The sequence below is a fragment of the Electrophorus electricus genome, chromosome 19 (assembly GCF_041902795.1).
Source record: "Electrophorus electricus isolate QZ-2024a chromosome 19, ASM4190279v1, whole genome shotgun sequence".
Classification (NCBI taxonomy): Eukaryota; Metazoa; Chordata; class Actinopteri; order Gymnotiformes; family Gymnotidae; genus Electrophorus; species Electrophorus electricus.
Window position 1 is genome coordinate 7800683 of NC_137515.1, and position 60948 is coordinate 7861630.

The following is a 60948-nucleotide window of genomic DNA, read 5'->3' on the forward strand; positions in this document are numbered from 1 at the left end:
CTACGCTTTGGTAAGCTTCTAATCAATGAGGCCAAATGGAGAACAGTGACAAGGAGTACAAGAGGAACCTTAACAAAGAAAGTGCAATGTAACACCTTCTCTCTCATCCACCCATTTCTTCAGAACAGACTCGCTTCACCCTCTACCACAATCTGGTAGGGAAGAATGAAGGAACCTAGAAACACACAGATAGAGAAGCAGTTAGTAGTTGCTAGTAGTCACTGCAATCCAAAACAGAGGAATAAAGCGAGCACATGCCAGAGAGAGCGTGAGAAACAGGCAGGCTCTAGCAGCACTGATGTTTCGTCAATAGAGTTTCAATTCTCAAGGGCTGCTGAACATCACTGCTGCTCAGAGCAATGTGAGGAAGCATAAGTTTGAAGAAGTAGGTGAATAAATAAAAGCCCCATTATCTCTGTTATCATTGACTTTTAGAAATTATGCATTTATGTTATAATGTCCTTTCATTTACAAAACTCAATTGTGTGGAAAGATACACTTGTATAGTTAAAGTGCTAAACATTTGGTATTTCAGTAAAGTATTTGTGATAGATTATTTTAAAGCTGCCTGATAAGTAGAAATTGAGTATAATATCAATCAATTTATTATATAGTTCAGTTGTTGTATTTCAATCCAGGGTAGTACTACTAGAGTTCTTACAATAAAGAAAATCATATATTTATACGTAGAAAGAGATAGTGATGTTTACACAGACTCTCCAAGCAAATCAACCAATGAAACGAGAAATCACACAGGCCGGAAAAAACTGTTTGAACTGCGGGACTTTTATAGGAATGACTATAATAATTATAAGAGCCAATGCATTGGTTCAAGCTGTCAGGGGCTGTACATGTACATAATATATCTGGCAGCCTTAGGCAGGAATGCACCTCTATATCACTGTGGGGACCAAGCTGTTCCTCTGTGAAACTCCTAACTGAGATGGACATGCAAGACAAGCCATTGCTGTTGTTCTCTGATCATTAAGATGCTTTTCGAAGGACAATGTAACTAAACTGTGTGGTGTGACAAGGAAATGAGTGTCAAATGCAAAGTGCTGAGAAGTATAATGTAAAATAGGGAGCATGAAATGTATAGATGTGCCGAAGATGATTATGGCGATAACGAAGCCACTGATGATGCTGCTGGCAACACTGATCATGATGTGATGACATCAGACCCGGGTACAGCAACAACATCCACACTCTGCTGGAGGCCATGCAGTGCAGTGTAGATCTTCTGCTCCCCTCATCCCTGATTGGTCCTGCTGTTGCTTCCGACAACCCTGATTGGTCCTGCTTCTGTTTCCCTCAGCCCTGATTGGTCCTGTGTGGGAACCAGGCACCTCTTTTAGCTCCAGCACCATCAGTGTCAGAAGTTTTACTTGTCTACTAAGAGATTAATACTGATTATCTGCTGGAAGCACCAGATGGGAATAACAGTTTCAGAGGTAGTTATCACAGTGGAGATGGCTTAACACTCCCATTCTCTCTCTCTCTCTCTCTCTCTCTCTGTCTCTGTCTCTCTCTCTCTCTCTCTCTCCCACACACACACACACACACACACACACACACACACACACACACACACACACACACACACACACACCATAAAAGACTATATTACAAATCTCTGGTAAATGTCTCTGGGGACAACTGAAGGGTTAGAGTAATACAGTGTGTCACTGAGATTTTAAACAGCAGTGGCATTTTAGTTCATGTTCTCCTGTGGTGAAAGACTCCTGCCCCCATAATGTGAATCTTTTTTGGACAATCGCTTCAAGCACATCAGAGAAAACAAAGATGAAAAATTTAAGGATCATTTGAACATTACCACTGAATGTCTTATTGCAACTTATTAAAAGTGAACATGCAGTATCTATATTTAAGGATAAGTACATGTAAATGTCTTTTATACTCATTAGTCATCTGTATGCTACAGTATCTTTGTTAAAGCTATGGTCTGTATTCATTAGAATACAAAACATACTAAAAAGCAATCTTACATATTCTAATAAAATGTGGCAAATAAATTCCATTGCAAATTTGTTGTTGTTTGTGCAGCACAGCTAAAAAAAGATAATAAAAAAGTGGAAAGGAATTCAACATGAATTATAAGAATTTAAGGACACTGACGTGTGTTCAATTCAATCTCCCTTCTGTAGAATGGGAAGCCTTAATATTAGAAGTGAATACTGAAAGGGAGAATGTGAGATATCTCCCTAAGTGAAAGAGAGAGAGGTAGACAACCTGACATAAAATGTATCTCATTCTTTTGGTGTCTCCATGGCAACCAAATTATGTTAGATACTTATTGACTCACTATTCTCTCCCTCAGCTCACAATGAATTCAGAGTCCAACAGAGACCAAACACAGGCGTTCTGGACAGAGCAGCCGAAACCTAATATTTGCCAAAGCTCAGAAAAGCTATTTGGTCTGAAAATGGAGCAAATAAATAGAGCACAGCCTAAAGATGATGAGTTAAGCAAAGCTAAATAACTGTTTTCTTTCCAAAGGGCTAGTTAAGTGTTGTATTTTGAACAGGCTCCTGTTCTACATGCAGAAACATGCTTGTAATCCCCCCCCCAACAACCCTCCTTTCCTCTCCACCTCTTGAGAGATGTTGCTATGGAAACTGGTTACAACTGATAAGTTTGAAACATGAGTGAGCCACTGACACAGCTAGAGCATATGCAGACACACACACTAGTGCATATGTAGATACACGCATGCAAACACACACGCACACACACACACTCACTCATGCGCACACACACAAGCACAAATAAATATCTAAATCAGCAACATCGAGAGAAAGATAGATAAAGACATCTGGAAACAAATGATTATACTTAAAAATAGCTTCCAAACAAAATTCTTCTTTGAAGTAATTATAAATGAAACAGTTAACAACATTTAATCCATTTCCATTATTATCCATATAAATAAAATTGCTAGACAAAAATCCAAGACACAACAAACCCCAGACACAACAGTTAGGAAGATATGAAGAGAAACATGAAGTACAGCAACAGGATGAGAGAGAAAAGGTGTCAGGCTGACCCGGACACTGTTTGTGTTTGGCTCCTGTGTTTTAGAGTCAAAGTGTTTTAGGATTAGAGTAGTTTAGGGTTATGGTTAGGCTGTTTAGGGCTGTGAATGAGCGCTTAAACCAGGTTTTCAATACAAACCTCAGAGACGCGCTGAAGTGTGTTCCAACTCCAAAATACTCCTCAGGTATTGAAAGAAGGTAAAGTGCTGATAAGGGAAAGTAAAGATAGTGTAAGGGGGGGTTACAGACATGGTGCATGTCAACTGATTGGAGATCAGTTGTCTAAATCAGCTGTACAATCTGCATAAACATGTGTGTAATTGCACACATGCACACACCCAATATATATCCAACTAGTACCACAGAACGGTTTATAAAAGAGCATACACAAAAATATCAATGTTTTGAAGGATCAGAAATATTTTTGAGCCTGCTTACAATCCCCTCACTGCATCATAATCTTAATTAGCATTTCAGATAGACATGAATGCTGTGAAAAATCACACTAACACTTACGCACAGGTGTGGAGAAACAGGAAATGATTGCGATGTGATTATGAAAGATGAGTCTGCTTCTAATCTGTACACACAGCAATGTAATGTGCATATTTGAACAAACCCATGCATTCAGGTTCATTCAAACATACACTGACAGATTACACACACACACACACACACACACACACACACACACTTGCGTGCGCGCGCACACACACACACACACACACACACACACACACACACACACACACACACACACACACACATTCCTTCCAATGATCAGTGCTGTACCTTTGGGAAAAAATGGGTGTCATGGCAACAGAACTGGGCATCTGTGAGTGCTACTGTAGCAAGCAGAAAGAGAAGGAGGGGATGAGAAGAGAGGTGTCATTACGGACCGAGTGATTCAAAAGAGGAAGGGGGGGGGGCAAGAAACAATGAAAGATTTGAGCCATAGTGTATAAAACACAACCTGCTTCCTCACTGACAGAAGGCTGACATTTCCAAGCAGCCATGATGATGGAAAACGGACAAAGATGTAGGATAGAGGGGTCTTAAGGAGTAAATATGGAGTCTGACTGAAGAGCTTTGAGCTGCTCTATTAAGTGTTCAGTGTTCCAAGTGTTCAGTGAAATGAATAAAAAACATGTGGCATTCAGGCAGAGTACATAAGACATGTGAATAAACTGAAAGTCCCATTATGCTGTTATTGCTGTTTGGTGCTGGGAAGTCTTTTTATATGGTACCATGGTCAGTAATCAAAACTGGACATTTTGTAAAGATGTGATCTGAACTGGAACAAATGAGTGAGCTTTCTGGTGCAGTTCTGTGGTGTTCTCTGTAGGTTGAGCAGAGTCTGTTATCAGTACTTACTGCCTTTACACCCACGCAGTCCGATTTTGACTCACATACACACACGCTCGTTCAGTCAGTCAGTCACACACACACACACACACACACAGGTGAGATCCAGATGAGAATATCACAAGCACGAAGACTCCATCTAGAGCTATAGTGCCATCTGGCGGTGTGTGGTTGGCTGGGAATATGTTTAATGCTACATGATCTGTCTGCGTTTAAAAGATCATTTTACGTTAAATAAGCCTGATCGCCAAACTTTTGTTTAATTGTTTTCTGATGGCTTCACTGTCCGCATTTTTGCTGAGAACTGAGACTTTCTTTAGTGCTGTACAATACAAGATTATTTTCTAGAATAACTATTTCCTGTCGACAATCACGACCTCTTGTGTCCACTTCGTTTTTTAAACGAAGCTGGGCTCCCATGATGCATTACGTGACTGCGTTTAGCATGTGAGACTTTAGCTTGCTGATCGAGCTGTCGAACGGGCAGTTTGACTAACGTGGTAAACTGAGGAGAAGAAGTTAAAATGAGAGGTTTACGGACCATATTGGCCTCTGTTGCCATGGTCGCAACGCTTGCTAGTGGGTTCGGAATGTGGTTAGTGATTTCACTTGGAAATGAAAAAAACATGGAACTACATAAGGTACTTAAACATCACAAAATACAGATATTTCACTGTGTATGACATCCAAGATTACTAGAATGCATATCACTGTTTGGATTGCGCAATGTTGTCTGGAAACAGTGTTTTCACTAGCTCCGTCATTTTATTCTTGCTAGAAGACTCCTGGTTGAACTCGTCCACGACCTGGACATCTACAACGGATGTCTTGTCTTAGGCGTTATGTTTTTGTACCGGTTACTTCAGTGCCTCTGTGTTTGTAATCCCGCAGCATCTGCTCGAGTCCAACCCTGTGCGGATGAAGGAGCACAGAGAGAGGAACGAGCTTATTCTCCGGGTTCTGCAGGAGGCAGCGGAGACCGACGAGAATATTACTCGACGTTTTGGCCAGAAATAGGATTAACCGGAATTGTGACTATTGGTTGGTAAATACCAGTATGCGATGAGGTGGACTTATCAAAGGATTTATGTGAATAAGCATCATAAACTTGAATGTCAGCTCCAGATAAGGGGCACGAAAATTAGTGGTAAGGACAAATGATGAAATATGACGTTAATATGAAGTGTAGGGTTCATTAGTAATTGCTGTTAGAAAATGCTCTTATTTAGTTAAGTACTTTTTATCAAGAGAAATTTGCTGAACATAAATGGAAATAAAAAGCTTGAATATTACATTTTTGCCTAAGAACACTGCCATGAATAAGGAATGGTACCAAAACATCCTCCAAGAGCAACTTCTCCCAATGATCCAGGAGCAATTTGGTGATGAACAATGCTTTTTCCAGCATGATGGCGCATCATGTCGCAAGGCAAAAGTGATAACCAAGTGGCTCGGTTAACAAAACATTGAAATTTTAGGTCCCTGGACAGAAAACTTCCCAGATAACATTGAGAACCTGTGGTCAATCCTTTCAAAAAAGGGTGGACAAACAAAAACACAGAAACGGATCAACTCTGAGCACTGATTAGGCAAGAATGGGTTGCTATAAGTCAAGATTTTGCCCAGAAGCTGATATCCAGCATGCCAAGGTGAATTGCAGAAGTCTTAAAAAAAGAAGGGTCAATACAGTAAATATTAAGTCTTTGCTTAAACTGCATGTATTTGCCAATAATTAAAAAAAAAAAACTTATGAAATGTTTATATTTGTACTTCACTATACCATATAAACAACTGACAAAAGGGTTTAAAAAAAAAACAAACAAACAAAAAACGAGGCAGTAAACTTTGTGAAAACCAAAATTTGTGTCAGTCTCAAAACATTTGGCCATGACTATATATATTTTAACTAGAAAGGACTATGAGCAAACTTCTTGATAGCTTGCTATGAAAGCCCATGGGAAAAGGAGGTTGCAGGGTAAAAAATCCAGATTGGTCCCCAAAGCACGAGCAAATTAAATTAGTACACATGAAAGTTTGGTGACCATATCTTAAACCCAGAAAGAGATGTCACTAAAGCAGTTGTAATTCAAATCGACCTCATATCCATTGCTAGGATCTTGTAACTCCTTGTATTTGATTAAATGGTTGATGTAACAGGTTATGTTGTCACAACAATTTTATTTTAGGTGAAAGGAGAGTGGAAAATATAGGGCCAGCGAGGAGTGTGCTTGGACTTTTGGGCTGACTATATATATATCTCCAGTTGAGTTGTAGACTCAGTACATAGCCCTGTGGAGCACCAGTAAGTTTAGTTTAAATTGGGTAGAATGGTATGTCCCTATTCTGACTGACTGGGGGTGAATGGTTACAACTGCTTTGCCAAATCAAGATAAATACGTCCGTTTCTTTGTGTGCGACAGAATAAAGCGATACCCTAAAATGTGTGGAAAGGAGTTCTGCGCAATACATGAGCACTACTGATGCGTTAAAGGTTCTGCGACATTCGTGAGCCTTTATTGCCCTGGGGTAAGAGAATTGCTTCCTGTTTGAAAGGTCATTGGCTTCAATAAAATATAAAAGAAAAAAACGTGTTAAATGTGTTTTTAAAGCTCGAGCAGTTTGTAAATAATCTGCATTAAAGAAAGTATAGTTGCAGCCAGTTATCTGTGGCAAAAAAAAAAAATTGTTTTTTTCTAGCCTAGCTATCTTATTCGCTCAGTTTACTACTCAGTGTCAGTTCGATACCATCGTCGACCTCGGGCGTAGCAGGCATGCCACTTTTTGGAGACTGCTGGAGTTGCCGCGTTCTCTCCGGCAGTGGGCTTATTGCCTCAGCAGGTTACGTGTGGCTGGCGGCGCGTAAAAGAATGCGGCAAGGAGGTGTAACATCGATGGGCACAGTCGCTCAGCTCACATTTGCCGCAGGTTTGCTGTTTTGAATTTATAGCAATAAATGCAATTGATTTACTTTCAATTCAGAAACTGATCAGTGACATTTGTAATTTCTTCTTAGGTCTGGCTGCCTGGGGCGTTGTAGTAATGGCAGATCCAGTAGGAAAAGCCACAAAGAAAACATAGCTCCTATCAACAGAATAATGACCGACCCTCAGCGATGTGTGATCTTGCGGATAATGGAAACTTGCTAAAACATCTGATACTTGGGGATTAAAACACATTTTTAAACAAAAACCCTATAACCTCAAATCTTATTAAAACTGTTAAATCACGAAATGCAACAGAAGTGAAATTTATCTAAATGTTTAAATAAGAAGTGGCAGGTGTTACGCTTCAACATAAGTTTAAATTCTAAAGAGGTTTTCAAGCGGTTTTGAATAGCAGATCAAGAGTTGGCATTTGGTAGCTTGTCGAATGTCGCAACACTGAGACTATTGTACTGAACTCTTCTCTTTGCCCTGGCCTTTTCTTTTTCCCCGTTTGAATAACGGTTCATATGTATCTGGTGTACGTGTCTGGTGAAAATGTGTGGGGGTTTTTATTTCAGACTTTGCCTTCCAGGAATATCGATGAGATCTCAAAAGTTTTACAAGATTACTTAAATCGTCCATCTCAGACTGACACTTTTTAGTTCGTCGTTATGAAGTGGCAGCCTACAAAGTGAGATGATGATATATCAATTCATTTCCTCCAAAGACTACAGTTTATGGGAAAGCACGTCATTCAACGCGTCTGTTTAAATATTTTATGAAAAAATGTATACAGAATCGTAACAAATAAAACACTTGGCCAATCACATTGCTGTGGGGGGTAGTCTCTGATCCATGAAACGAAACACTGCAAAGTCTGTGCCCGAACAAATAACTGCATGAACAAACCAAATATCAGATGGAGCGACTTTATCACGTGAACATTTTGGCATTCGTAATTCAGGTGGCTAGCTAATTAATAATTTGTTGTTCTCCTTGCTATCTGGTTCTCTCAGCTCATGTTGGTCACCGGTAAAATAAAAATACGTAGTTCTAGTCTGCATCATACAGTTTTCCTCAGTCTTTCTACTAGATGATCAAATCACCACTTGGCTTCGACCTGCAACACCAGCACACACAAGACACTAGGTTTCTGCGCATGCGTAACCTTGAATGCCTCCTAAACTTGTACCAGCACTTTTATTGTGCAATTTTTAAATTGTCAGTAGAAATGTTTATATGTATAGTATGTACAAAATGGTTTACGATTTTGAGCGACTGTAACTTCTATTATGGTGAAAATCTCTAATTATTGGCAGCAGCTCCGTCACGTGGGCCCGTTTGCCCTTTGGTGACGGAGTGGTGTATATGGCCGCGTCCGTCAGAAACATGGCGTTAACGGTCACACAACGTTTGTGGATTTCTCACGAAGTTGCCAGTTTAGCTAGACGTATATCCACTGTTGGAGCATGTTTACGAGTAAGTTTTATATTCCATATTTTGTATAATAACCTTTTGATTGTGCGTGTTTTAGATTTAGCCAATGTTAGCTAACCGCTAGCTAACTTACGTTGTAGACTACTGGATGGAGGGAGGGTAGAAGCTAACAAATGGTACCCTAACCATATATTTTAGTTTATGTTTGGCGTGTATCTTTTCTTTATGGTTTATGTTGCTTTTGTTGTTTAGGCAGAGAACAGAACACCTGGAGAAAGGACAGGAATAGTGGAATCTAGCGAGGAGTACAGGTTTGTAGAGAGGCTAATTCCTCCAACGTGTATACCCACCCCACACAAATATGATGGATCTGCCCCGTCTGGATGGACCCCACCATCGGGTAAATACTGGTTATTTTAGTCATGAATTGCATGTTTTTTACACATTGCAAAGCAAAACAACAATGATTACGTAAATGTCAGATAGTAGATGAATGGTCTGAATCATTTTAGTATTGAATCATTTTTAGTGTCTAAATGTAAAGTTAGATTTCAAAATATCTTTAATCTACATCATGTATGACATTCATCTTTGTGCCGTGTTCCTTGTTACAGAGGTGCCTCCTGCACTACCATACATGATCCGGCGCTCCAGAATGCACAACGTCCCTGTTTATTCAGATATCAAACATGGCAATCAAAAGAGCACTCTCCTTCGCAAGGTGGAAGGAGATATTTGGGTGTGTTTACAGTGAAAATTCTGTTAAAACAGTAATCAGTCAACTACAGTCAACCTGGTTGGTTGTAATAATTTGTGGCTGCATTGCGTGACCTAACTTGTATTGCCTTAAGGTGAGTTGTTTATTGGAGATGTGTTTTCCAGGCTTTGAACAAGGATGTAAAGGAGTATCTGCAGCAGCTCACAGGCAAAGAGCTGCCGACACAAGTTAATGAAGTTACGGGGACCATTCGCATTAAAGGCCAGTTTGACAAAGAGATTAAGGAGTGGTTAGTGAAAAAAGGGTTCTGAATAGGACTTGGAGTGAAAGACAACAAAGACACTGCTAACTGCTGCAATTACTGAAAAGCAAGTGACACACATTGGAGCAAATTCTAATTATGTATTTCTTGACATGCAAATACAACTGTTTTGATGCATATGAAGAACTGAAACAAATAAAAGGATTCAATCGCAGCATTTAATGTATGACACTTTATTTGTTTGCTCATGAGGTGTGACTGACTATTGGGAATCAGAACAAGATTAATCGAAAAGTACGAATGATTGAATTCGTGAATACAACTTTTATACTGCATTAACTTTTTTGACATTTGATTTCATTTACATATTAAAAGAGCAGGTATCTGCATAAGATTGCTAAAGACGAATCTGCGCAAATTTGCGCCGTCTGTTCATATTGCTAACGGTGTTACGTCATCAGCCTGCGACCAAAAACGCAGCGCTGTCGAACGTGTTCTCTGTTATGACTCGTAAGAGCGAAGTTAGCCGTTGTACATAAGTATAAATTTACAAACGAATCGTACGTTTCGTAAATTGAATCACTACGCGAAAACGTGTCGAATGAGCCAAGTTATTTAGCTAACTAGATCGTTGTATCTGGGACCAGAACAGGTCGACCAGAGGTCCGGGTTTGGGCCAGACAGTCCGTTCAGGTCTATCCTCCACCAGAACACAGCATTACTTGTATTTAATTGGTTTGACAGATATTTAAAACTGCGCTCTAAAATATTCATTTCGGATGTTTGTAACAGCATAAAAATTATCGTAAAGAAAAACGCCCTCAGTGGTCATATCCATTCCTTTCGTCGAATAGGTAAGAATAATTTCACGCTTTCTGTACAATATGCCAGAGTTAAATACTGTAAGTAGGATAAATGTAAAAATCATTTATAATGAGAGACTTATCAAATATCAGCTCTGTTAACTAGCTAGAATGGGTTTGATTTTTTTTGTGTGTTGTAGTGTTATTTACCAATAGATCATCGGTATATCCAACTTTTAAGGGTTATTAAACCACAGACCAGGGTGACTGTTTGCTAGATGTCAGAACTGTTTGATATAGCCAAATTAACTTTTGCTAGTGACTAGTGTGTGGGTGTTTAGAAATGTATTACACATCAGGCATACATACACATCTCTATGCAGCCTGACAACCATCTTGTTTTCAGGGTAGTGCCTGCTGCTGGAGATGCCTACTTCCTAATTAAATTTACCACCTTGTTCGTCTAAGATAATCCTACGATGGACCGTGTGCTTAGACGAAGAATTCCTGAATGTGTGCGGACGTTACTGACAGACACTGCACCAGAGGAAGTCCAGTGGAGTGACTGGAGAGAACCAGAACCTGAACCCATAACCAAAGATGGAATTTCACTTCCTGCTAGAGGCGGATCTGATCTTTTTATTACTCCAGCTGGTGAGAAAGACAGTGGAAGTGGGTCTGTAGCATCATCAGTTAAAACATGTGGCCTTTGCTTATCTAAACCCTCCTGCTATACTTGTCCGAGATGCAACATGCCGTACTGTGGATTGAGTTGCTATCAAAGTCCACGTCACTCTGCATGCTCAGAGGAGTTCTACAAGGAATGTGTCACTCAGGAGCTGAAATTTCAGGGCACATCAGAAAAGGAGGGGAGAAACAAGATGCAGGACATTTTGCTGAGGCTGAGACACAGTGCTGATGTTGCAGGAGGGATGGACTGTGTGCTAAAAGACCTGCTTGAGGAAAGTGGAGGAAAGGTGACCGGGCAGGATGCACAGGTGTTAGAACTCTTGTCTAGATTGGCTGAAATTCAAGCAAGCAAAGAGGAACGAAGTGAAGAAATAGAGGAGATCTTGCATAGACTCCAACAGATAGAAGGAGGTCTGGGCAATGCAGAAAATGAGGAGGATGAGGAAGATCTAACACTGAAGCTGTCGGGACTGAATATTGATGCTCTAACCGAAGAAGAACTGTGGTCTCTGTTGCCATCTAATCACAAGGAAAAGTTTAAGGAGCTTATTAAGGGAAGGGTCATTGGGGAGCTGGTGCCACTCTGGAGTCCATGGTGGGAAAAGCATGAACAAGATACTAAAGGACTTATTGAAGAATTAGAGTTAGAAGAACATCATTATCAAGTAAATATGACACAGGACATGATTAGGGAAAATATAAAAGGCGATGAAGAAACACAGAATGAAAAAGATCCTGGCATTCAGTACAAGAGCAGAAACATAACAGGGCAAACTCAAACCACTGAAGATGAGTCAAGGGGAAAACTGGGACTTCACAAGCAGAAGAAAATGTTTAAAATGAGCAAGAGCACTGTAACTGGTTCCAAATCTACTGCTCCACCCATCAGTGCTAAGATCCTTCCACTTCAAACAATCTCTGCAAACCCATCGCCTTTAGTACAGTTTAACCTCATCAACACTCTTTATGCCTATACCTTCTCCCTGTGTCTCTTTAATGGAGACATCTCAGAACCCGAGCAGCTGCAGGAGTTCTGCCAGGCTGTGTTGGTGATCTCAGAGTGTCTGGGCTGTGGAAGAGTGTTTCATTCTGTTCCTGAGGCCCTGGAAGCCGGGGTTATGACATTGTCTGCAGAGGGGTACGCTGACCGAGAAGACGCTGATGCAACCACTCGGGCCGTGCAAGCTGTGGCACATATCCTTACTGGAGAGAGTCGAGAGGATCCTACAGGCTACACGCTGGCTGCCCTGTCTCAGTTGCAGGCAGCCCTTGGAAAAGCCAAAGCTTTGATTCCTAAAGAAGAGAAAGAATGGAGACACAAGTGTTTCCTGGCTATAAAGAAGTGCGGGTTTTTCCAGTCCTGGGTGAAGGGAAACCCTGTGGTGGTGCGGCGCATAGCAGGCTTGACATGGTCAGAGTACTGCAGGAGAAGTGAGGAAAGGGTAGGATTGGAGAAAGAAAAGGAAAAGGGGAGGAGAAAAATGTTGATAGAGGAGATTAAGTAAGTGTGTTCTAAAAAATGATGAATTTCTGTGCGATTCTATTAAATATCAATAATACAAGGATTTTGCCTGCACATTTTATCAAAGATTGTGAAATATGTTTAAAAATGATCTCGAAGCCACAGCATCCAGATTATAAAGAAGAGTTCTTTTACAAAGTAATAATATAATTCCAATTTATATTTTGCTTGGGATACAGTGATACAATATATCACTGAAGTGCTCAGACTGGTTCTGGAGATCTACCTTTTTGCAGGGGTTAGTTCCAATGCTAACAGACCTGATTCAGTTAATCAAGGCTATCATTGCCTAGTATTACAGGTGCGGTGTTAATACATCTCTAGGAACAGACTTCGGTGTACACTGTACAGAGAGCGTGCCTGACCTTGGTCGAGAAGGCGCTAATGAGATGATGAGATCAATCAGGTCATGAACTCATTTCCTTGGATGGAAAGCCCTGGGTTGGTAGCCAAAGTCTTAATGCTGGTTAAAAATAACCAGTTTTCTTTTTCTTTTTTACATTACAGAAGCGAACGGCATTCAGTGTAAATACCATAGTGATGTAAAGCAAATAAAATATGAAAAATTACCATTGGCTCTGCACCTATGAAATTTCACATTACTGTTGAGTAACTTTAAAATAGCACTTATTGCTATTCTTTGTTTTATACTGTAGTTATTGTCTGTTAGAGTTTATGCTTATTTTGTGCTTCTAGGTATTAGCAATAATTCCTGTATTTCAGTGGTATTCTAGTTCAATTGTATCTTGAACACTAACATACTGTACTGGTTAGGATACATTCTATGAGTAGATGGCAAAATTACGTTTGGAAGTAGCTCTGGATGATAGCATTTGCTAAATGATGACAATATAAATGTAACTTGTAAAAATGACCTTCACTGGGAATGTTTTCATTTCATATCTTCAACAGTTTTAAAATTCCCAGCATTACTTTTTAAAATAATGCAGAACTTACTGTCTACAACCTCCAGAATCCTTACAATCATGCAAGTATATGGCATTGTACAACCATAAAATGAATATCCAACTAAAGATTATTAGAGCTTTACCTGCTGCAGTCCTGTTTGGTCACAGTTGTAGTACTCATTTGACTGGAATATTTGCGCCTAAGCATGGAGTTCTGTTATGGTAGAGCTGAGCTAGGCTTATATGTGCAGAGAACAGATAATATGAACTGGACCAGGAGTGCCAGATTAGGCCACATCAAAACCCATATGTGCTGGTCACTTTTTGCCAAAGGTATTAATAAAAAGGTATGTATAGCAAAAAAAAAAAAAAAAAAGCAAACAAACATACAGATCACTTAATATTTATTGCAATAACTGCAGTAAATGAATGAAAAATACTGCAAGTTATAGCCACACCATAGGGAGGGTTTTTAATATTCACCTGCCCCTCCCCTGAGCTCTGAGGGGCAGAAATCTGTTGCTGTGAGAACATGGTAACTTCCAGATACATTTCCTCGAATATCTTGGATTATTTACTGTAATGCTCATACTTTCTTCATGCCTTTTGATGATAAATTCCACAACAGTCTCTTGCCATGAGGCATACACATTTGCTTTGACTTGAAAAAAAATTCAATTTCCATCTCTCTTGAAATCGTAGGTTCTCACTGTAAACATTGTGCTTTTCACTGTAGTCATGTCTAACCGTCATCCAGTAAATGTATTTGCTGAGGAAAAAAGGCTCATATAGTTTAGCCCACTTTGTTAATACCATGTTGTCTAACCATAGACTTTATATACAATCTACGGGTGTAACACACAGTAAGTTCGTGGTACACATTAGGTGAATGGGAAAATTGCAGTGTCCATCTGGCAAGCGAGCGACCTGTAATGCACTCTAAGAGGGAAGCCGGGCCAATTGAAATATGTCTGTGGGCCGCATTTGGCCCAGGGGCAGGGCTTTGGCCAGCCCTAGACTTGACAGTCTCTGCTTGGATCAGTACAGGTAGGGAATGATCCGGTAGGGCACGCGTCTGCAGTAAGTGTCCCACGCCACACCATACTTGGCTCTGCACTGCCGTTCATCACGGTCCTCTCGATGAATGAGTAAAATAGTAAAGTAAATTACATAAAAATAAGGCACAATGTGTGAAATCCCTGGGGGAAAAAAATAGGTAAAAGGTTAGAGGTGTGGTTCTTTATCAATAGAGATATACACCATATATAAAGATTTTGCACAGTGTTTCAGGAGATGAAATGGTTTACACCATTTGCCAGCAGACCCACCGCAAGGCAGAGACCATGCCAGTGCCATCAAGATGTCTCCCAGGTAGTTTGGGTGTCTGACGAAACCCCACCAGCCTGACACTAGCAGACGCTTTCCTGTTGCAGTGGCAATAGTTTCCAAGTCTAAGAAAAGAGAAAAGGTGGGTTGGTTATGCTGGTTATATTCAGTTCAGTCACATCTGTTCACTCTGTGGAAGTCGGTTTCCATTCTACAGTGGCTTGCTTCCTACTTGCCCTTTACACAGAGACCCACAAAAGGATGAGTACACTTTTGTTTATTTTAAATCACACAGTACATTGAATTTATGGCAGTAGAATAAGGATAAACAGTTGCAAATATTACCAACCACCCTCCCATTACGAAATTGTACTCACGCGCAACACTTGTGTGTGTAGGGTCTCTCCTAAACTGGTTCTTCTGAGAATTAGACTTACGGAATATATAATAGCCAACTCCTAAAATGGGCGGATAAGGGAGTTAGACAAAAACAAACAAACAAAAAAATTCATTAGCTTTGTACCAACTCATGCCCCTCCACAAATATCTATGTTGAATGCCAATCTTTTGAATTACCATTCAGAATGATAATTCCCAGTGCAGCAAGAGGGCTGAGCGTGTGTGGATGCCCAACCAGAAACACAGCCTGGAGACTGTATGTGAAAGGCACCCACGCCAGGTCCCCAAATGCCAGCATAAACCCGAACCCGTCATGCACAATGTCCATGGTGGTCAAAACAGCCTCCTGAATGCCAAGTGAAAAATGAAACAGTCACTCTTGGTATGTACATGTAAGCATATTTTTTTACATTCTGATGAAAGTCAAAAAGTACGTTAAGACACACACACACACACACACACACACACAAATATATTTGTAACACTGAAACATCTTCGGTGTAAATACAAACGAGTGACTGCAGCCAGACTCCCACCTCATTCCACAGGGCGTCAGTGACATAGAGCAGCTGGAAGCTGTTGACTAGCAGCAATGGCAGAGATGGAGATCCTCTAAGCTCCACCTCCTTCATCAGCATGGCCAGGTTCAGCACCACCTGTTCAGCAGATTATACAGAATGGTAGACACATCACTCATACAAATCTGATAGAAAGATAACACTCATACAGCATTACCTAGGGTGAGCTGCTCTGCGGATATTTAGAGATCTGTACATTTGGGCGACACCGCTTACCCAGCCAATTAACCCTGGCCTCAGCTCACAGAAGTATTTAAGGTCAAAGGACCCAATGCGAGGGTTAAGTTCCCGTCCCATAAAGAAATCATACAGGGGATTACCTATAGAAAATAAATGGTAAATGAATAGATTCATCTAAAGAAGATGAAAATAAAACTACAGGTTAAAGTTCATGCCCACATGAATAAAAAGCAAACACAGCTTTGTGGAATATTTCATAGAAGTATTCCATTGATTAGAAAAAAAAATGTAATAACTAAATGTACACAATAGTAGGGCAATACATTTTAAATGGCAATACAACAGTAGGGCAATACATTTTATATGGTGTCCAACATATTCATATAGCACTTGAAGCACAAATACACAGTAATTTCCATCCTTATACAATGCTCAAACTCCATGTTTCCATGACACTGCTGTTCTAAATGAATCCCACCTGTGTTTCCTCCGAGTGCCAGGGCATGGGGAGGGGCCCAGAATGAACGCATGTACAGGTAGAGTGATAGCAGGTATGCCACTGCAGTGGCACACACTGCAAGAGGCAACATCAAATCAAACAGGTTTCCAAGGGGCATCCCCAACCACAGACACAGGCCCAGCAGGAGGCCAGTGACACACAGAGCCTGGAAGCCTGCCAGAAAAGTTCAAATGCCCTGGTTAGTCAGACCATGACACTTAAATGCATGAAATAAGATGTTAACTAAATCAACCAATATCAACCATATAACATCTTAGTAATATTCCTGACATATTAGACCACAATCAGTCCCATATAATCAAAAATTTCATTACAGTAGTTTAAAAGCTCTGAGCAGAAAGATGCTGGAGTATCAGAACAGACCAGTAACATGATAAATTAATGCTTTACCTATTCCACTATAGGTTTAAAAACAAGCAAACAAACAAAAAAAAACTATAAAATTCAGAAAAATATGTATCAAGTATTGGACCAAGAAGTAAACTTTGATTTTCCACAGACATGGCTTAAATCCCAATGGAATTTGGACCTAGCCAAGGGCACTGGCACAGCAATAAAGATTGTAAACATGAAGAATGTTTTAACATACAGATTATCAATCCTGCTTTATGTTCAGTGTGAGAAAAAAAAAATCAGTAACAGGTGTGCATGCAAAAGAGATAAAATCATATTACCATTGATTGGATATTTTAGTCTGGACCCATCCCTAAGAACTAACCCCTGGGAAATCTGGGATGAAGTGAATAACATACAATATGTTCAGTAAAGTGGGCCAGAATGTAAAATTTAGACATTCATGTTGGAATTCAGATGAGGAGTTGCCGGCACACACACCTTGCCCACTGGAAGCAAGTAGAGGAAAACCTGGAGGGCAATCCAGCCACCGATGATGGCAGGGACCCACGGGTGCCAGAGGTGAGTGGAGGGCGGGAGAGGGGGAGGCCACTGGACTACAATGGCGCCTGGGGACTGACACACACTCAGCAAGTACAAAACAGTCAGGGGCAGAAAGACAGGAATGCATGTGGCGCCTGCAAACAGATAGGGGAGGGAACGTGTATAACACCTTTATTCTAGCGAAAAGTAGTTATTGATCACACGTACACATCCAGCCGTACCCAAAGTTCCTCCAAATTCCATTTCAGCGGAACGCCTCTCGTGTCTGCCGGGTTTCATTCCGTTTCCCTGTGAAGACGACGCAAAACAGACGTTTAATTTCCCACACATTCGTCTTTAGTCCGATGCGTTTTATATACAAATCAGAAACTGCACACAGAAAACTATGTACATTATCTAATAGATAGATTATGGATTAAATTGCAACAAATTGGCTGCCCAATGACGTGATGCTCTGATATTCTTATACAGCTCAAACAAAACATTTACACACAACCTAATATTGCTACCGGCAGCTCTCTGAATATGATTTTATGTGATGCCTCATATGAGGTATTCCCTTACCTTTCTCAAGCAAGCTCTGTTTTAATTTTCAGCATTTGCGCGTCTCTGTGAATGACAGAGGCCGGAACGTGTGCATAGTTCCTCCCAAAACACACGCAACCGACTCCTGCCTGCCCAATGAGCGCTTGGCGCTGTCAACACGATACCGCGGACAGGGGGCAGGTAAGCCAATGAGAATAGACACCATGCAAGCAGGTCAGCCCAAGCATTTCTCTAACCCAATAAGCTTTATGCCTGCTATAAACGATGGGCGTATGACAGCAGAGCTCTGTGCGTGAGGCTATGGCGTCATCTTACAACGCACCTATGGCTTTATATGAATTCGTTTTGTTTTTAAAAGCACTTAACCTGAAATATAAATATACTGCCCCCCCCCCCCCCCACCATGCTTTGTCATACTAATCTTGATTGACAAATCATTCAATATACAAAATTCTTGTTTATCTTAAGTCTTTAATCAAAGTGCAGTGATTTCTGCCCGTCACTAAACGGCTCAGCGGTTGTTGAGGGGCTGTGTTGGTATTTTCTGTCAAGGCGCTGTAATGTAGCTGAGGAAGTGGTTATTTAGCTGAGCAGTTGTGGTTTAGGGGTTATTTAGCTGTTGCAATAGTTGTGGTTGAAAGCGGAAGGCTCATCGGGGTATTATTTTGCTGGGGGTAATCTTGGTTGAGGGCTAATTGGCTGTGAGGCAGTGGTTCAGGGGTATTTCACTGTTGTGATATTTTTCTTTGAGTGCTATTTTGCTGTGGGGGCTAATTGGCTATGGGATTGTTGATGCTGATGGGTATTTAGCTTTTGGGGTGATTGTGGCTGAAAACTATTTGGCTGGTGGGGCAGCTGTTGTGATAGTTATGGTGGTAGTTGTTGAGACCAATTTAGCTGATGAGGTATTTGTTGAAGAGCTGTGGGGCGTTTCTGGTATTTAACTGTTGTGATAGCTGTTATTGACGGCTGTTAGGATGATGTGGTAGTTGTGGGCAATTTAGCTGACGGGGGAGTTGTTATTTTCTGTCAAGGGGCTGTAAGATTGCTGAGGATGAGAGGTTATTTAGCTGTTAAATGTTGATATAACGACTAAATATAACGAGCCCATGAACGTTATTGCTGTTGAATATTCATACCAAGTTTAATGGTTATAGCTTGGAAATTACAGATTTCCAATCAATGATGGATGGATGGATGAATGAAAGGATTTAAGGGGTGCACTGACAAGTGGAATCAGTATGAAATGCAGTGTGGTGTTGGGAGTCAGCAGTTGAGTACTTTCACCATCAAATTTGATGGCGATAGCTTGAAAATGATTGGAGTGATAAAATCAATGGATTCATATGGGAGGATGGAGGGATGAATGAAAAGATAGAGTGTAGACAGATGGGTGCAGTATGCTAATACAGTTTGGTGCTTTCAGTCAGCTGTTAAATGTTTTCACCAAGTTTGAAAATTAAGGGAGTTATAAAATCATTGGGTTCCTATGAAAGGATGGAGGGATGAATGAAAAGATAGAAGGGGTGGATAGACAAGGGCCATCAGTATGAAGTGCAGTTTGGTGACTGGACAGAGAAGTTCAATCAGTACAGCAAATTTAGTTATATCTTTACAACTGAAGGAGATATACAATCAATGGATTCCTACGGGAGGATGGAGGGATGAATGAAAGGATTGAATAAAGAATGAGTGGAGAAAAATGGATGTGAGGCTGAGGGGTTATCTAACTATTGGGGTAGTTGTGATTGAGGGGTTATTTAGCTGTGGGGGTAATTGTTGAGGCCAATTTGGCTGATGGTGTAGTTGATAGGCTGGGGGGGGATGATTTTGATTGAGGGGTAATTTGCTGTGGGATAGAGGCTGAGAATTATTTAGTTGTGGGGTTAGTTCTGAGGAAGAGAATGTGTCCCTTGAGACTGGCTTATTATGATATCATGGAATCTTGTTTTTATGAACATTAAGCCATTCATTTCTATGGGAAAAAAGTCCACTTTTTAGAAGTCCAATCTGTCCCAAAAGCACAAGCACACGATTCTCTGTGACTGCACTTGTGCCAAATTTGGTGGTTCTACAACAAAAACTGCAGATTGTAAAAATGATAAACATTTGCAAGTACAAAATATAGAAGAAGAAGAACAGAATGTTGGCTTTGTTAAAACAACAATCATATCATGGTGTGTTGCTTTGGCTAGTTCACACTAATACCAGTTAGCAGATAGTTGTGGATTTGGTTTTTCCAGAGATCCTCCCCTAATTATATTAGAAAATCCATGGTTGTCCACTACCAATATCCTTGATCCCACACCATGGTAACAGGCCCGGTGGCTCAAATTTTTACATTTTGAAGAAGGTGGAGTACCAGAGAATACCAGATTATGGTCAAGACATTTTAGCCAGGATTATTTTAAGAAAGGAACTCGCCTACACTGTGCGGATATGCCAATTCTGACACTTTAACAATACTCTGACTCCCTTTTCACTCTTACTAAACTAATATTCTTCACCCAATATTTTTCATCTAGCACTGTGTAACAGTGAAAAGTGTAAATATTGATTCATTATCCTCCACAATAGAATACAGGCTAGCATTCAGAACAGACTCCAAACAAATGCTGAGTGATAAAATATCCCCCCCACACACACACTATTTCACTTAGAAATACAGAAAGTAAAATACCTTCTGGTTTCTGATTCACATTGACTTTAATATTTCAGTCTTACTGCATTGATAATCTAATACAATCTAGAAATAAAACTTCAAGAATAAATATTTCAGAATTAGTGATCTGATTACTGACCATTAACTGCACAAACCATCAACTACTTTCCAAAATATAATAATTATTTCGGTGCTCATTTAATTGGTTTGCACATTCAGAGAGTTTGTGTAGTACATATTAAAACAAAATATTAGACTAATCCTGTCATGGCAACAATCAGTGTCAACGGTATATGTAGTTTTCACTTTTTTCAGGGTTGTTTATTTACAATGTTATCCAATACTACTGTTTTTACACATCATTACACATAGTTGGAGACTGTTCACTCTTTTCTGCATCAGTTTAGCCATTTCAGGGGTTTAACGTAAAGTCAGTCCACTTCCAAGTATAACAGCACCAGTAACAGCTCAGTAACAGCTCAGTAACAGCTCAGTAACAGCTCAGTAACACAGTATGCCTTCTGTTAGTACAGACACTCCCAGACCACTTCATTCCGTTGCCTCAGCCGATGCAGGCGAGAGTGCCGTTTCTGTATCGGTCCTTCGGCGCCGGTCCCCTTAGCCCCTCTCACAGATCACCTCGATCACGCTCTGCTCCATTGGGGATGGGTCCAGGCACCGGTGGGCAGCGCTTCCCACAATCTCATCCAAAAGGAAATGGACCAGGTTCTCATCAGACACAAAGCGCCACAGATACAGCTGCAGGTAGTGGCAGTCCACCTGGATCTGCTGGAGTCCGTACCGCCCGAACGTGCGCAGGCGCACGCACTCCAGAAACGTCTTCAGACTGATCTTAATGATCCCGGTAAGGACAGAGACCTGAGTGAGAAAAGGGGACGGAAGACACGGGCTGAGAGGTGTGCAGGGAGCCGATTACATCCCGTACGAATACGTTCCGTTTAAACGTTCTGAATGAACACATTTAGTATTCCCGCATTCGTAACATACTCGGCTTCTTTTCAGACTCAGCTCTGCTAATGAATATTGTAGACCGCAAGTTTCTCTGTTATCAGATGTTACCTTGTTGAACTCCACTGGACTGAAGATGTCAATCCTCTCTGAGAAAAGCTTGTGGATGTTGCTGAGCAGGTTTGTGTCCATTGGAGCACTACACAATAGAGCACACATACATTTGCTCCTCAGTCAGTGTTAAAACCCACTTAATTCTCATCCAATAGGCAGATCAATCCTATTTATGGCATCAACACCATAGTTTCCCATTTCAGATTATAAATTATACATGCTTTCCCCTAATCTGAGGTTAGTCTGAAGTGGTACGTCAGACTTCATGTGTTGAATTTGTGAATATATACAAATATGAATATGTAGTGTTAATATAATGCTTCAGTTTGTAACTGGGATGCTGTGTGTGTGTAAGTGGTGTGGTGTTGATCTCACACCTGGGTGTATAACTGGGGGTGTAGCGCATCTGTTGTCGTGAGCTGCTGTACACAGAGAAAGTGCGCTTGCTGGAGTCGCTACTGTGAGCTTTTCTCACACCCTCCTCATACAGCAAACCCACCTACAACACAACCCATGTGCATGAACAAAAACATAACCCACTCACAATGCACAATATTATACTTCCACACACTCTATCTACACAACTTAATACATTAAAAAAAAAATTGCCAATGTGTGCAACTGAACCCCAAATGTAGCTTTAAAAAAAAGTCATTTTTCCAATAATTCTTTTTCATGTATATTATACAGATATCCAGTGGCCTAAACATTTGAGAGATTCAGTACTAAATCCATTTTAAAAGTGGGAGACCTAGAGTGGGAGACCTGGGCTGTGTTTGAAATAGCCTACTACATACTACGTGTACGGATTAGGACCCAAATCAGTATGCTGTTTGGAGTATGCGACCAAAATGAATTTTTTCATTACATGAAAGATACCTGGATAACGTAACTATTCTGGCCAAATATTCCAGTACATGATCAGAGCCATCTTCGTGTTGTACTGCATACTGTAACATATGTTGTAGACTATTTGAAACATAGCCCTGTTTGATGCATATAAACAGTTTCATTCGAGGAAAAACTGACTTATTGCTCCTTTAAGTGACATATAAAAATGGTGGGTTGGTTGTATGTAAGTGAAAATTAATTACTGTTTAACTTAACTAAACTGAAAGTTATAGAACTGAATGCAGTTCAGTTTCTTTCTTTTTTTTCTCTTTTAGATGGTAAACTAAGAAATAAGATAAGTAACTAAGTAAGTTTGCCATCTTGCAATTTATTTGTACCTGGATATAGCCTAACTGGGTTCTGCACATGTACACGTCTTCAGACTGTCTAATTAGCAAATGTTTCACCTGAACATCAATGGAGGTGGTGTCCTCTACGACCCTCTTCATCACGGCACGGACGTTGCGAGGCTCGATGGTGTTGACCCAGTCTCTGGTCTCCACACTCTTCCTCAGCATCTGAGAGATTATTAAGCCTTGGACCTACATCGAATACAAAATCCATGCAACTGAAACTGTGGACGTTTCATGGCGAAGTCTCTGGCACTGGACTACCCCTACAGAACAAGAAAGAGGAACTCCAGACCCACAAAAGTCTCTCAAAGCTCTCACATAGGTTGAGGAGCAATAGCATTCCCATTAGTACCTTTACATAGTGGTTGAGCAGTTTCTGTGCTGCCTCTCTGGCCTCAGCACACAGAGCAGTTACTGCAGTCACTGGAGAATGGTGCTTTATGGGACAGAGGGGAGAAACAGATGAGACCTCAACTCAACTCAACGAAGCACTCAACACAAGATTAAAAATCACATCAGGAGTAGCAGAAATATGGCAGTGATGAGAAACATGCCAGCCTAGTTATCAGTACACACAGAGAGGATAACTTTAGGTCATATTTCAATGCTCCACACAGTTCTAAACACATTTTTGGGTATGTTCTCCCCTAAAATCTGATGCAAGTGATTTTTTAGCCCAAGATGATTTTAACCTCAACTGATTTTAGCCTCAACACATTACATACAAAAAATAGTTATTTTTCTAAATGTTAGCTAGAGTTATTGGACAACCTGAACATTTCTTATGCCAGGTGATTGTCTCCACATTGCTAAAATGTACACAACAAACCTAAAAGATGCAAGGGACTTCACGAGTGATGTGATGTTCGGTATGGCTATACAAGTCACTAAAGTACAAAGTAGACTAGCATTGCAGTACTGCAGAACAGCAGCAGAATAGCTGGCAAACTACAAGGCCCCTCAAGATGAGCATTTTTCTGAGCAGTAACATATACCCCCATATAAATGTACTGGCATTTTCTACAATAGAGCCATTCTGTTGAAACTTGAGTGCAAGTTCTGTGAAGCAGATGGCATCTGGCAAAACTAGGCTTAATAAAAAGTAATTGGGTCTGAAAGAATTCCAAATCTAAATTCAGGCTGTAAATTCTAATAGTCCCTGTTCTTGCCCTGGTGTACACAAAGAGCTTCCATGTGACACAAAATCAGTACCTGGACAAGGAACTGCTCATCTGTGAGGGTGAGGATGTATGAGATGGTGGAGGTCTCGTAGTCCTGGCACAAACGCGACAACAGCAAGAGGAGCGCGGGTGGCGTGGAGCCTCCTCGGTCTCCTGCACTCTCACAGAACTGGCGAGAGGACTGGCAGATGAACTTAATGAAGCTCACTACCAGCCCCTCTCTTACCCCTTGACTACAGAACTCCCCCTGAGAGTCAGAGCACAGAGGCAGAACATGAGGAGACGAAAAGAAGGTTTCCATGGTAAATACTTACAAAACACATTACTCAGTCCAACTGAAATGGTTCATCACATTTTAATTACATTAATTACCTTAAAAGCTACCAAATGCAAAGTGTTCTATACATGACCCTGAAAAATATTAAATAGTTAAAACACCTGTAAATAAACTCTCTACCTTGAAATAAGGTTTGTTGGAGAAGGTGATATCTTTTGCAGTAAAGAGGTGCACTGAGGCCAACACTGTCTTGATCTGATTCAGAATGGAGTTCGATAAGGAGGTCAGCAGTTCTGGAAGACTGGGTGGAGCATCTTTGCCAGGAGGACCACTTCCTCCTAGAGCCCCACCACCTACTGCACCTGCTCCACCCACCGTAAGCCGTGGAGCTGCTAGGGCCTGTCTGACATCAGTAAGGCTGTCCAGATAGAAGCTCTGCAAGGCACACAGGTACTGTCTGATCCTCTCCCTTGCAGCCTGAACAACAATCTCAGTGCCTTGGCTAGGTACAGCTGACCCAGGAAGTAGTTTTGACACAGCCTGGAGTCGGCGGTGGAAACGGTCCAGAGCTCTCACTAGTAGAGAATTATCTCCCACCCCTTTCTCTTCCTGGATCCTTCGCTCTACCAGAGAGAAGTATCTGCCTGCCAAAGAGTCCACAAATGTGTGCAACTTGCCATTCGCCATCTGAGGTATATTCTTTGAGGCCAGTTCGCCCTCTTGTGGACGGTTGATGAATAACTCCTGATAGGAGGCGATGACCAGACAGAGGTTGCTGACAAACTCATTACATCCTCTATCAATAAACTCTAGAATGTCTGTCCTAGCAGACAGTGAGAGGAAAATACTAGAATTCGAGGACTCAGAAGGAGAAATGGAGTTTGCGCCAGAGCTTGACTTATGGGTGGAGCCTCCAGCAACATCTGTAGCTGTAGAAACTCTGAGCTCCTCCTCCAACCCCTGAAGGTCCGCCTCCAGTCTGGTCTGGGCATGGCATAGGAACTTGTCGCAGAGTTCCTCTGCTGGCTCGTCCAGCTGCAGCAGAAGCTCCACACACTCCGACAGCTCTTTCGCACTTGTCCCTCCATCCCTGTAACACATACATGTGTAGCACAGAGTACAGCATGCTTTAAATACTAAGGTACAATACAACTGGGTGTCTTAACTCCAACAATAGAAACCCCATGCCCTGTACAGTTTCCAGTTAAAGCTCATCAACTTATTTATAAACTGTATCAGGTGTAAACATAAAATTGTTCAGGGCAATGGATATGAGAAACATTAGAATATTAAAAATCTCATATATAGCTCAATTTTTGAAATGCTGTATTAGAATATCCGTTCAGATTTACAAAACATATGATGCAGTCTTGCAGTCCAAAAAGATCTTTTTTAGACGAGGCAACTGTGTTAAAACAGGTAAACACTGGTACAACAAAGGGCAATGAAACCTGTTCTTTCTACAAATAACTACATGTTTCAGATAACTGGGACACTAGCAGGGTAAGTGTGACTGTTGTGCAGGTAGATTCCCCTTTTCACACTTGCTCCAGCATGCCAGTATATGGATCCAGCACGCCCATATCTGGGATTAACGTCATAGCAAGTTAGGATGCAAGATCTCGACTAGAATATGAGATTGTACCTGATTGAAGATGCTTTGTTTGGAATCTACACTCAAATCCCTTTATTTATTTACGACATGTTTTGTAAACATGGAGCATGGAAAAAGTTATGTCATCGCAAACATCCTCCTCTTCCCTGGCAGTGGTCCAGCTTTGGTTCCCACTTGAGACATGTGCTCAATGAACATTTTCCCTCACTTCAGACCTGCCTGCATTCACTTCCAAACCCATTTCTGGTTACCAGAGTGCTTACAGCTGCGACTGCATATGTAAAAGGGTTTCACACACTGTGTATATCCTGTAATATTCATTTTGTTCTCACACCTGAACTTCTGCCGCAGGTGCTGGGCAAGCTGCTCCATGATGGCCTGGCAGTCGTCCTGGATGCCCCTGAACGATGGCATGTGGCAGTACATCTGGAGCACACAGCGTGCACGGCGGTGTGAGTTCACAGCCTGGGTATACGCCTGTAGCTCCAGACACTTATTCAGCCTCGCTGGCAACTCGAACAGGAACTGGAGCTTACGCAAAAGAGTGTGAACACCTAGAGAGAGAGAGAGAGATTCAAGCAAGAAAGCAGAAAAGCAGCCCCTTGCCCTCAGCCAAGTGTGGGTACACGCATGAGTTCCACAGCCTCAGTAACATTACAGCAAACCTTGTGCTTTAACCCGAATAACCTGCTGGATAAACACATGAATAAATGAATGAGGTGTCCATGCCTGACAGTTTGCTGATCTGGGCGTGTTGGCCTTGCAGCGTGCCACTGATACAAGCACTAAACTCTGTGATAGCAGCCATGTTGGTGGACAGGCAGTCCATCTCATCTTCCATCTTCTTGAAGTCATTTTTCATTTTCCTAATTGTATCTGTAAATGTTATGAACACATTTAACAGATCTTTATATTTATTTTTATGTACCGATGTAAAGAAACAGGAATGTTTAATTTAGGTCACCTGAAGGTCATATAAAGGATCTGGCAACACATAGAAAAAAAATCACCATTAGAAATGGACTGACCTGTAGCAGAAATGAACTTATTGTAGTTTTCATACACTAGTGTCTGCATGTCACTGTCTAAAGATCGAATCTGTTTCACCATGCAGTTCTCTTGATCCATCAGCTCTGCAAGGGAGCACTCCTTCCTCAACTAATACAGCAACAAGCGAGAAGAAACCAGTATTTATTTACATTTTATTGATAGAGTGTTGAGATGTGATGCATGGTATAGGCTCATCCAACAAAGTGACACAGATCAGGATGTTTTTCAAACACTGAATTAATTATATTTCGCTGAAGAAATTTCATAATTTCATTTAAAAAAAATCTTCTTGCAGGAAACCAAACAATTACATATCAAATAACTAGCTAGCTAATTAAGTGACGCTATATATATTTACAATACTATGTCGAACATCCGTCGTACCTCTGGTAGCGGCTGAATTAATGACACTGAATTTATGATTTAGAGTAGATGTTTCGACTTGTACCTTATTCAGATAAACCTCTGGATCAAAATGTGGCCCGTTAATATCGCACGGATCCAGCGATTCGGCTTGTTCTACGCGCTTTCCTTCCTCATTCAGCCCATAGTAAAGCTTCAGCATACCGTGCACACGACGCTTGAGAGCCGAATCAGTGTCCGGCGGTGAAGTGGAGTCGGAAGAACCTCGATCCATATCCATTTTACCACGCAACGCTTCTGGATGCTAATGTGACTGCTAATGTAGAAGGGTAAGACAATGAATATTTGACAGACTTTATAGGAATAGCTGTCAGCTCTGGATTCTCATCCAGAAAGCTTCCTACTACCCGAACCAGGGGCGGTGCAAAATGGCACCCATTTCACATTTTCCAAAATAAAGGTCACCTCAAACTATTAAACGACCTTCTTAGATTATTACATAAATAGGAGTAAATCGTAATACGCCAGCAAAAGTAAAGCTGCTTAACGTTAACAATTATTTTTCCTCGTTTCAAAATTCTATGTACACCTGTTGGGCTTTTATTGTAGCGGTGGGAATGCTTCCTCGTTTATGCATTTTCTCGACCACCCCTGCTCTGTCCCGTCGCAGTTTTTAGCTACTTCCGTTTCTCAGTAGCGTATTGTATATGCAACCTGTGGTAACGTCACTGTTTAGGGGAACCCAATAGCTTTTCAGTAGCGACGCTGTTTTATTGGTCAAGTAGTGCGGTCTGAAATAAAAATAAAGCTCTTCACTATGTCTAGGCCGTATACACGTAGTCTACAGAAGCATTACCATATGACGGGGACATCGAATATCTCGGGCTGATGCCGGCATGGCATGGCAGAGGGAACCTATAACGCTGAGGACGGAGAGGAACTGACGAGAAGGCGTCGCTGTGAAAATGCATAAACAAAAGGCTAACAGTCCGTATATTAACACATTTCCAAATGACGCATATCTTTTAAAATATTAACATAATAAAGGCAGTGTTTCGATGAAGCTTATTTTTTTCAATGTATTGGTATTTCTTCCCCAAAACACATTCAAAGCACTCAAGATAATCAGTTTATTTAAATAGATATAAAAAAAAAATCCATGAACAAAACATTTACTGATGGGTATGTCAGAAAATTAGTACAAAGCATTAAGTTATGTTGCAAATTGTGATTACAGTCACTAACAGTTCATAGTGCATATTATTTAAAGACAAATTTCAGGGGTACAAAGTTCTTCATTCACACAAAAGTTAGTGATATGGTCCAGGTATTTAAACCGTTTTAAAGTCCACCCACAGACAAGAAGGTTGTTTCAATAGAGAATCTTCACCATGTCATTCAGTTTAGGTTCAACTGTTTGTAAACCAACCACTGACGTTCCACTGAAAGCACAAAATTTGCAGGTAACAGACATAATGAGAAAAGGCAGTTTATATTGATCAAACTTTAAAATGACCAAAGTTCTTGAAGCTTTGGACATATTTGACAGCAGATGCAAGTGTGTACATAACTGCTATATTCTCAATTAAACAACTGTCTTGCTGATATGCAACCTGTGTCTTAACTCTATAGCAGGCAGACTCTATATGCTGCCTCTGCATGCAGTTGAACCCCTTGCACACAAAAGGTGCAAATCACAATGAAAATATCTAGTTTAGTGGTTTCCCTTCAACACATGGCGCCTACAATTCACACTCAAATGTTGTACACTTGCACTAAATATACACTGCACATTTTAATGCTTTTATTATTTGCCATTCACAAATACTCAAAAGTGTCCCATTAGCATAAGGAAAGGTTCCATACTGTTACAGGTTATTTGACGAAAATATGAAAATCATGCATATTCCATCATCAGTAAACAAAACTCATCTTAAGGCAGACAGAATGGCAGATAAACAGAATTGTCTAAATCATTGTTTACCATCTGTAATTGTTGCTGCATCATTCAGTTAATGCATTTTTGCCTGGGCTTTATAATGAACTGAAGTACATTCAGGCTTTAAGTGTTTCAATATGATGTGCAGCCTAAGGCCTACACACAGCTTCCAAATATAAAAAGCACAACTTGACTATGCCCAGCAAGCAGCCACACAGTTGGTGTCCTTCTCCTTTTTTCAAAGTCAGAGGACATTTGAGCCAGTAGAGCCAGGTGATCTCTGCCAGCTATGAGGGATATTCAGCAGGGCAAAATGGTAGAGGGCACTTACATGGTCAAACAGCTAATCAGGGTTTGGGTTAACAAAGCTAGCCATAAACAAATATCAGAAAATGACCACAGTCTGTTAAACAGACTGTGAGAATTACACCAGCACAAGTAACCCAGTACGTAGCAGGAACAAAGTCTCCAGATCTTAGGTGTGACCACCAATCTGAACCCCCCCACTGAGATGCTGTCTGCCGGTTAGGGTTAGTCTTTATTGTGAATATCTGTGTTGTGTGAGTGAATAAATCCCTAGTGAATGCAGAAGAGACTGGAGGCACTGATTCCTGTAGTACAGAAGGCAGAGTGTGAGCAGTCACAGTGCACATTACCATCCTGTACAGATCACCTCTGCTGGCACACTGGAGTTATGGTTTGATGAGTTTTGCATAGTTTGAATTTGCATTCAGATGAGTAACAGATGCAGAACCCCCAATGATTTCGCCTCTACCGCTTTCATTTTTGCTTTATAAACTGTCAACAAACTGGAACCATGTTTTAAGTCTCGACATCAAACTTCATATCACAACAGAGAGAGCCATAACTAGAACTATAACTTAAGCTTGTTACATCAACATTAGAAGCATATTACCCATAAACAGCAGTTCAACTTTTTATAATCTTGGTCCAAACTGTCCATTCAGTTCATGACAATGTGTCTTTGAATCTCAATGGGCAGATGTAGTTTTTGGTCACAGGGCTGAAGCTCATTCATGTTGATTTTCACCCCTGCTCTAAACCATCAGTCACTTGAACCGTAGAATAAGTGGGAGGGGCCTGCCTGGTGAAAAAGGAAGCTGCTCTCTTTGGCTTCAATCGCTTGATTTCTTTACCTGAACATACAGAGCAGACAATTCTAAATCTTAAATGTACCATGTGGTATTTAACACACAACTTACAATGATGAATGAACTAATTACATCACATTTACATTTCTAACACTAATTACTGAACTAATTACATATATACATATACTGATTACATATATACATTTTTGAATTTCTAAAAATTCAAGACAGCTGTAGCTCAGTGGTTAAGGTACTTGACTAGTAATAAGAAAGTTGCCAGTTCAAGTCCCACCACCACTGAGCTCCCCTGTGCAAGCTCCTTAACCCTTAATAGCTCAAGATGTATTCAGTCATAATTCTAAGTCGCTTTGGATAAAGGTGTCAGGTAAATTCCATGAATATAAATGCTTCTGCCCCTTCCCCCTGAGCTGCTCACTCCTTCCCCGTGAGCTACCCACCGCAGCATCTATGATGCTCACCGTCATCTACGTAGCTGATAGTGCTGAGCGTGTGCACTCTGCTGCACACCACGCTGCTCTGTCTGCGCAGCTTCCTCTGTCTGCGCTGCTCTCGTGCCTGCTCAGCACTGCCCACCTGGCCTGCAGGTGTGTGGGAAGGAGATGCCTCCCCATCTGCCGCTGCTGCCGCAGCCTCCCCCACTGCCCGCAACTCCACACAGAATTCAATCAGGCCACTCATCAGCTCAGCCTGCAACACAACAGCATTATGCAAGCCTCCAGCACATAGCATAAGCAAAGCTCAGCACCAATGCAGCAGTAGAGGGCGTAAAGATCATTAAAGAATACTGGGTGTTCTTAAAGCCATCTTTCCAATATTTCATATAATCACTACATATATTTCACTATAATGAACAATGTATTGACAGTGTGTACCTGTTTTGAGTAAATCTTCAGTAATTTGTTAACGGGCATGCCAGCCTCCTCCCCGTCAAACTCCAGCCACAGTATATGGGAATCTCCCTCTGTCTCTGGGTAGCTATGGTCCCAGGAGAGCTCACTGAAGCGCAGACCCAGCAGGACATGCTGAGTGAGAGAACAGGCTAGTGAGAACAGGGTGGAGCAAGATACAACTTTATTTCTCTTTGGGGAAATTTTTAAAAATATTAATATGGCTGAGGTGAGGGAAAATGGTTGGTAGGCAAATATTAAGCCAGTAGAGAAATGGACTAGAGGATTTGTAGCCAAGTCAACCACTTTGCTACCTGTTGAGTTTGGTTTTAAAGGGCATTCACTAAGAGTAGTATTAAGGGAGTTATCAGAAGTAACTGATGGACACAAGGGGTGTTTCAAAACTCCCAAGTCAAAAGTGTCTTCCAATGGCAGAACTGAGTCAAGCACAGGGAAAGTCTAATTTTATAGGAGCCCCCCACTAAGGATACAAAATCTAACTCTTTTATAACTTTTATAACGAAGGGAGGATGTAACTCTGACATAACTATTTATATATTATATTAATACACACATTAAACTTGGGTGTGTCATGGTTCAACCTGATTAGCTGGCATCATTTTGACCAGAAGGACTAATTTGAATTTTACAGCCATCTGCAATATCAGTACAGAACAGTAACGCATTCGAAACCTGCACAAGTACAGGAGCCCCTCTGAAAACATTCAATACATTCTGTGCAGAGTGAGTCTGAATGAAGATACAGACCTTTTCTTTCATGTCTATGACATAGACTCCCTCCAGACTGATCCCAACACTAACAGCCTTCCGACCACCTCGGTGCAGGATACCCTGTGCTGGCTTGTCTATCTCACCCATGAAGAAAGCACAGCTGGCAAAGACAAACAAAAGTACATAAGCAGCTACTCTCTTATGGCTGCACAAGTTACAATAATCATTCATTGTCCTCACAGTGGATTGGTAAAAATGTTTACGGCAGACCTGAACAGTCTGAATATTCAGTCTTGGCTCTGAGCACAATGCAGTCTTCACTACACAGTTTTCTATGGAGCCACAGTGGTCAAAGATGCCCAGAAAGTCACAAATGTAGCAACATTTCATTTTAAATTATTGAATAATTTGTGTGTGACACCATGCATGCATGACAAGACAAATGCAAGCATATAATTGTGATGCCAGTGTAGGCCTTTAATTCAGAGCAAGGGCTGTTAACAGCTTTTTAGCCAGTGCACAGCACATTTCAGTTAATTTACACCTTCATTACTGATAGAATACATTTGACAATTTAAATTTACTGGATATATGCATTTTGATCTATACCAAATGAACATGCCTAATGTTAAAGCAATGTTTTTATAAACAAATGTTTTTGAAAATGAACTTTAAAAAACACCAAGCATTCTAAGCCTTTAAAACTGTACTTGGACCAGCTCTAAAAATCTGCATACAAGATTTGGATTTACTTTATAAAGAACTATAACCTTGATCTAAACTTGCCCCAATTGGCAGGTCTGTGATTGATTAAATGGAAGCCAGGTTAAAAGTCCTGCATACAGACCCATAGTATGGCAGGGTGTGGCAGGTGCTTAGGTACTGTCGGAACAGTGTGGGAAGGTCCTGATTGGCACTAACTGTGCCATATTCCTGCAGGAGGTTCTGCTCCAGCTCGGCTTGGCGACCTCCCCTCGTCCGTAGGGTAGAGAAAAAACCTCCACTTCCCAGCACCACATGAGCTGGAAGGAAGGAAGACAACTTCTTCTCTCTATGACACAACAGAAGAGAGTCAAGTATTTGAATACTTATTTGCAAACATCTATGAGCATTTGGGTCCTAAACACTTATCACCTTAAAGACAACTCCCTATTGCTCTGGGTATATGACCCCACCTATTCATCCAATTTACAGTGTTAGTGATGACTTGTATTAGTAATATTTTTAAATCCAACTGCATTTCAACAGAAATTCAACAATCTTACACTAATTTCACTAAATCACACTTATGTTGGATCGATGTCTTTGCCTAAAGGGTTTTCATTTAGTGTACTTTACCAACAGCTTCATTCTTTTATGACAATGACACGTAAAAACAAATTCAAAATAATCATTATGTCTATTTGTTATATAGGATGGTCAGGAGAACATTAAGTCTGCTGACAGAAACAACAGGTTCACAGTTAAATCCCAATAGTACAGAAACTCCAAACCACCAACATGTACCTTATGGCTGCCACCAATTTTTCTTCCTGAAGCCCAATGCCAAGCTCTATGGCACAGGCCAAAGCTCCCAGCCTGACCCAGTGCTCAGGGTCACAGGGGTAGCGACCCTCCAAGATATTTAACTTGGCTTCATCATAGAGAAGCCTCAGGACACCCTCATCTTCTACCTACAAACCTCAACAGAATGTAAAGAATAAAAATTTTGAAGGATATCTTTGCAAGCCAATCTAAAATAAAATATCTGATAACGACAGAACTTCTACCTGAAGTTCTTTTGACCTGGGATAGAAAACATTCCTTCTGTATTGAAGACAAGGTTCATCTGAAGGCAAAAATAACAAAACCATTAAACATGACTATAGCGCAAAATGAGCATGTATAAAATGAAAAATCCAGGATATTATATAAACACAAACTCTCTCTCTCTCATACACACACCTAGAGAGATGTCCTCTGTAGAAGCCTCAGTGAAGCGATACAAGAGGTCTTGCCACTGTCGGCACAGCTTGTAGGGCTGATGTTTTGGTTTGAGCTGCAGTTCTAAAATGGATGCAGTAATTGGCAAACTTAAAATGGAGAGTAAAATTAATCACAGAACACATCACCTTCTTTAAATAACAACATATTGCAAGGTTTTCTGCTTCAGAAGAATTACATGCCACATTTCACATTTGCAAATATCCTGCATATTTCAGGCAATAACGATGAACACCCTAAGCTGCCCCTGTGACTTCCTCTCAAATGCTGTCAGGTTGAGACTGTAAAGTTCATCATTCTTCCTGCTCTCACAGAGCAACCCATAGGCTTTATGTACATGGGGAAAGAACTTGACCGCACTTTGGGTGACTTTCACTTTAGCAAATATAAGAGTCAAGAACGACTTTAGAGCAGTAAAATGAATGTGTCCATTTTTGCTTAGTAGTTACTAGTAATGTGTTAAAGACATAGAGCTTACAGTTAACTCATTACCAAGTAAAGGGGAACAGAGCCAAAAAGCAAATGCATCTTGAGCAGAGTCGGGAATGTTGAGGGCCTCTCGTACGTTGCGGCCGAGCTCCTGTACACACACACCCCCAACGCCCTCCACACACAAGTGCACGGCACTGTCGCTCACTAAGTATACAAGTACGTCCTGGGCTGCAGAGACAGACAAAACATACAGCTTTGAGAATCATCGTGTTGATAAAGAAGGACATAACTATCGAAGAAAGCACAAAAACTAACCACGGGTGACTGATGAAGCAACACTTCCTCGTTGTGACCGAGAGTGCTCCGACGGTTCCGAAGGGAATTCGCAATCATCTCCCTCCATCTAACATAAACGGCACAGAAATGCTGAACCTAGAGCTAGCTAGCTAGCTTTGTTAACTAACGTTAAAATTATAATTACAATTGCTCCTGCAACATTAATAAAGTTAGCTAGCTAATTGTACTGGCAAGTCAGCGAAAGTTATGCTAGCTGGTTAGCCAATTATGGATATTTTCCATGAACAGAATAGGGTAACAGAACAGGGTGTCGACCGCTTACCAGCGCGCTTACTTGCTAGTTTTGACAATTAACATCAGCGCCAATTTATTTAGCTATCTACTATACAGTTTATATACTGGTCAGTTAGCTAGCACTCTACCCCAAATCAAATAGCTAGCGAATTTGGGGGGGTCTAGTAGTACATACCCTACATACCCAACAAGCTCGCTAGTCAGATTTGATTAAAAAAAGTATTTAACACTTTATTAAACAGATAGCTAAGTATATTACTATACAATTGTAATAATTAGATATGTCATTACAGGACACCAAACAGCCCGTTTAAAAATAGCTAGCGTTAGATTAGCTAAACCGCTATGTTATCCTACTAGCGTTAGCTAAATTACTCAATAACCCTCACAGTACATAAATGTTTCGGAACGCTAGGTTAGCTTAGGTAGCCAATTTTGTCCACTTACCGAGAAGCTAGCTAGCTCTATGCTATCAGCCTTTCGTTGTAATCACACAGGCTTGCTGTCAAGAAGGAAAGTATGAAAGTTACCAGTGTTCTGGTAAGATTACGTTGGTTAACTCTAACCCAGCTAGGCTAGCAATCTGCATAAAAACAACAGCTGCCAGTATGACGCCAGAACGCCCGCCGACGATAACACGCTGAGAACAGCGCGCACTCGCACCCGTTTCCTGGCGAGCTTCTAATCCTCGCGACCCTTTCCCTCCATCCTTTCGTATTAAGTGCCACCTACTGACACATGTGTGAAGAGCCATTTACTGATATTCGTACTCAAAATGTTACGTGTTATGGATAATGGAAATTGGTCCGTTCCAAACAACAAAAAAGCACATAAAGAAGGATAAACGCATAAAGAAAATGAGTCATTTTGGGCACTGCATCTGAATCCGTATTCTTCTTAAGCATTGCACTCAGTGATGAAAACTTGACAAAACAAACTTGATTCATAAATACTTGTCTTAACATAAGGTTGAGTGTCCGGATGCGAGTTTAATACATAATTTACGGAATATAGTCTGGAATAGTTCAACACATGACAAAAAAATGTTATTTCACCACTCCACTCCTTCATATTAAGAAACTCAAAGAGGCGTGTCAGTGGCTGTATTGACAAAGCGCCTTCCTCTTTTTCCAAAACAAATCGTTGTACGCCCCTTTGTGCCTCACCTGAGAAAATATGGGACTTATCCAAGATTATCCAGTCAGACTTCGCATACAAAGCCTCATCCGTAAAATAAATTCAATATGATTCTTGGTATAAATATGCTCCAAATACCTGCTTTTTGAAAGTCATCATAGTGTGCAGCAAAAATAGGTTAAACGCAAATGGGAAAAGAAAACTCAAACTTTTATAACTGTTAAAATAGCATCAAACTTTATTGAATACAACAGTCTGCATACCGAAAACATTGTCATTCATCTCTCCACAGAGGAAGTGGTACCATAATTTACAGGCATTGTTAGGAACAACAGAAACACCACTTCACCCACTCTACAACAGCTCTGAGGTCACTAACAGGGAGTTACATAAGCAGCTGAACTGTATGTTTACTGCACTCAGACGATTAGTGTGTCGTGCTGTTCACACTCACCCTCAGTGGAAAATAAAAGCTGATCCGCCATTTACAGCAATCACTAACTTAGGCTTTAAATAAAAACAGGACAAAAGCATTTTAACGTTACACTTTCAAATATCTACAAAAAAATATCGAAATAAATTTAAAACAAGCCTAAAAACAGAAATCACACATTACTTGGCAAATGTATCAAAACATTTTTAAGGCACTGCATTGTGTAATAGAATGAGCTCTAGTGATACATTAATCTGAACAGGTGAATGAACAGGTGAATTTATGTTCCAAACAGTTACAAACTAATTGATAAATGCATCCAGAATTCAACAGAACAAACTCAATAAAGAGGCTATTTGACACTCATACAGACATTAGGAGAAACACACATGACCAAACAGCTAAAAAGGAATACAGTAATGCTTATTTAGTAGACATGACACATACAGTAATGCTGGTGTTGTAGAGACATGTTTCTCATGAAGAATCTTCCTTGGCAAAGTGTAACACACAAAAATAGAACCATTTTTTCAGTGTATTTAGCATGACCAGTATAGTACATTGTGTAGAATAGACTTGTATCTCCTGTTCACAAACAGACAGAGCTCTGCAGTCTCTGAGCCCTAAAAGGCACATTGGTGTCATTTTGGTATCACTCTGGTATAATTTTGTTTTCTTAAACACAGTGATTGGTGCTAGACTGTCAGCTGCTGAAGGGTCTAGTTTATTTCCCAGAATTCCCCACTGTAGGTCCAGGCTCTACTGCAAAACACATTTGTCCTTGTTGCTGTATTTCCTGCGTCTGGTCTCCAAGCCTCTCTCCAGCCATGCATCCTCCTCCAGTGCCCTGCATCCAAAGCACACAGACCAAAGAGCTCACCCAGGGGCCACAAGTGAAGCTGAGAGATCACCACAGGGCCACACCTGTACCTCAAAGCTGACCATAGGGTCACACGTGTACCATGTACACACGTTACCACACATAAGTCTGGGAGAGCTCACCCCAAGGCTGCACGTGAGTCTGAGAGAGCTCACCACAGGGCCACACGTGAGCCTGAGAGAGCTCACCAGAGGGAGCTCACCAGAGGGCTGCAGGTGAGCCTGAGAGAGCTTACCACAGGGCTGCACGTGAGCCTGGTAGAGCTCACCACAGGGCTGCACATGAGCCTGAGAGAGCTCACCAGGGGGCCGTATGTGAACCTGTGACTGTATAACATAAATTTTGCCTTTCAGCATGGCTAATGCTGGACTCACCCTCTCTCTTTTGCATCCATGTCTCTGACGATCTCGTCACGCTGGTTGACCAGAGAAACCAACTCATGCAGGAGCAGCTGCTCCCGGTGCTGCTGGGCCTGAGTCTTCTGCCACTCTGAGACCACACACAGGAAGTGGGAGGGACATCAATTCACACATACACTCTATGATATACTGTCAAAATATTCACACAGCACAACCAGAGACAACCAGAAAATTGATGCACCAAATTCACATGTACTGTTGCTATGTTAAGAAGAGAAGGATTTGAGCTTAGAATTGATATTTGAAACCTTTACAAATTGAATCAGAGTATATGAATGCAATGCTTCATTATGGTTTACACAGGCCTGAGGACTTATGTGAAATGCTACCAGTGGTGGACATGTTAGCGTGACAGAACATGTTCTACCTTCGACAGCCATCATGGCTCTCAGCTCTCTGGTCAACAGTTCAAACCTCCTCTCCAAGTCCTGCTCCTGCTGCCTGCAGAGACATCACAGTGTTTACTTTAGTGTGTAGCCAGTGTGCTGATCCTCACTCAAACACCAAATGCCTTCTGTGATTCCAGTGTGAATTAGCACTAACAGATGTGAGTTAGCATGATTGTGCCCTTACAGTAGTTCCAGGTGGTCTTGTCTCCTGATCAGAGCATTCTTTTTATTAACCAGTGTGAACCATTCCTGGATCAGCTTCTCTTCCTGTTCTTTATCACTCCCTTTAAAACAGAATACATCCTACACTTTAGAGGGCACAATTTCAAACTGGATTAAAGTGAAAGACCTTTCTATAGTTATAGAACAATGCTTGTACAATTTAGAGCAACTATAAAAGGTCACTCTCCATTGTGCCATTGTCTCACTTGTGTAACATAAAAGGAAGCTGGGATTTCCTGTTGACTTTGAATTTTGGTCCTGATCATGTATCAGTCACATGACTGAGTTCACATGGGAAACCTCTGTTGCCTGGTACTATTCCAATTAAGCAGTTAGTCTTTCTGTGTCTCATTGTCTAAATGTGCCTTACCTGTCTCACTGTCTCACTGTGTCTTATCCTTCTCATCATGTCTTATTTTACGAACTGTGTCTCACCTGTCTTCCTGTCTCATCTGTCTCGCTCTTTCACCCGTGTGATTGTCTCACCTGTCTCCATTAGGCGTCTGAGCCTCCTCTCCACCACTGCTGCTCTGCTGTCGATGTGTTTCTGCTCTGCCTCCAGGGCCTGCTGCTCACTCAGGACATACTGACTGGTGTCTTGCAGACGCTGCCCACCGAGCAAAACAGGACACATATAATAAACCATGACAAAAGTGCACGAGACACATACAATAAACCACAACAAAAGCACATGGAACAGATACCATAAACCAACACAAAAGCACATGGGACACGTACAATAAACCACAACAAGCGCACATGGGACACAGATGATAAACCACAGCAAAGCACACATGGGACACAGATGATAAACCACAGCAAAGCACACATGGGACACAGATGATAAACCACAGCAAAGCACACATGGGACACGTACAATAAACCACAACAAGCGCACATGGGACACAGATGATAAACCACAGCAAAGCACACATGGGACACAGATGATAAACCACAGCAAAGCACACATGGGACACAGATGATAAACCACAGCAAAGCACACATGGGACACAGATGATAAACCACAGCAAAGCACAGACAGCGACAGGGCAGGAGGGAGACGAGGAGAGAAAGGAGAAGACAGACAGTGACACAGACCAATCAAAGAACAAATGCGAAAGAGAGTGGACAGGTTAGATTAAGCTAAAGAAGCACAACAATACATGTCGGCCCGGGACAGTAACAGAAACTGACCGAGGGTTTACTGACCATAGTTTCCTCTTCCACAAGCCTGGACTCTTTTGGCAACTCGCAGGATTCTGTGAACAAACCATTTACAACTGTTTGTAAATAGCGAGAGTTTCTAAAATATACGCATCTAATAAAATCGGCTTAATTTTTTCAATACTTTTGCCCCCCAGCGACCCCTTAATTTATGTCTTAACTGTGGTTGAGAACTTTGTGTGTTCCTGTGTGTCATTATTATTGCAGGAAAAAAAAAACTATGAAAAAAAGCTGATGAATTAGTGTGTGCCATGGTAGGTTTCCACAGATGATGGCATAAACATGTCAAAACCCACTAGATTCAGCGCTGTCTGCAGCAGTTGCAGGGTTGCTCCTCCCCTCCACCTCATCTTTACCTTTCTGTTGCAGAATATGAAACAACCAAATTATATTTTTTGAACCACGGAATCACAAAGGCAAAAAAAATCAGGAAATCTACAGCGCTTTTGGGTGTAGTTAGTTTCACTGCCGGTGGATCTGACCTCATGCCCAAGGCCTGATTTAAACGCAGCTGTGTTTGTCCTTGGTGGGGCCACCGGCATCTGCTCTCCTCCCTCTGAACCGTCCTCTTCTGTTTTCCCTGCACGTTTAGTCCTTGGTGGTGGAACCAGGCTGCTGTTGGGTTTGTCTCCCTCTGGTGTGGCCTCCTGCGCTTGGCTGTTTGTGCCATTAGTTCCTGCCTGCAGCCTCTGGGCACAGAAGCGGGCAGCTGCATGCAGGTCCGAGCCCTGGCTGGGCGCTGCCACTGTGTAGCTGGACTGGCTGCTGTTTTGCTCTATCTGCAGCACACTCAGCTCCTGGCCTGTGAAGTGGCTACGGATCTGACTCAGGTAGGTCATCACGATCAGCCGGTCCGGAACCGAGCTCAGAACCATGTCTGATGGCTCCAACAGGCGAGAGATACCCAGCGCTGCGAAACTATCAAAGGCCTGCGGTAAAGATCAAACAGCACAACAGGGTAAACATAACCTCAATCTTATTTCATTTGTTGTATAATGTCTTAATTCCTTTACTATATTAATTTTGTTTTTTTGTGTGAATGATTAATAAAGGAAGAGATAATATTACTCACTCTCTTGTTATTGAACGTTATGTTATGGGGTTCCAGTTCCTCAAAATCACTGAAAAAGAAGATACAATGATAAATATTCAACTAGTCAGAATAAAGTATGTAAGCAGTGCTGTTTGGCAGAGATATTCATGATATAACCCAAAATGGTTTATATTTGAATGCATTTACCTGAAGATTCTCAGTTGTGAAACAGTTATTATAAGAGATATTACTTATAACAAAAGTCATTACATTTATAACAGCCGTTTAAAAAGTAGTTAAGAAGGTGAAATTACAAGGAAAGTGAGAAAAGTCCCATGTGTGTAAAACTGCTCACATTTTGTCAGGATAGAAGTGATGCAAGATGGCACAGAAACCCAGGCCATTCCTCCAGGAAGTGCTGAAGTTAGTGACCTTCACTCCTTTATAGTTCTTAGTGATCTCCTGACACCAGTCCAGTAGAGACTGTGTAGAGCTTACCAGACCTGGGCTTGGTAGATGGGAGATAACCTAGTGTAGAGAGACAGAGCGAGAGGGAGACTTACTCTTAGTAATAACTAATGCTTTGTATTACAGCTCACTCTCTGCACTGTAAAACTGAGTTGCCAGTTTACCGTTTACATATTTATGTTATTGATCCCTCTGAACCACAAACTGTTTTTGTCCGCAGAATCACTGAGCATTGGACAATGGTCACTAAACACTGAGCACTGGACAGTGATCACTGATCACTGAGCTCTGGACACTGATCACTGATCACTGGACACTGAGCACTGGACACTGATCACTGAGCACTGCACACTGTTCACAGGACATTAAGCACTGAGCACTCATCACTGGTAGTGTTTTGTTCTTCAATCTATACTCAGTAAACCCATGAAACAATTACGCATGAAAATCCCAGGAAGGCTGGGAGAAGCGGCATGCCACAAAGGGACTCCCTTTGCCCATTCAGATGTTCAGCTGAACACTAACTGATATTAGAAATGCTATTTTTTTTGTCACACACTACAGTCACCTGAAATATGACCTGCTGTATACTTTGTGTGAGGCTTGGGTGTGTCCCTAGTTAAGTCTGTATTCAGTTTATACTGTTCATGCCAATAAAGAACGAGAAAGAATTGCCTAATGTTTTTTTGCTATAAAGGCTAAACTTTCCATTGTCCTCTTGCCTGATATCTCTTACACAACAAAGCCACACTGTTCACCTGTTCAGGTGTGGATGTGTCATCCCTGACCTCCTCTCCTGTCGTCACTGGAGGTGGGATGGTTTTCTTTTTGCTGCGTTGAGGTGGCAGGACAGTGGGTGATGTCTCCAGCAATGGTGATTCTTCATGAGCAGCTGTTGAGTTACCGCCCTTGGGGTGAGTGCTCTGGGGGTGAGTCTCTCCATCAGGTGCAGTTTCATTGGTTCTTGGCATAGATGATCTAGAAGAATCCTTTGGCAGGAAACTACAACTGCAAGAGATTATGAAAAATAAGAAAGAGCTGGAGGATGGCTAACACAAACTGTGCATCCTAGCATGTAGCCACTATATTACAGCCTATAGACTATAGCTTCTAATTGAATTCCTAGTCCAAGTTCAATGTATTTTCAGATACATCAAGTCAAGTATTGTAGGTGTTTTCTCTTTGGTGAGTAGAGTTCATGTTCAGTGGATTTATGAGATGAAGATAACAAAAATGACCTTTCATAAACAGATATGATATATGAACAAGCTAACAAGCTATGACAGGTTCTGTTGTAATGCAAAATCAATTTATATTTCATATACACTTTGTTTCATAATCATCCAACAGAAGATTTCATACAAAATTTGTCACAGGAAATCCAATGCATACAGAGGTGTTCTAACACTTCTGTTAGAGGCTTAAGAAAGATGTTATATGAGAAACAATATGTAAAATTTCATGTTTGGTAAAGACTTCATTTACGGCACCATAAAGCGTGGCTGGTGTTCTTCACCAACTTACACTTCATCCAGGACTGGGAGTGGTTTCAACTTTTCAGTTTGAACCTCTTCATATTTGACCTTTAAATGAAAGCCCTCATTTCCATCTCTTTTTGCTGACAAATCTGTGTGGCTGGGAGGGATAGTCATTGCTGTAACTGCACCAACATCTCTGTGGTCTGGGCTTATAGTCACTGCTGTAACTGCACCAACATCTCTGTGGTCTGGGCTTATAGTCACTGCTGTAACTGCACCAACATCTCTGTGGTCTGGGGTTATAGTCACTGCTGTAACTGCACCAACATCTCTGTGGTCTGGGGTTATAGTCACTGCTGTAACTGCACCAACATCTCTGTGGTCTGGGGTTATAGTCATTGCTGTAACTGCATCAATGCAACATTCAGTTACATCAGGTATATTTTCTTTTGGCTGCTTTGGATAAATGTCTTTTTTGAGAGACTCATCATTCCCTTCTGATCTCAGGATCTGTCCAGGCTCAAGCCCTGACAGTATGACAGTCATATTACTGCCTGATGACTCAGTGAATGCTGATGGAGTGTCATTGAGGCTTTCTGACGGCCTCTTTTCTTCTGTGTTTATTTTGGTGATGTCTGTATTGGCTTCTACAACGCTCACTGCTGCTGGCAGCCCATGTGCAGCAGGGAGATTGTTCTGCTCTGTCATTAATGCATCATTCACGGGTGTCATACTGTCTGCTTTGACCTGAAGAGAAGGAGATGGGGGAAGCTCAAAATCAGACTTGGAGGGGATGAGGAGTTTCCTGGAGCGAGGAACGGGAACAGGTGACACTTCGGTGTCTTCTGCCATTTTCAGAATTTTAGCCAGCAGGGTGCTCTCCTCTGATACGCTGCCTGTCTCATCAGTTGTTCCATTTATTGTGCCATGTGGTTCATTGGGCCAGGTCTCCACTGCTGTCCCTGCAGAAACATCCTTCACTGAGCCAGCTGGCTTCTCCACTTCAGGAATTTGGGACTGTTTTATACTGGATACTAAATTGTTCTCTGAGGGAGCTGTTAATGTGGTCTCAAATTGGAAACTCTCTTTACCCATCTGATTTACTCTGACACTGAGGTCAGCACTATTGTTGTATGTAGCAGCATGCGCTGATAGGGAGGTCTTACTTCCCCTAGAGTGCTGATCGTTGTTTCTTCCTCTCTGTTCACTCACAGTTGATGTAGCAATATCCCTTTTTTTATCCTGCTGTGCTGGGACGAGATCTCTGGCAGCAGAGCCAGACACTGTGTTCTGGTTTACAGCATCAGGGCCAGCATCCTGCATAAAGCCTGCAGATTCAGCCTCTTCCTTCATGCTTTGATGGGATGGAACATCTTCTGCAGGGTGTAGAGACTCTGTCTTGTCTGCCTGTGAGCTCTGTAATGCTGTTGCTGGTGGGACTTGCACTGAGAGTGGAGCAGGCCCATCCAGCATCAGTGACTGGTGAGGAGAGAGTCCTTCCGCAAGCACCGTTTCCCTCCGGCTGGGAAAAAGGGGACACCAGTAAGGAATGGCAGCACTAATACTGAATGTCTCATTCAATTAACAGTATTACAGGTTGTAAACACTATTAAACAAACAACAGCTGCTGAAAGACAAAACCAGATAGCCTCAAGCTTTAGACATGCTTGGTGCTGTCTGTTAATAGCAGGTTTGGTTGTTTTTCTTCTCTCTTCTCAACATTTCACGGAGCTAAAAATGAATATAACCTTTAAAATAATCTTTTACATTTCATTGCAAATCTCCTGTGAACTACACAACTCATATATCTCACACGCATACACACTGATATACCCAACCAAACACCGAGGACCTCCCCTGGCGAGTCCCCTGGAGAGCTGTAATGCAGCCTTTTTCAGGACCTCCATGTTCAGGCTTTTTTCCTTCCAGTCTTCTCTTCAGAAAGTGAAATGTCCAATTAGCTTTAGGTCAAGGAACCGACTTAGTCGATCTGTAATTACTTTAGCAGTGTGTTTTGGGCCATTATCCTGCTGTAGGTTAAAACACCATCCAGTGGGTTTTTAGATGTGAATGGATCTGAGCAGTTAAAGTGTTTATGGTTACTTCAGAATTTATCCTGCTGCTTACATCATCATTAAAGTCAAATGAGCCATCGCTGCATCCCCATGCCACTGTTTCACATAACCATGCCACTGTTTCACATGACTATTCCATACACTAGCTAATACAGTCACGAGCAGACTATATATTTCTCCAAGATCCATAAGATGCTATGTAAGAATTTACTTACATTTCTTTTCTGTTCTCGAAACTTAGTTTCATTATTTACAAACTGCACTATACATAGATGTAGTGTATAGCATTTTACATCAATATATTGGCCAGGTTGCAACTCAGCTTCATAATCAATCTGCAACAACTGTGTAAGCAAAGCTGGTGCAACTCCAGCTTTTGAAGCCACTGATCAGCAGTAATGAAGTTCAAAGCATGTGGTAGTAGAAGTTCATTAATACTGCAGCGTGCAGAGGGCCTCTGCTCAGCACTCACACACCCATCTCCATGAAGCACTATGAAACTATGAAGGTATCATAAGAACATAAAAAGGAAACATAAGAACCAATTTGATGCTTAACGTAATCATATATGTTCCAAAGTGAACCACAACGCTTTGGCAGGAGAAGAAACAAACTCAGAAGACTTATCCTCTGCAAAGCCAGGCAGTGCCAACACAAAATACTGCAGACTAATATGCAATGCACCATGTTTGCAACAGGTAATAACACATGTTTCTCACAGTCAATACAGGACATTTACAGCAGGCAGTATGCAACAGTTGCTCAACCACGCTGTGAGACAATGCAGTGCACAAGGCAGTGACCTCATGCACTTACCTATCATCCATGTAAAGCTCAGCCAGCCACACAGTCCCTAAATCTTCCTGAGCAGCCTCAAACTCAAGGTCCTCCTCCAAAGACTCGCCATCCAAGCACAGAACCAGAGGGGCTGGATATGGATCTGCTTTCTGAAGGCTTGGCTTTTTAGGACCTTCATCTTCATTAGTTTTCCTTAAGCATTGCTCATTTGCTATGTCATCAAAGTCTACTTCCTTCAACGGAGGAATGACGTCAGTGGAGCAAATACTGAGTGCCCCATTATTGCTCATACTTTGATCACTTTCTAAGGGTGTTTGAGTGGGTGATGCCCCTCTAGTCTTCTCACCACCAACTAGTGTACTCTTACATGCTCTAGGCTTGGGCTCGTTTGCTATGGTTTTCTTTTCTTCTGATGGAGACTGTGTTGGGAGTTCTTTCAAAATTTTCACTTCACATTCTGCTTCTTTTTCCTCATCGATGCTTGTTCTATGCTCTTGTTTCTGCCCCAGGCCACTCTCTGCTTCTGCAGCAGCGAGCCTCAAACACTCAACGAAGCTCCGTCCCGAAGGCTCTGCTGGAGACAGCACTTTGCTCTCTCCCAAGCAGGCACTCTGGGACCAAACAGATTCTTTAGGAATCGGCATCCTGGAATCTTGAGAGTCTTTGGCAGGATCTGTAGCATCATTAAAGAGCTCACATGGAAGGATTCTCATCTCATCCTGATCTGCAGACTCTGTTCCATCGACTTTATCAGTTTCTGACTGCAGCAACATGGAAGCCACTGTCTCATAACTGGAGTGCAAAAAAGGTTTGAACAACAGACTTCACTACATGCACAAACATTATGAATAATAGCAGTTGTTGTTCTCAGCATGTTGCCCTGAAATACCACAAGCAAAATAAGAATGGAATTGACAGGCAACTAGTGAATTCACAGCTAATGGAATGATTTATGCTGGGGTTTTTTGCTTCAATAGACAAACACTGCATCATTGTTCTCAGTGCATGCAAAACCTTCATTATCAAGCCACAATCTTTATGTCAACTGTCTCCAACAGCAACCTCTGATATGAGGAGCCATGCAAGGCCAAGAGTGTGTTAAGATGTGCAGGTCTTTCTTTCCTCCTACACTTACCCTCTGTACAGAGCACCCAATACTCCCCACACGAGGCCTACAGAGCTGCCAGCTTGGCCAGATGCAAAGCCTCGCTCCTCACTGTATGCTGCATCTCCCACCTCTGCCCCTGTGCTCAGCTGGAGTGGAACCTCCGTCTGCTTGTGAGAAACAGCACCTCCATTCCTCTGCTGCCCCGGGGGCAGCTTTAAGGGAGGGCCAGGAGAAACCCACTGCCTCTGCTCTTCTGTGCGTTGAATCTCACAGCTTCCATAGTCCACCATCTTCCTACTGAATTCAATTACTGCCATCCTTTCCATGTTGGATTTTTTAACTATAAACCCTTCCTGTGGCCTGGCTCTGGATCTTACAAAGTTACCGTTAACATCTTCCTGCTGTTGGCTCTGTGCAGATGATAAGAGGTGAACGTTGTCTGGCTCCTCTGGCTGAGTTTCAGCTTCTGACGTGTGTTGGCTGTAGGTACCGTGGCGAAAATGGGGAGAACGAAAAGAAGTGCTCTATGACGCGCCCTTCGCTCAGTGTGTAAGTGATGGGATTATCCAGCCTTACTAACACTTCTTACACAGAGAGGTGATTAAAAAGATGATTTTAATGAGATATTTTTTTATGTTTCAGACTCTAGCTGTTACCACATGGAAGCCAGAATACTCTATATCAGGGCAGTTAATGTGTGATCAAACCAATGCATTTCCAGATAAATCAGGTGCATGCCCAAGTTCATGCTGCAAGGCAGACATCATCTCAGACTTACCCTGTGTCCTGTTGTCCTGGGCCTAACTCCTCATGTCCTTTCTCCTTTGCCTTTTTCTCTAAACTTGCCCATAATGGACTCTCTGCTTCAGACGAACCTTTTGCTTTTACATTTATTCTCTTTGCCTCATCACTTAACATTGTGTTAATATCAGGCTGGAGACTATCAAAGCACGTTAAGGTCCCATTGGGCTTGTCCTTCAGATAAGTGCTAGCGGAAAGGGACTGAGATGTAGATTGTACCAAAGGTTCTATATTGACTTCTTTCAGCTTCTCCTGCATAACAGGAGGCTTTGGTTGTGCTTTGTGAATAGCTGCTGTCAGAGTTTCGACTTCGTTCAGGTTGAGTTTCTTCACATCTTCCACCTGATCAATGGCTTTATCTTCACTATGAGGCAAGAAACACAGTGATGACACTGGTTTTAAACACAGTGGTCACACTGGATTTAAACACAGTGATGACACTGGTTTTAAACACAGTGATGACACTGGTTTTAAAGCAACGTAATTTACCTGATGCTATTATTCTTTTCCAAAAACCTAATTTATAATTTAATATTATTGTAATGTTATTTGTGCACAGTGGTAATAATGTGTTATAACTGCAAACAGTGCACTTGGTATATGTACAATGCCTAATGTCACTTTAGTTTCTGAAATGAACATGACTTCATTCATTAGCAGTATTGTGAGTTACATTCTCAATCCAGAACTGGAACACACAGACATTACTGCATGGACTTGGCTGGGAGATGCTGGGCTGCCTCTCAGCTGCCAAAATGACCCTTCACTTCATTACACTTACCCTGGCTTTGACAGCTCCATGCTGGAAATAACCTCAGCCTCATGCTCTGCTTTCTCCAGGCTGTTACTTGTTTTGTCCTGGGGAGTCTCTTCTGTAATGAAGAGTTCTTTCTGATCCATTACTTTATGCTCTAAGGCAGCCCAGATGGGGCCCTCTGTGTGAGCTTTTTTACAACCGCCTGGATCCACAGTCTTTTGCACCTCAGTAGAACCCTCTGAGTCCAGAACAAGGCCTGGCTGTGGGTGTGCTGATGAGGTCATCTGGGCTGATGAGGTCATCAGGGCCTTAGGCTCTGGGTACTTAGGGAGGCTGGAAGAACCTAGCTCAGACAGAGCTGATGTGCTGGGCAAGGCCTCCATATTTGTGTCACTGCTGGACTGGCTGATTGGAAGGGGCTTCATATCTGCCAATGCTTGACTTAAGCTGAGAACACAGAGAAGGAGAAAGGAGAGAAAATGTAATCCTGTGTGTGTTCAGGTCCACTGACCTCTATTTATAAAATGTGTATAGTGTTTTACAGGAATCCTTTTGCAACTATGCAAACTACAATATTAAGTATATGGTATTTCCATTTTACAGCTATGTAACAGTTTAAAAAGTAAGATCTCAGTGACCACCCTTAGCCTACCATGCAAATCCACTCAGCGAGCTGACAGATAAGGGTACCATGAACAATTGATATAAAACTGAGAAACACGTTTTCATGGGGTGTTCATCACCTTGTATTGTAGGGTGCAGGCTGAAGTTTATTATAGATAATTCTCTTGGTATACTGTCACTCACCTGGCCCCAGGTACAGCAGTCTGTCTGTCAAAATCAGTTTCGGTCAAATTAGCCTCAAACGAACAGGTTTCTCTGGGCCATGGGGACACCAAAGCCTGTGGTGACTGTTGTTTGTCTACAGTCAGGCATTGCTCAGTGGACAATAATGAGGGGACAGAAGTAGTTGGGGTTTTAAGCGTGGCTTTGCCCTCGTCTGCTCTGCTCAGATCCGCAGTGATAACAGATGACTCGGCATTTGGAGTGGCTGGTTCCTCTTTCAGCCTAGGGATGTCTGCTGACTCAGGCTTTGATTCTGGTTGCTCTGAAAAATTAATACTGGGCTTTTCATTAAATAGTGTAACTTGGGACAGACTGGAAGACACAGGCAGTGCTTTGTCTGTTTCATTAAGATCACTCTCCGTTTTAGTTTGTGAATGAGCAGAGAAAGCCTTGGCCAATGAAGACTTATCTTTAATAAGCATGGTGTTCTTGGACAGTTCTTCAACTGTGGCCTTTTTGAGAGCTTGAGAAGTTACAGGCACCTTTTCAAAGGCTTCATCTTCATAATCTTCTTCTTCAGCCAGTGGTGCCTTTCTTGATACAAACACTTCTGTGGATTTCTCTGGAAGTTTCTCTGTCATGATGGAAGGTTGTGTAGGACAGAGAGTATCTGAGAGAGAAAATGGCCAAGGAGCAGGTAGGGCCGTGATGTCTACGTCCTCTGATCCAGACATTTCCGAAAACCTTTGTCCAGGAGCAGCAGCTGGCTTTCGTTCTTGCTCCAGACTGAAGGACAAAGACACTCATCAGGGGTCAAAGTTTGAGTTCAAAATTTGCTTAAGCATTGCTGGAGATGCTGGAGCTGGGGGCTAGCTGCGGGAAGAACTCAGAGAGCTCTCCTCCTGCCAGGCCAGAGTTAGCTATGCAAAAAGAGCAGCAAAGCTGCAGCTAGGGGTCTAAGAGGAAGAGAAGTAAACTGGAATTTTGTGACTACAGAAATCCCCCACCACAGACACCAAGAGCCAGGCATGACCTACTCAGCCCCATTGAAGGCCATGCATTAAAGTTCTGACATTGACAGAGAACACAGCATAACTGTGACCATTACGTTTCAGTAAAAGCTATAAAAGCAATAAAGATATACAACACCACAGAGGTAGCTGTGCAGAGGTAGCAAACATTTAACGCTATAAAATAGAAGGAAAAGTGCTGCAGTTGTGATTTGAACCATCAACCGGATGTTAGTGCACATGAGCATTTCATGCAATTTTGTGATGCAAGATCCTTATTTTCAGTCAATTTCTCATAGCGGATCACAAACAACCCTCTCTAATGCTACTTCAGAATAAAGCATCTTGACTTATATCCTAAACCCTATAACCAACAACCCAATAATTAATGATCCAATAACCAAATAACCCAATAATCCAAACTTCCCAAATCCCCAAACCAATAACCTAGCACTGTATTAAACTGTCCATCTATACAAAGCTCTGAAAACTACATCTGTAATCCACAAGACCCAGTGATATATGCACTGTTCTTTAAACTTAGTAAAATGGTGAGAAATAAACACTAACATTAACAGGTCACATCAGAGAGAGACAGTACATATTTTAGAATATGAGTCCCATTCTCTGCCACTCACTTTTCAGCTGCAGTGGTAGGGTGGGAACTGGTGAGCTGCATCTCCTCATCCTGGACCTGTTTGTGGTGTTCGGAGTGGGTGTGGCTTTTGGAGTGGGTGTGGTTTGTCAAGTAGGTGCTAGGTGGAGTGTTGGCAATACTGATGCTGCCAACAGCCCGAGATGAGTGCTGATTCTGCCTGAGCTGGATCAAGGTCAAAGGTTGTGTGGACTCAGAGCTCTTTAACTCAGGAACAGGCTGTGACATCTTAGAGTCTGAGAGAAGTGAAAAAAATAAGATAAGTCAAACCTGGGATGCTCTAGATATGTACTAGTCTTTAAAAAGAAAAGGAATCAATGTTTGATTTGAGGAGGTTAATTACAAGTGTCTAATCAGTTCAGCTAACTGGGCTATACAGCTGAATTACTGATATATTGTTGGTCTGCAGTTAACTGTAGCTACATGCAAAGAGCAATCTCAAGATCATAAACCTGAGAGTGCAAAAACAGAAGCGTGACACGAGTGATGTACCGTGAGAAAACAGGTTTGTGCTGTGCTCCTCTGCTAGAGTATTCAGCTCTCTGTGCATCTTTGAAACATCAAATAACACACACACCTACACCCTGACCTAAACGTTCAAATGCACTGTCATTCACTGTACATTTACCTGCCCACGTAACTCTACCTCTAGCTACATGTTTACCTACCTACTGAACTGTTTAGCTGCCTAGGGGAATTACGAGTGAGCTGTTGCTGTCACTGAGTAACAGTACCTGCAGTGGGAGCAGGAGGATTCTGACGGCTGGACAGAGCAGAGAGGGGGAAAGGTGGCAAGGGGGCAGGTCTGAGAGCAGGAACAGGGGCTGGGGGTGTTTGGAGCATGTGGAGGGGTAGGACAGAAGGTTCTGAGAAGGGCGGAGGGGCAGGTGAGGTGTGAGCAGGTTCACACAGAGCTTCCAGATCTGGGCTGCTCAGCAGAGGAACGGGGGCCGCGGGGTCGCTCAGAGATGGGCAGAAATAGGAGGAGGACAGAGCAGAAGATACACTCTGTTTGTCCTGCTGTGAGGAAACTGGGAAATAAGGAGATCAAATTCACTTTTGAGGACATAATCCCATAAAAGACAAAAAGGGTTCCAAGCATCTAAGCAGCAGTGAAGCAGCCCAAGAATAAGATGCTTAGATAAAGCATAAAGCGTAGATATGTCAGAATTACAGCTGTTACTACAGACAGCCACTTATATGAAATACCATTTCATACTGTTTTTAGAACTAAATATAGTATTTGTTTTTAAACTCATTTTTATATCAAATCAGAGATTTTACACTGTGTTTGGATATTTTACACTACCAGCGGAAACAAAACTAGTCTTCCTACCCGAGGATGAGACAGATGGATGTTTAATTGAATCGGGGAGAGAAGAGGTTGTGATTTGGGGTTCATGGAAGGGAACAGGAGAATGCGCCACATACTCCTGCACAATCTTGGGTTTAAAAACATTAGCAGGAGAAGGGCCAAGCATATCTGAGGCATTGCAGAGAGAAAAAAGAAAGTGAAAGAAACACATCAGTCCTGAGCTGTGCAAACCGTATGCCAATACTATACAAACATGTAAAATAGGCTACCACGAAACATCTCACATTATTACCACTGGTCCAGGGGCAGGTTATACACAGTCTTAAGGGCAGATTATATACAGGCTCAGGGGCAGATTATACACAGGCTCAGGGGCAGATTATACACAGGCTCAGGGGCAGGTTATACATGGGCCCAGGATTACACTGCATACAGGCCCAGGCTGTGTACGGGCACCTTTTAAGGTGTGAGCAGGTTGAGAGAGAAAAGGATTTGCAAGCTTAGAGGAGACAGCTTCGGCGGGGCAAAGTGGGGGGGAGTCAGAGGTCATCGGATTGTCCGTGGGGGTCTCGGGACCAGAGGACCTCCTCTGGAAAGATGCAGGCACTGAAGAGATGAAGATAAGACAGAGAACAGGAGAGGACTGTTTCGCAGAGACACAGAAAGGGACTGTTCTAAAGTGCAGTGTTAGGAAAATGTTTTTTACTTTTCAAAACATCTCACTACCTCGAAGTTAAAATGTACCACTCATTCCATACCAGTGAGAACTTTTTAAAAAACAAATGACCATGATGTCCTTCAGAAACATGGTTGAACTGAAACATATGTAAGTTATATTCCTAACAACACAGACAACACAGTACCATGCTGAGCATATCCTTTATCTGTGGGCAGTTCCATTTTCACAATCTGGAGATCCAAAAGTGGTCATGTGTTTTCATGCGGCACTACGTGATCATGACTGACTCACTGACAGAAGGGCATTCTCTCTGAAAATAAGGCTAGTGTGAACTGAAGTTCATGAGAACATCCCAGCACGGCTGGGATACCTGAACCAGGGCAGGGCTGGAAGATTTTGGGAAGTGCTGGGGGCAATGAGCCAGGGAAGCCAGGTGCCTGAGGGTCCCGCAAAGCCCCCTGTGGGGTCACGGCCAGAGGGAGCGGCAGTCTGTAGTGGGTTGTGGGCGAGGATGGTGGGAAGAAGGCAGGGCAGTGTGCAGGGGGTAAGGGAGGACGACCCTGCAGTGCTGGGTTAGACACAGTGCTCAAGACAGGGTGGGAGGGGACCCCACTGCCTGGCCTCTCCGGACCACTGCCTACAGGGTTAAGGAAGAAGGAAAAATAAGGAGGGAGGGAAGAGGTAAGTGAGCGAGGGAGAGAGGGAACCTGAACGAGGGAGATAAGGAAATGGTATAAACAACAGAGAGGAATGACGAAGACTATAGTATCTATAAACAGGAGAGCGAGAGAGAGAGAGAGAGAGAGAGAGAGACCGGGGGGGGGGGGGTACCTATTGCAAGGGGACCCTTTAGAGAAAGTCTCTTTTCCATTGTGCATCCTGGTTGATCAGGACCAGAAGGGGCTGATGGGAGGAAAGGAAGAAAGAAGGAAAGTGTGAGAGATGACCGCATGTGATAATGGGGTTAATATGGAACAAAGAAGAGGAAAAACTCACACACACACAAACATTCACATACGGTTCAACCATTCCGACTGGTACAGGTAGCAGTCTGAGATTACATATGAGAACATCACCAGTTTAGTAATGATTTGATACAGGACGTGTGTTTGTGTGTGTGCATGCATGGATGTGCATGTGAGTTTGGGCACATGTATGTCTATTTATGTGTGTGCATATTACGTGTGTATGTGTGTTAGCATGCATGTTTGTGTATGTGTGTGTGGGGGGGTGTTTGTGTTTACCTAATGCTGCAGCACTGAGATTAGCGCCAGTGCTGGATCTCTTATCCTCCTCTTCATCGCTCTCATTAAAATCCTCCAGGTTTCCTATGTCCACTGGCTTCACACTCATCAAGCTGGCCACACTCTGCATGTCCTCATCCCTAAACAAATTCCCACAGTGTCAGCGTCACTCTACACACCGCAAACGTCTCACTAACTACGGGCACTTACTCAAACAAAGTTTGTGTCAGCAAACCAGTAAGCGTGTGTCTGAAGCTCAGAGCATGTCTGATTGCACAAGCAGAGCATGGAGGTGGCAGGAAGAACTTACGTGGCTTTGCCTTCCCTGAGGAACACACAGGAGAGAGAGAGCTTCAGCGTGGCCTCCACCACCTTCACTGAAAGGGGCTTCATTTTGAGCATCAGGTCAGTCTGGCTCAGAGTGGCACTGGCAAACTTTTTCAGGTTCACGTCCACAGAGGCGAGCACCTTACGCTGGCCCTTTGCTGACTCCTGAAGAGCAGACACACGGGCAAATCCACATTTAATGTTTTTCAAGTCTGTTTTACATCATATTGACACAATGACACAAATATCTGTGAGGCTTTGGATGTTCTATGGAGGAAAATAAGGTTTAACTTGTCACCCAACAACTTTAAACTAAAATGTATGAGACAACAAATCTTTCCTAAACAGTATGGCAGTAATTTCCTAACCTTTGAATCTAGTAATTCCAAACTACTATTAAAAAAATACCCACATTTTCGATGACAAATGTCCAGTCTTTATCTTCAAATTCATCTGCATGAGGCTCCTTCAACAAATATACAAGAATCAAAGGTATTTATTGAAAGACTTAATATATCATAATATAATATATAAAATCAGGATATTTCAATACATATAATAATAATTTAAAAAAAACCTCCAATAAATATAGCTTGGATTACTATAATAAATTATTAAGCATTGGTTCATACTGCAGCAGATTTTTCTGGAAAAGTAAATATAAATTGCACACATTCACATGTTGAGGCAAAGACTGCCCACCTTGAAGAGGGTGACAGTGATATCCACGTTCTCAGGTACTTGCCACACTACGGTGCCCCGGTAGGGGTTCTTGATCCCTGGCTGCCATCCATGTAACTAGATCAGAGATAACACAGTCTCACAAATACAGCAGTATGACACACACGCTGCAGCTTTGAGAGCATTGGCAGGAGAGTTCCTCTCATGAGTCATATGCTGGGCAATGAGGGAAATAAGAAGAGTGACTAATACAGCCAGTGAACTTGACATGTGGACGAGACGCTTCAATAAGAGATATTCTGATTTGATTGAAATATGGCACGATGAGCCTCATGAATAAATGAAGCTGTGTTACGCATCTGTGCGTAAAGCATCTAGCTATATAGAACGTCTGTGCAGGCCATCTTTGTGCAGTATCTGTGGGCAGTGTCTGTATAGAGCATTGTGTACAGTGTCTGTGTAAAGTGACTGTATAGAATGTCTGTGTAGAGCGTCTGTGTGCAGAATCTGTGTATACTATCTGTGCAGATTGTCTGTGTAGGGCACCTTTATAGAGCATCTTTATAAAGTGTCTGTGTAGAGGGTCTGTGTATATAATTTGTGTAGAGCATCTGTGTAGAGGGTCTAATTGCAGTGCCTGTATAGAGTGTCTATATACCTTTGAACAGATGCGTCTGTTTCTCCTGGTCCATACTACCCTTAGTTTGTCTGGTTGCCTGCAAAGCCATCAAAGTCACCAAAAAATGTAAAACAATACATTGCATATTTTTAAATGTTAGTGGGGGGAAATCATTTGGAAGAGTGAAGCACAGTTATTATATGTGTGTGTGTGTGTGTGTGTGTGTGTGTGTGTGTGTGTGTGTGTGTGTGTGTGTGTGTGTGTGTGTATGTGACACACATCTCATGTTTTCCTTCTAATACTTAAGGCAAAAGGGTCTGCAGGAGCAAGAGTTGAGCAAAGCCAACACTGTTCAGAGACCAGTACAACAGTACTAACTCTAACCTTAACTCTAACACTAACCCTAACCCAACTGTTCAAAGACCAGTACAACAGTAGTAACTCTAACCTTAACTCTAACACTAACCCTAACTATACTGTTCAAAGACCAGTACAACAGTAGTAACTCTAACCTTAACTCTAACACTAACCCTAACCCAACTGTTCAGAGACCAGTACAACAGTACTAACTCTAACCTTAACTCTAACTCTAACCCTAACCCAACTGTTCAAAGACCAGTACAACAGTACTAACTCTAACCTTAACTCTAACACTAACCCTAACCCAACTGTTCAAAGACCAGTACAACAGTAGTAACTCTAACCTTAACTCTAACACTAACCCTAACCCAACTGTTCAGAGACCAGTACAACAGTACTAACTCTAACCTTAACTCTAACTCTAACCCTAACCCAACTGTTCTGAGACCAGTACAACAGTACGAACTCTAACCTTAACTCTAACACTAACCCTAACCCAACTGTTCAGAGTCCAGTACAACAGTAGTAACTCTAACCTTAACTCTAACACTAACCCTAACTATACTGTTCAGAGACCAGTACAACAGTAGTAACTCTAACCTTAACTCTAACACTAACCCTAACCCAACTGTTCAGAGCCCAGTACAACAGTACGAACTCTAACCTTAACTCTAACACTAACCCTAACCCAACTGTTCTGAGACCAGTACAACAGTACGAACTCTAACCTTAACTCATCTCTAACCACTAAACTGAGACTGAGAGAGTGAGGTTTCATGTTGCGTTCATGACCAGATAGAACACTGCTTTTTCCCCATCCATTACAATACTATCTGGCCTTTCACAGCAAAAGTGCAATATATGCAATATATTTGGTGTGTGTGTAAATATCTGCAAATACTGAGGTACTCTATTTATGTACTGTATTTGGTGAGCAACTGTATTTTTAGTCATTATTAGACAAAGCAGCTTCTGTGCAATTGCAAATCTAAAAATCACTGTAATGCAGTTTGTAAGTATATCAGTCAATCCAGGAAACTGCAAAGTGCAACAGGGAAGAATTTAGACCTGAAGCTACTGTGGGCCTGTGATTTTGCAACATTGTAGCCTGTATAGTAAGAATTGAAGGAAGTTTGACTTGACCATGTGACTGAAGTGTGTTTGGCTCAGGGCTGATGTGTGCATGCCTCCAATACTTAAGCACCTCCTGCCTCACATTTTCAAGCTATGCCTCTGGTTATCACATCTGGGAAATTAACTTGGTTGTCTTCATCTTTCATCCAACATTTTGACAGTATTAAGTTTATAGTGCTCTGGTTAGAGTGTCTGATCAGCACAAAAGTGCTGTTTTACTTTGTTCTAGATCCTGAGTGGGTTGTGATACACGTTTGCTGCAACTGTCTCCAGAGAATGTATAAACAGGACCTAGGAGACCAGCAGGGCTGACCTCTTTCAGTACTGTCTCAACTTACATGGTCCGGCAGCACTGGCCACAGAGCCAAGCTGAGCTGAGAGACTGATGACCATCATAGAGCTGGATATAAAAATAGATTCATGGCATGACTAGCAAAACTAGTACAGTACCTCTCTTTGACTCTTCTCTCTCTGTCCTCTCTCTCTCTCTCTCTCTCTCTCTCTCTCTCTCTCTCTCTCTCTCTCTCTCTCTCTCTCTCACACACACACACACACACACACACAGACTAGATTCCTATTGCAAAGTGCCAGCTATGCTGTGGCATGTGTCACCATTCCCCACACTGTGATGCTTTTGTGTTATGTCCTGTGGATTTTGATCCAACAACAATACAAGCTGGTCTAAAAAACCTCATCAATGCTAAGACATACAGTCAAAAATTTGTAAAGAGACCAATATTACTTTATGTTTATGTAAGTAATATTATATTTGTCTTCAGGAGGGTTTTTGATAGCTGGCTTTGGCATGTGTGCTTGTCATCTGTGTACAGCCTTCTGCTATTATGCTGTTTTTCATTCAACATTAAAATATAAAACACATAGACTTTCTGAATGAATACTTTCCCCAGGAATTTCTGGAAGAAACAGCAGGTGATGTTAAAGGAACTCTATATGCTTTCTCTCTATTCTGAAATATAAGTGGAGACGTGGAATGCTTCCTTATGCCACGTTTCGTGATAACACCACATGCAGTGATGTAACATATGGTTTTATTAACCAAAACACTTCACCGCTCATTCTGCCTGCAATTTCCATTAAGGTGAAAAACAATTAACTTCACAGTACAATACCAAAAAATAATATAATACTTGGTTAGGTAGTAATGTATCACAATACCCACAAAACACTATAGAACAAGAGAAATTAATAATTAAAACAGAACTAATGGCAAATCTGAAAATATCAAATAACCACACAGAGCTTAAAAAACAGTCCAAAATGCTTTGTATTTAAAGAAAGCAACAGCTGTCATAAATCACTGCAATAAGAATGACTAACAAAATGACTCAATATTAGCTGAGCTTAGCTTGATTAGACCAGCTCAGTTAGGGGCTCTTGAAGTACTTCAGATGAATCACGACAATGCACCTGCAACATACTGCTGTATTCCACACTGCTCTACTTCACAAGGTGAATTTCACAACTCACCCTTTTAAAATAAAGGCTGCCATAAAATCTAATAAGTCTCCAGACGCAGTCATTCGTTAGTTGGTCTAACTGGAGAGCATATGACAGTTAGTCTTAAAAGTGATACAATCACTTCACCAGGAAGGGCGAAATAACTAGAGAAACCACAGATTCCTGAAAGAGCGGGCAGAAACAATTAAACCTTAATTATGTAAGCAGCTTTTCGACTCGTCTTACAATGACTATGCTGAATAACGAATCGGTCACAGCGTGACAGTTTAAGTACAAAGTCCCGGGACTGTACTTTAGCATGAGGGCCAAGCCAAATCACAAAAACCTCAGCGGGATGCTGACATGACTGCTGGAACAGTCACTCTGACACAAGGCAAGTTATCGGAACATGAGTTATCTGATTATAACCTAAGTACTTCGCTTCTACTGTTGTACTTTGACTTTTATTGGCGAAAATTTAACAGCTAATCTATGGAGTTTTTCTGGAGAGAGCAGTAAAAAAAAAAAAAAAACAATACGGAAGCGCAGTTACTTCAATAATATATATTCTGGCAATGAACAGGTACGTCATGCGTATCGTAATTTAATACCAGAACTGTGGAACATCTCTGGGGTGAAATGTTTTCTTTTCACTTTTTACAACCTAAATTAATCAATTAAGGTAGGATGTCAGCACTACTTCACATTAAGCACATTTTGACATTTGACTGCCGGATACTATTGCAGTTGGTAGAAACGCCCTTCAGATATTCTACGTGTGTGATATACACAGGAAACATGAGGTAACGGAACGACAAACAACTTATTTGGGGTAAATATTAAAAGCCTACTCACCATTTCTTTGTACATTCCAGAGTAAGTTCTTGATACGATGCCACAAACTGAAATTTGGTAGCTTTTTTCCCGACTCTCTGTAATCTCTTCCACACAGAAGTCATTTTCTATTTAGGCGCTGTCTCGCTTAATGTCATGCGCATGGAAATGATATGCAGCCCAGCGACGTGTTTTTCCAGCAAACCAAGTAACAAGGTTGAAGTTGCGTAAATAGCGGAAAACACAGCGCAGCGGTAAATGGCTTTCAAACGTTGCTACACGAACATGTCTTCAGCCAATGTCTGTACAACTCGAGTACCGAGCTACCCATCGTTTCGAATCGAGCGAGCCATTTACGGAAAGTACCGCATCACGGCTGGAGGAACCGATTCTGCCTGGCGTTCAATACATTATGTGGTCTACAGGAAATAAAGTCCATTGTATTAAGACAGCAGCCACTATCAGTACAATGAAGTCTTACTAAACGGAAAGAAAAATTCAAAGCAATTTGGCCGATGAACAATTAAATGTGAACTGAATGATGGTCCCTGTTTTATAAAAGTGTTTAAAAAGACGTTTAGCTCATACACACAGTTGCATTATTAGTGCACTGCGCTGTAAGGCAGTTTTGAATGGAGCAGATAAGGAGGGAAGCGCATTCAAAGCCTATGATGCAGCACTGGGCTAAGTTCCGTCGTTGTAGATCGTGCTATATCCGTCTGCCTAGGAGGTCAGCTACAGTACAATTAGGGTTTTCTTTTAGAAGGATCAATAGTAGAGAGAGAAAAAACAAATAATTACATTATGATAATTACATTATCACGATTAGCACACTAATATGATTGTGATTATATCATTATCATTATGATTATAGTGATTGATGTCATCTTTATCACCATCATCATCGCATTCTTCTCCATCGATTTACTGTCATTATGATAGGGTATAGTACTACTGCAGCTACGTCCAGGAGCAGCGTACAACTGCAGGATAGATTTTGTGTCCTACCACAAGGTCATAACAGTAATTACTTAAGTTATTGTCTTCTCTGTTAGGCTATCTTTGGTAAATCTGTAAGCTACTATTATGTACACGTTTGAGCCTATAATAACAGCTTTGTTTGACTATTTACTGTTTAAACAAACAAACAAAATGTTCGTAAGTATTATTTTGAATTGAAGTATACAAACACTGATAATTAATCAGCAATTGTTACACCATCAAATTATTTCTCATTTTCTACAAAACTCCATGACAGTTTAATATAACAAGACAGCAGACACATGACACAAGCAGAACCCAGTCCAGAATCATGGTGGGTATT

At 41.7% G+C, this 60948-nt stretch overlaps 7 protein-coding genes and 1 non-coding gene across 27 annotated transcripts in view; 4 read left to right on the forward strand and 4 right to left on the reverse strand.

The window, feature by feature from the left end:
- Positions 1–2033, forward strand: part of cnih2 (cornichon family AMPA receptor auxiliary protein 2) — an 8327-nt gene extending 6294 nt beyond the window's left edge. The window contains exon 6 of the mRNA XM_027007258.3: positions 1–2033. This exon is cut by the window's left edge and continues 6 nt beyond it. Within this exon, the coding sequence (XP_026863059.1) occupies positions 1–22 (22 nt within the window). The 3' untranslated portion in view covers positions 23–2033.
- A 2798-nt stretch (positions 2034–4831) lies between these two features.
- LOC113576267 (uncharacterized) lies at positions 4832–5710 on the forward strand. The gene is made up of 2 exons (XR_014118740.1): positions 4832–5059; positions 5310–5710. It is a non-coding gene; the product is annotated as an uncharacterized LOC113576267 (transcript).
- Positions 5711–8666: 2956 nt separating this feature from the next.
- mrpl49 (mitochondrial ribosomal protein L49) lies at positions 8667–9973 on the forward strand. Its single transcript, XM_027008029.3, has 4 exons — positions 8667–8821; positions 9032–9179; positions 9394–9518; positions 9662–9973. Exons 1-4 carry the CDS (start codon positions 8711–8713, stop codon positions 9806–9808), a joined length of 531 nt encoding a protein of 176 aa, XP_026863830.2. The 5' UTR covers positions 8667–8710; the 3' UTR covers positions 9809–9973.
- Positions 9974–10227: 254 nt separating this feature from the next.
- znhit2 (zinc finger, HIT-type containing 2) lies at positions 10228–13648 on the forward strand. 2 transcript variants are annotated; one of them, XM_027007023.3, is made up of 2 exons: positions 10228–10613; positions 10969–13648. In XM_027007023.3, the coding sequence occupies exon 2, from the start codon at positions 11042–11044 to the stop codon at positions 12755–12757; it is 1716 nt and encodes a 571-aa protein (XP_026862824.3). In that variant the 5' UTR covers positions 10228–10613; positions 10969–11041; the 3' UTR covers positions 12758–13648. The 2 variants fall into 2 exon arrangements, with proteins under 2 accessions (XP_026862824.3, XP_081559038.1); XM_081702912.1 differs by having other exon boundaries at positions 11031–13648.
- A 421-nt stretch (positions 13649–14069) lies between these two features.
- Positions 14070–18244, reverse strand: tm7sf2 (transmembrane 7 superfamily member 2). Its single transcript, XM_027008008.3, has 11 exons — positions 18147–18244; positions 17804–17870; positions 17520–17716; positions 17360–17414; positions 16644–16838; positions 16202–16305; positions 15944–16063; positions 15585–15753; positions 15386–15466; positions 15011–15133; positions 14070–14881 (listed from the first exon to the last, which is right to left on the reverse strand). Exons 2-11 carry the CDS (start codon positions 17859–17861, stop codon positions 14721–14723), a joined length of 1263 nt encoding a protein of 420 aa, XP_026863809.1. The 5' UTR covers positions 17862–17870; positions 18147–18244; the 3' UTR covers positions 14070–14720.
- Positions 18245–20815: 2571 nt separating this feature from the next.
- vps51 (VPS51 subunit of GARP complex) lies at positions 20816–28034 on the reverse strand. 2 transcript variants are annotated; one of them, XM_027008520.3, is made up of 11 exons: positions 27689–28034; positions 27219–27348; positions 26920–27066; positions 26525–26744; positions 24756–25665; positions 24330–24545; positions 23470–23553; positions 23172–23306; positions 22251–22372; positions 21871–21958; positions 20816–21669 (listed from the first exon to the last, which is right to left on the reverse strand). In XM_027008520.3, the coding sequence occupies exons 1-11, from the start codon at positions 27881–27883 to the stop codon at positions 21409–21411; spliced, it is 2508 nt and encodes an 835-aa protein (XP_026864321.2). In that variant the 5' UTR covers positions 27884–28034; the 3' UTR covers positions 20816–21408. The 2 variants fall into 2 exon arrangements, with proteins under 2 accessions (XP_026864321.2, XP_081558534.1); XM_081702408.1 differs by having other exon boundaries at positions 27808–28032.
- A 685-nt stretch (positions 28035–28719) lies between these two features.
- Positions 28720–35986, reverse strand: frmd8 (FERM domain containing 8). Of its 3 annotated transcripts, XM_081702409.1 has the most exons (12): positions 35748–35986; positions 35025–35112; positions 34770–34937; positions 34239–34340; positions 34064–34122; positions 33801–33967; positions 33142–33345; positions 32331–32454; positions 31548–31697; positions 31134–31362; positions 30648–30699; positions 28720–29045 (listed from the first exon to the last, which is right to left on the reverse strand). In XM_081702409.1, the coding sequence occupies exons 2-12, from the start codon at positions 35110–35112 to the stop codon at positions 28976–28978; spliced, it is 1413 nt and encodes a 470-aa protein (XP_081558535.1). In that variant the 5' UTR covers positions 35748–35986; the 3' UTR covers positions 28720–28975. The 3 variants fall into 3 exon arrangements, with proteins under 3 accessions (XP_081558535.1, XP_081558536.1, XP_026863820.1); XM_081702410.1 differs by lacking the exon at positions 30648–30699; XM_027008019.3 differs by having other exon boundaries at positions 28720–30699; positions 35748–35985.
- A 660-nt stretch (positions 35987–36646) lies between these two features.
- On the reverse strand, positions 36647–60492 carry ehbp1l1b (EH domain binding protein 1-like 1b). 16 transcript variants are annotated; one of them, XM_027007502.3, is made up of 29 exons: positions 59646–60383; positions 55878–55935; positions 55241–55336; positions 54951–55004; positions 54522–54703; positions 54212–54351; positions 53799–53870; positions 53338–53604; positions 52745–52894; positions 52310–52456; positions 51708–52004; positions 50957–51209; positions 49330–50094; positions 48547–48969; positions 47743–48129; positions 46992–47444; positions 45875–46648; positions 43030–44505; positions 42264–42513; positions 41393–41565; positions 41077–41125; positions 40487–40933; positions 40301–40364; positions 39975–40039; positions 39267–39387; positions 38743–38842; positions 38537–38610; positions 38125–38239; positions 36647–37717 (listed from the first exon to the last, which is right to left on the reverse strand). In XM_027007502.3, exons 1-29 carry the CDS (start codon positions 59747–59749, stop codon positions 37630–37632), a joined length of 7644 nt encoding a protein of 2547 aa, XP_026863303.3. In that variant the 5' UTR covers positions 59750–60383; the 3' UTR covers positions 36647–37629. The 16 variants fall into 16 exon arrangements, 14 of the variants coding, with proteins under 14 accessions (XP_026863303.3, XP_026863313.3, XP_081557960.1 ...); XM_027007512.3 differs by having other exon boundaries at positions 39990–40039; positions 59646–60367; XM_081701834.1 differs by lacking the exon at positions 55878–55935 and having other exon boundaries at positions 59646–60412.
- Between the last annotated feature and the right edge of the window lie 456 nt (positions 60493–60948).

Excerpts from the sequence above, each read along its gene's own strand:
- znhit2 (XM_027007023.3), top strand. The coding sequence starts at position 11,042 with ATGGACCGTGTGCTTAGACGAAGAATTCCTGAATGTGTGCGGACGTTA.
- mrpl49 (XM_027008029.3), top strand. The coding sequence starts at position 8,711 with ATGGCCGCGTCCGTCAGAAACATGGCGTTAACGGTCACACAACGTTTG. Across the intron at positions 8,822-9,031 it reads CTGTTGGAGCATGTTTACGA|GCAGAGAACAGAACACCTGG; the intron begins GTAAGTTTTATA and ends TTTGTTGTTTAG. Across the intron at positions 9,180-9,393 it reads TGGATGGACCCCACCATCGG|AGGTGCCTCCTGCACTACCA; the intron begins GTAAATACTGGT and ends TCCTTGTTACAG.
- frmd8 (XM_081702409.1), bottom strand. The coding sequence starts at position 35,112 with ATGGAGGGAGATGATTGCGAATTCCCTTCGGAACCGTCGGAGCACTCT. Across the intron at positions 31,363-31,547 it reads TGAAGATTTACTCAAAACAG|GCTGAGCTGATGAGTGGCCT; the intron begins GTACACACTGTC and ends GTTGTGTTGCAG. Across the intron at positions 29,046-30,647 it reads GCAGCTTCCTTTTTCACCAG|TGGAACGTCAGTGGTTGGTT; the intron begins GCAGGCCCCTCC and ends TTGTGCTTTCAG.
- vps51 (XM_027008520.3), bottom strand. The coding sequence starts at position 27,883 with ATGGATATGGATCGAGGTTCTTCCGACTCCACTTCACCGCCGGACACT. Across the intron at positions 27,349-27,688 it reads CAGAGGTTTATCTGAATAAG|TTGAGGAAGGAGTGCTCCCT; the intron begins GTACAAGTCGAA and ends TTGCTGTATTAG. Across the intron at positions 22,373-23,171 it reads CCACCTCCATTGATGTTCAG|GTGGGTTTGCTGTATGAGGA; the intron begins GTGAAACATTTG and ends GTTGTGTTGTAG.
- ehbp1l1b (XM_027007502.3), bottom strand. The coding sequence starts at position 59,749 with ATGACTTCTGTGTGGAAGAGATTACAGAGAGTCGGGAAAAAAGCTACC. Across the intron at positions 48,970-49,329 it reads ACTGCTGTACCTGGGGCCAG|CTTAAGTCAAGCATTGGCAG; the intron begins GTGAGTGACAGT and ends CTGTGTTCTCAG. Across the intron at positions 40,934-41,076 it reads TAACGTTCAATAACAAGAGA|GCCTTTGATAGTTTCGCAGC; the intron begins GTGAGTAATATT and ends TCTTTACCGCAG.
- tm7sf2 (XM_027008008.3), bottom strand. The coding sequence starts at position 17,861 with ATGAAACCCGGCAGACACGAGAGGCGTTCCGCTGAAATGGAATTTGGA. Across the intron at positions 17,415-17,519 it reads ACTTGCTTCCAGTGGGCAAG|ATTTCCCAGGGGTTAGTTCT; the intron begins GTGTGTGTGCCG and ends ACTTCATCCCAG. Across the intron at positions 15,467-15,584 it reads GGGAATTATCATTCTGAATG|GAGTTGGCTATTATATATTC; the intron begins GTAATTCAAAAG and ends CGCCCATTTTAG.